General features: G+C 48.0%; 1 protein-coding gene across 1 annotated transcript; it reads right to left on the reverse strand.

Moving 5' to 3' along the window:
* Positions 1-24,176: 24,176 nt before the first annotated feature.
* On the reverse strand, positions 24,177-50,784 carry LOC121004573 (the record flags this gene model as incomplete). The annotated part of the gene is given in 10 exon segments (XM_040437195.1): positions 24,177-24,400; positions 24,403-24,745; positions 29,075-29,219; positions 29,280-29,416; positions 29,615-29,730; positions 34,634-34,867; positions 42,091-42,270; positions 47,135-47,393; positions 47,551-47,761; positions 48,857-50,784. Coding segments are annotated over 10 exon segments (3,747 nt in total), but the record flags the coding sequence as incomplete, so codon positions are not given.
* Between the last annotated feature and the right edge of the window lie 21,305 nt (positions 50,785-72,089).

Consider the following 72,089-nt stretch of genomic DNA (forward strand, 5'->3'; position numbering starts at 1 on the left):
AAAAAGAAGGAACGCACCGGTGAGCTCAGCAAAGCCAAAATACCTGGAAGACCACGGAAAACAACTGCGGTGGATGACCGAAGAATTCTTTCCCTGGTGAAGAAAGCACCGTTCACAACAGTTAGCCAGATCAAGAACACTCTCCAGGAGGTAGGTGTATGTGTGTCAAAGTCAACAATCAAGAGAAGACTTCACCAGAGTGAATACAGAGGGTTCACCACAAGATGTAAACCATTGGTGAGCCTCAAAAACAGGAAGGCCAGATTAGAGCTTGCCAAATGACATCTAAAAAAGCTTTCACAGTTCTGGAACAACATCCTATGGACAGATGAGACCAAGATCAACTTGTACCAAAGTGATGGGAAGAGAAGAGTATGGAGAAGGAAAGGAACTGCTCATGATCATAAGCATACCACCTCATCAGTGAAGCATGGTGGTGGTAGTGTCATGGCGTGGGCATGTATGGCTGCCAGTGGAACTGGTTCTCTTGTATTTATTGATGATGTGACTGCTGACAAAAGCAGCAGGATCAATTCTGAAGTGTTTCGGGCAATATTATCTGCTCTTCTTCACCCAAATGCTTCAGAACTCATTGGACGGCGCTTCACAGTGCAGATGGACAATGACCCAAAGCATACTGCAAAAGCAACCAAAGAGTTTTTTAAGGGAAAGAAGTGGAATGTTATGCAATTGCCAAGTCAATCACCTGACCTGAATCCGATTGAGCTGCATTTCACTTGCTGAAGACATAACTGAAGGGAAAATGCCCCAAGAACAAGCAGGAACTGAAGACAGTTGCAGTAGAGGCCAGGCAGAGCATCACCAGGGATGAAACCCAGCGTCTGGTGATGTCTATGCGTTCCAGACTTCAGGCTGTAATTGACTGCAAAGGATTTGCAACCAAGTATTAAAAAGTGAAAGTTTGATTTATGATTATTATTCTGTCCCATTACTTTTGGTTCCCTAACAAGTGGGAGGCACATATGCAAACTGTTGTAATTCCTACACCGTTCACCTGATTTGGATGTAAATACCCTCAAATTAAAGCTGACAGTCTGCAGTTAAAGCACATCTTGTTCGTTTCATTTCAAATCCATTGTGGTGGTGTATAGAGCCAAAAATCGTAGAATTGTGTCGATGTCCCAATATTTATGGACCTGACTGTATATGTTCATTTTCTTCTAAGGGGTGGGAATTAGTTAATTAAATATATTTAGAAAAATGATCACTGTTAAATCATTAACAGATTTAACAGTGATCATTAAGATGGGAATACCCCTTTAAGTTTGCTGAAGCTCCTTTCACTACTTGCAACGGTAATGGGAATAGTCAGCAAAATCCTCATTGCAATCCATATATTTCGGTAAAGATCATGTGACTGTGTGTAATTTCTGAGTTCCAAAACTTCCAAAGGTGTAATTAAAGATTGGGAAATCATTGGCTGAATATGTTTCAGCTCTTCAAACAATTGTTGCCCATCAATGTCCCTCTGTTTCCCTTCAAGGTCTACCCCTGTAGGCTGGGTTAAAATGTCTTCTAATGTCTTGCACATATTTTGTAGTGTTTCTTTTTCTGGCAAACTCATAATGTTGTACAAAAAGCCCCACAGTTCATTGTGTTTAGATAGCTGGGAGAAACGCCTTTCCAATGAAGCAGTCATGATGTCTATCAAGGGATAAACAACTGATATTTTGAAATGCTCTTCTGCATCAGAAATAGTTTCATCTTGACTCTCATAGGTTTTTTCTTGCTAGGTCTTTTTCTTGTCATAAATTGTGCTTCAATGCCCAAGGCCAAGGCTATTTCTATGGCAGCAATCTTTGCAGATTCGTATCCAGAATCCCGAAATTTCTTGACAAATGCAGTACAATTTTGTAACAAATTATTACAACAATTTATTTCCATGTCTCTGGACTGCATGGATTTACTCACAATGTGTACCTGAAAGAGAAGATCATACCATATGATAAGAGTGACAATGAAGCTGAAGTCCTCCATCATTGCAGAAAGAGATCTTGCTTCTAAGGCCTCATGCACGCGACCGTTTTGTGCACCCGTGGCCGTTGTGCCGTTTTCCGTTTTTTTTCGCGGACCCATTGACTTTCAATGGGTCCGTGGAAAAATCGGAAAATGCACCGTTTTGCAGCCGCATCCGTGATCCGTGTTTCCTGGCCGTGAAAAAAATATGACCTGTCCTATTTTTTTCACGGCCAACGGTTCACGGACCCATTCAAGTCAATGGGTCCGTGAAAGAACACGGATGCACACAAGATTGGCATCCGTGTCCGTGATCCGTGGCCGTAGGTTAGTTTTTATACAGACGGATCCGAAGATCCGTCTGCATAAAAGCTTATTCAAAGCTGAGTTTTCACTTCGTGAAAACTCAGAACCGACAGTATATTCTAACACAGAAGCATTCCCATGGTGATGGGGACGCTTCTAGTTAGAATACACTACAAACTGTGTACAAGACTGCCCCCTGCTGCCTGGCAGCACCCGATCTCTTACAGGGGGCCGTGATCAGAAAAATTAACCCCTTCAGGTGCGGCACCTGAAGGGGTTAATTGTGCTGATCACTGCCCCCTGTAAGAGATCGGGGCTGCCAGGCAGCAGGGGGCAGACCCTCCCCCCCCCTCCCCAGTTTGAATATCATTGGTGGCCAGTGCGGCCCCCCCCTCTATTGTAATAATAGGTTGGTGTCCAGTGCGCCCCCCCCCTCTATTGTAATAATAGGTTGGTGGCACAGTGTGCGCCCCCCATCGCCCCCCCCCTCCCTCTATAGCATTAACAACATTGGTGGCCAGTGTGCGGCCTCCCATCTCTCCCCCCATCATTGGTGGCAGCGGAGTTCCGATCGGAGTCCCAGTTTAATCGCTGGGGCTCCGATCGGTAACCATGGCAACCAGGACGCTACTACAGTCCTGGTTGCCCTGGTTACTTAGCAATAGTACAATAGTAGAAGATTCATACTTACCTGCTGCTGCGATGTTCGTGTCCGGCCGGGAGCTCCACCTACTGGTAAGTGACAGGTCTGTGCGGCGCATTGCTAAATGAACCGTCACTTACCAGTAGGAGGAGCTCCCGGCCGGACACGAACATCGCAGCTCCCAGGTAAGTATGAATCTTTTACTATCGTACTATTGCTAGTAACCCGCTGCCACCAATGATCGGGGGGGGGGGGGGAGATGGGAGGCCGCACACTGGCCACCAATGTTGTTAATGCTATAGAGGGAGGGGGGGGCCAATGGGGGGCGCACACTGTGCCACCAACGATTTATTACAATAGAAGGAGGAAGGGGGGGGGGCGCACACTGTGCCACCAATGAATTATTACAATAGAGGGAGGAAGGAGGGGGCGGGGGGGGTGCACACTGTGCCACCAACGAATTATTACAATGGAAGGGGGGGGGGCGCACTGGCCACCAATGATATTCAAACTGGGGAGGAGGGGGGTCTGCCCCCTGCTGCCTGGCAGCCCTGATCTCTTACAGGGGGATATGATAGTACAATTAACCCCTTCAGGTGCGGCACCTGAGGGGTTAATTGTGCTGATCACGGCCCCCTGTAAGAGATCGGATGCTGCTAGGCAGCAGGGGGCTGTCATGTACACAGTTTGTAGTATAGTCTAACTAGAAGCGTCCCCATCACCATGGGAACGCCTCTGTGTTAGAATATACTGTCGGAAATGAGGTTTCACGATCTAACTCATATCCGACAGTATATTCTAACATAGAGGCGTTCCCATGGTGATGGGGACGCTTCAAGTTAAAATATACCATCGGATTGGAGAAAACTCCGATCCGATGGTATAAAAGGGACTCCAGACTTTACATTGAAAGTCAATGGGGACGGATCCGTTTGAAATGGCTCCATATTGTGTCAACGTCAAACGGATCCGTCCCCATTGACTTGCATTGTAATTCAGGACGGATCCGTTTGGCTCCGCACGGCCAGGCGGACACCAAAACGACTTTTTTTTCATGTCCGTGGATCCTCCAAAAATCAAGGAAGACCCACGGACGAAAAAACGGTCACGGATCACGGGAAAACGGAACCCCGTTTTGCGGACCGCAATAAAATACGGTCGTGTGCATGAGGCCTAAAGCAAGAGTGTGATCATCAAGATTTTCTTCTAAATCTAAGAGAGCATCATGAATTTCGACATATTGATATCTTACTGCTTTTAAGCTCTCGACTCGACATTCCCAACGTGTAGCACACACTTTCTTCAGGGTGAGATGCTTGACATGATCACTAATAATGCACCACCGTTTAGAAGATGAGGCAAATAGTGTGTAAAGTCTCTGCAAAACACCAAACAGATTGACAGATTTCACTGATGACTTTGAAGCATTACCAGTAACTAACTTTAAACTATGACAACCGCATGGGTTGAAAAATGCCCGAGGGTACTGTTGTAAGATTCTTGACTGTACTCCTTTGTTCATGCCAATGGACTTTTTGTTGGGCTTATCCAGCTTCTTGCCAAGTTTGAACCAAAATAGGGGCCCCACAGTGGCCCCCATTTTCATGTCTCCCACAGTGGCCCCCATTTTCATGTCCCCCACAGTGGCCCCCATTTTTATGTCCCCCGCATCGGCCCCGCCACCCATTATAATTAATGCCCACAGTGTCTCCCCATTGTAAAAAATGTGTGTAACCACATTGCATGGACGGTCACGGTGACGCACCCAGTGACGCACTGTCCCACAGACTCAGGCTCGCCTCTCACAGCAGGCTTCTTTTTCATCACTGCTCCGGGTGGGCGGTAACAGGCAGGCAGTGTGGGCTCACTCACTGTACGTCACGCCCCTGCGCCGCCTAGTGGGAGGAGCAGGCGCGTGATGTCAGTGAGCGCCGCCTGCACATACCGGAGCTGAGTGACTGGAGGTACGTATGGACACAGTAGATAAGAGAGGACTCGGGTGCAGGGCGCAGTCGCAGGGCAGGAGAGAGAGGGAGCCAGGGCGGGAGCAAGGGCACAGGAGAGTCACAGAGGAACGATAACAAGAGGGCGCCCCTGCCGGCACCCCCCTTCTGACAGCGCCCCGGGCGGCCGCCCGGTCCGCCCGGTCCAAGAAACGGCCCTGAGAAGAGGACTGGGTGGAAGAAAATGTGAAGGAACTGGATGCACTGTCAGCAACCCAATCTACTATTGCCTGTACTTGTTCTGGCCTCACCATTCGTAGAGCCGCATTTGGGCCTACCAAATAACGCTGAAGGTTCTTTCGCCTACTCGCACCTGAGAAAGATGTTTCACTGGGGCGTGTAGCTGGCACAGATCGACCACGTCCTCTCCCTGCAACAGGAGCTCCACCAACACCAGCAGCACCACGACTAGGGCCACGTCCCTTATTTGACGCTCTCCTCATTCATTGCGTTCACCCACCAATAGTCAACAACTAAGTTCACTGACAGTAAGGCTGTGCCGGTGTCATAAAGAGGAAAAATTTCTTGACGTCACAGAACAGTATGACAGTTGGATTTAATACAATTACTTCACGGTCACAAAAAAATGTGAATTTCTCAAACAGCAATGTAACAGCAGTATTTACTGGTTTTATTTGACTGCCAGAAATGCAGCGCAGACTGCAAATGTACTATCTAGCACAAATAGTGTTATTTCTTCAACCAACAATGTAACATCAGTATTTAATGGTTTTATTGGACTGTCATAAATGCAGCGTAGGCTGCGAATGTACTTTCTAGCGCAAAAGATGAGAATATGTCACCCAACAATGTAACATATGCATTTGTGAAATGTATTTCCCTGTCCGCTATGTAGAGCAGGGGTATATCACAGGCAAAAGTTGGTGAATGTCACCCAGCAATGTAACAGACTAATTAGTGAAATTTATTTCCGTGTCCGCTATGTAGGGCAGGGGTATATCACAGCCAAAAATTGGTGAATGTCACCCAACAATGTAACAGACGAATTTGTGAAATTTATTTCCCTGTCCGCTATGTAGAGCAGGGGTATATCACAGCCAAAAATTGGTGAATGTCACCCAACAATATAACAGACGAATTAGTGAAATACAGTATATCTCCCTGTCTGCCATGTAGAGCAGGGGTATATCACAGCCAAAAAATGGTGAATGTCACCCAGCAATGTAATAGACGAATTAGCGAAATTTATTTCCCTATCCGCTATGTAGAGCAGGGGTATATCACAGCCAAAAATTGGTGAATGTCACCCAACAATGTAACAGACTAATTAGTAAAATTTATTTCCCTGCCTGCTATGTAGAGCAGGGGTATATCACAGCCAAATATGCAAATATCTCAACCCCTGAACTCAGAGACGGATTAACTATATTATTTCCCTGGCACATATGCAGGTGCAGGCGTACTTCACAAAAAAATTGTTTTGTCGCCCACCGAACTAACAGACGGATTAAGTATTAAATGATTAATATTTATTTTAAATGTTGCATTGCGCCCAACAAAAAATTGCTGTAGGAAGGTCAGCCACAGATTGAACATACAGATAAATTATCTTTCTGTGTCAGGGGTGTAAAAATGGTGTATTGCACATGTGCCCTGGCTGAACAATTGTGTACCTAGCCTATGTTGGTGCAGGAACCCACCATCCGAGCCACTTGTGAATTACTGGCCTGATAACCGTGGAAATGTCACCCCACACGCAAACAGATGGATTTGCTGAATTTATTGGCCTGGCTGTCACATATGCAGTGCAGGCCGCAGGGTTAGTTAAAAGACCAAACTGTGAATATGTCACCCCACAATCCAACAGATGATTTAACTGTTTTTCTTTCACCAACACAAATACAGCGCAGGCCGCAAAGGTACTTTATGGCAAAAAACAATTCTTTTTTTCCCCAACAAAATCAAAAATTTATTAACTTTTTATATTTCACTGCAAAAGACAGCAAAACGTGCTTAAGAGCATGGCTAGTGCTCAGCAAACAAATGTGGATAAGGAAATGACTTAAAATAATATAAAATACGTAAAAAAAATAAATAAATTTTGATTTATGAGGTGGAGGTCCATATGGAGTACGAGGTTGAGTAGGCGGTGGACGTGGCGGTGTAGGTGGAAGCAGCGGTGGAGGAAGAGGAGGTAGCCAACCCTGTTTTTTTTTTTCTTTTGCTTAAATTAGGGTACACCCCAAAACATTGGGAAATATAAAAATTAAAACAATAAGAAAGTGCACTGCAGTATAACAATGGCTGGGTGAGGCCGGTATACTTGTCTATTCTGCACAAGGTACGGACAAGTCCTGTGGGATCCATGCCTGGTTCATTTTAATGAACGTGAGCTTGTCCACATTGGCTGTGGACAGGCGGCTGCGCTTGTCTGTGATGACGCCCCCTGCTGTGCTAAACACACGTTCAGATAATACACTGGCTGCAGGGCAGGCCAGCACCTCCAAGGCATAAAGGGCAAGCTCAGGCCATGTGCCCAATTTGGAGACCCAGAAGTTGAAGGGGGCAGACCCGTCATTCAGTACGTGTAGGCGTGTGCACACATACTGCTCCACCATGTTGGTGAAATGCTGCCTTCTGCTAAGACGTTCCATATCAGCTGGTGGTGTTGGTTGTTGTGGAGTGCTGACAAAGCTTTTCCACATGTCGGCCATGCTAACCCTGCCTTCTGAGGTGCTGGCAGTGCCCCAGCTGCGTTGGCAACCTCTTCCTCCTCCTCTGCCTTCGCCTTGTGCTTCCACTGTGCCCCCGCTGTCAGGTGGGAATGCCATCAGCAGCACGTCTACCAGCGTGCGCTTGTACTCACGCATCTTACGATCACGCTTCAGTAACGGAATTTAGGGCGGTACATTGTCCTTGTAACAGGGATCCAGCAGCGTGGCCACCCAGTAATCAGCACAAGTTAGAATGTGGGCAACTCTGCGGTCGTTGCGGAGACACTGCAGCATGTAATCGTGCAGCGTACTCAAGTTAGGTTTAAAAGTGTTCCTGGGTGTTGTAGTGCAATCATGACACTAACCTGAGACAGCTGACGCTCTGCAAGGGCAGGTGATGATAAGTAATGTTCGTGACGCCAGTGCCAATTAAACGGTGGCACGCCGTTTGCTGATAGCAGGAATAACTGAGGAACCACGTGATGTTAAAACAGAACTCAAACTTTAGTAGTCATCATACATGAACATCGATGGAAGCGCAGTTCCTTTGAAGACAGTTGATCTCAATACGGTTGATACAGGCAATATATATAGCAAGGTGACTTCAGAGTGTTAAACACAGGACTTGCAGTACAGGCGGCTTGCACTCTATTCCTGACTGATCCTGGAACATAGAAACTCTTCTCCAAGGCCCAATGCCCTAGCTCTGGCATATATCCTTGGCTTTTTAATCCTCAAGTACCTCCTCTGTTGTCCTTAGTACCTCTTGCTTTTCTGGTCTTGCCTCTGTCTCTCTCTCTACACAGACTCTGGAAACTTCTGACTCCCTTCCTAGGCTAGGCCCTAGCCTATTTATACTGAACTGGGGGCTCCCTCTGCTGGCAGGAGTAAAGATTGCCTGCAACAGGCCTAACTGGCTTAAAGGGAAATACACCTTATATTCTAGCAGTGTCGGGTAACCTACCCGTATGCTGCACACCCCCAGACTTTAACGTGAGTAAGGCCTCGTACTCACACACACCTTCCTGAACCGGCATAACATGGTACATAACATAAGCATTCCATTGTAAATATAATAAATAATTATTTCACACAGAAAACATAACATTGCCAACTTCATGAATAAAGGACGCAAGGGAAAGGGGCGTCTTCTTGCTTCTTAGGCACGGCCGCTGACCTGGCACAGCGGACTTAGGGTGAACCAGGTTAGTCCATTTTTCTTTGGTTGCAGAAGAATAACGGAACTACCCAGGGGTTTCCTGTGGGTGTATCACAGGCAAGGGCTCACGTGGAGGAGTCCATTCTTGCGCACAAATGTCAAGTAAGGTATTACCAGTAGCAACTGTTTGGGAGGAGACACCACCAGAATAGTCAAAGTCTCCTAAACGGACTGGCGGACGTCCCCTGGTCATACGGGTGGACCTTCTCAATACAGGGGTCTCCTCTTCCCTTAGCAACGAGGTAGAAGAGAGAGGAGCAACAGGAGGGTCTCCATCAGTGAGACCTTGGTCAGGAACAACAGGAACAACAGGAACAACTAGATCAACTAGAGGGGGAACTGGATCCGGGGCATCTTGAACCGGCTCTTCTGGAGGTGAAGATACAGTAGGTGCCGGAGCAGGCACCAGCAAGTTCAACCATGGTGTCAGAAGCCAATGCATGGGATCAGAGTCATACCTTAGATGATTGACAGCCTGCATAGGATCCTCGGGCTGTATTGCTGACTCTGACACAGGGAATTCAGATCCAGAACTCTCGGCACTGGGTTCTGGTGTCAGGCAGAGCTTTAACCGGTTTCGGTGTACAATTTGGGATCCCCTGCCTTCCCGGGTGATCTTATAAGTGTGAGTCCCAACATTTGGGATTGCAGTGACAACATAGGGACTTTGCTCCCATTTACTGTCCAGTTTACTTGTACGGCGGTTATTCTTTAACCATACCACGGCCCCTATTGTCAAGGGTTCTGCATGGGCTGCCTGATCATAGTCTCTCTGCTGTCGGTCTCTAGCATAGTCCATACGTTCCTGAACAATGGCTTTGGCCGTATTCAATCGCCTTTGGTGCTCAGCAACCCAGTCGGTATTAGGTAATGGGTTGATGCAATCAGGTACATGTATGTCCAAGGAGTGATCAGCAGGCAATGTCCCTTGGCGCCCAAACATCAAGTAAAAAGGGGTATACCCAGTGGAACAATGGATGGTATGATTGTACGTGAACATGAGCTGTGGCAACAGATTAGGCCAATCTCCTCTGGTTTCAGGAGGTACGGCCCTCAGCATCTCTATCAAGGTCTGAATCATTTTTTCACATAATCCATTACCTTGAGGATGGTAGGCCGTTGTCCGGATCTTCTTACAGTTGTGTAAGCGGCACAGTTCATGGAACAGATGGGACTCAAAAGCAGGTCCTTGATCGGTGAGGATCTTTTCTGGACATCCGTAGGGCAGGAGGAAGTGCTTCCAGAACAGTTCGGCTGTAGTCTTGGCTGTCTGGTCTCTCACAGGCACCGCTACAACAAACTTAGTGAAATGGTCAATAATAGTCATGGCATAAGCATACCCTGAGCGACTAGGCTCCAGTTTCACATGGTCGATGGCAACAAGTTCAGGAGGACGGGTACTTACAATGGGTCTCAGTGGTGCCCTCTGATCATGGTGCTCACTTCGTTTTAAGGCACAGGCTACACACTCCCGACACCACTTCTCAATGTCTTCTCTCATGCCCACCCAGTAAAACCGCTGGCGGATATTAGCCTCAGTCTTTTGGACCCCAAAGTGACCGGATTGATTGTGGTACATCTCCAACACCATACCTGCATCTCGTCGGGGTATGAGAATCTGGTGTACTCTCTCGTTGGACACTGGGTCTAGGCTTCTCCGTAGCAATAGGCCCTTTTGTATGAAGAGTTGATGGCGCTGTCTCCACAGTTTGATGAGCTCAGGATCTGCACTCTTACGCCGAATCCTCTCAGGGGCTCTGCCACTAGTAATGAAGTCCAACAACTCACCCAGCACTCTACTTTCAGACTGTAGTTTCACCCACCTTTCTTCTTTAGGTTCAGGCCTACTGGAGAGTAAAGGAACTGCAGCTCTGTCATTGGTAGCTCGAGCCTGATCCTGTTGAGCAAATTTGTTATAGAAGGCCGGCATCTCTACATCTTCCCAAGCATCTCGCACATCATCAGGAGCTGTCTCTGTGGGAAGCCTGGATAAAGCATCAGCATTATCATTAGTACGTCCAGCACGATATTTTACAGAGAAATCATAGTTGGCAAGGCGAGAGGCCCATCTTTGCTCCAAGGCCCCTAATTTAGCTGTATTTAGATGTGCCAGAGGGTTATTGTCAGTGAATGCAATGAACGGGGTGGCGGCCAGATAATCTTTGAATTTTTCCGTCACCGCCCACACTAATGCCAGGAACTCTAGTTTGAAGGAACTATAATTCTGGTCATTTTTCTCAGCTCCTTTCATGGAGCGGCTTGCATATGCTATCACTCTCTCTTTTCCCTCTTGGATTTGGGCTAACACAGCTCCCAGGCCTCGCTTGCTAGCATCGGTATAAAGATGGAAAGGCTTGCTATAATCTGGATAACCTAACACAGGGGGCTCGGTCAGTTTCTTTTTTAGCAATTGGAACGCTATCTCTCTATCCTCATTCCACTCAATGGGCACAGGAGTTCTAGGACTTTTCTTGGGTTGCCCCCTCAGGAGTTCCTGGATAGGATCAGCTATTTGAGCAAAATGGGGGATAAAACGTCTATAGTAGCCTGCAAAACCAAGGAAACCCCTCACTTCCTTGACAGTAGTAGGAACCGGCCAATTACGGACAGCTGCTAACTTATCAGGCTCAGGTTGCACACCCTCTCCGCTTACCACATGCCCCAGGTATCTTACTGCAGGTTTGAGCAAGTGACACTTGGATGGCTTTACCTTCAAGCCATATTTGATAAGGATTTCAAATACTTCTGCCAAATGTTTCAGATGGTCTTCATATGTTTTTGAGTACACAATGACATCATCTAGATACAGCAGCACTGTTTCGAAGTTTTTGTGACCCAAACACCGTTCCATTAGTCTCTGGAAAGTTCCTGGGGCATTACATAGCCCGAACGGCATACAATTGAATTCGAACAGGCCCATGGGAGTAGTGAAAGCAGTCTTTTCCCTATCTGCAGGGGCCATGGGTACTTGCCAGTAGCCACTGGTCAAGTCCAATGTGGAGAAATAGGCAGAGGAGCCCAAAGCAGTTAGTGACTCCTCAATGCGGGGCAGTGGGTATGCATCTTTGTGGGTTATTTGATTAATTTTCCTATAATCCACACAAAAACGGATACCACCGTCCTTCTTCTTTACAAGGACCAGGGGTGCCGCCCACGGACTACGGCTGTCCCGGATTACATTAGAGTCTTTCATCTCTTGGATCATTTCCTTTACAGTCTGATATGAAGTAGGCGGTAAAGGTCTGTATCTCTCCTTGATAGGAGGATGAGAGCCAGTAGGTATGGTGTGTTGTACGGCACTAACCTCTCCATAGTCAGTAGCATGCTTACTGAAGGCCTGGTGGTGCTCTTTGACAAGCTGTATAATCCCTTCTTGTTGTTGTTGGGGGGTAGTCTCGTCCCCGACATGGAGCTCTTCCCACCAGGGCACTTGTGGCGGGGTCACCGGCGAACATCTGCTGACTGTAGCTGGCGGCTTTTCTGTCACTGGAAGACGAATGATGTCTTGGAAGGACACCTGAGAAAGCTGGGCAACACGGCAATGCTTACTAAGCGCCACAGGATGATCACTCAGGTTAATCAGACGGACAGGTACTTTACCTTGGGAGACGTTCACCAGGCACTTGGCAGCTCTCACATAAGGGTAATCCTCCATCTGGATTGGTTCCACCAGGGCTGGATAATCTCGGCCTTGGACTCCCAGGACAGCACGACACCATAAAAGAGTTTGAGAATTAGGAGGCAAAGTCACAGGCTTAATATGACTAATCCTGGCAGTACAAATTTCTCCTTTCCCATTAGCAAACCTCTGCTGGGCACTTAACACAGTAATAGTTTTTTGAATCACCCTCCTGGAAGCAGAGGAAGCAGTGGGCAAAGTCTGATGTAATACGGCAAGTATTTCTGAATAACAGTTTTTGAAGACATTGGTGCCTAGAATGACAGGATGTCCCCCTCTGTCGCCGGCCTGTACTACTATCACCCCCTGTTGAGGCAAGGTTACTTCTCCCACCTGCAGGGTGGGTTCCCAGTATCCGTGAATCTTTACTGGTTTGCCATTGCTGGCGATAATCTCCACCCAGGATTCAGGCGGCTGGGTTAACTGGTTGGTGTCCCAGAACTTTTCAAATGCAGGCAGCTGAATAGTAGTGACTTGAGACCCAGTATCTAATAGGGCTTCAAAGGGGACCCCGTTGATCTCTATATTGATTTTAGGATGGGATCCTACATACCGTGGCATCTAATTTGGATCCTCTGGACCTAGTGTTCTACCTCCCGAGGGGTGGTCCTCAGCCTCAGGGGTTGCCCGTTTAACTGCCAGCACGTGGATTCTGTGTGTCCCAGCTTTTTGCAGTATGTACACACGGGCCGCTTACGGCCTTTATTGCGCCTCCCAGGATCCCTGGGGTGAGTCTCTTGGTAAGGAGGTGGGAACAGCCTAGGAGGTGACTCTTCCTCCGACATTATGGGTTTTTCCCATTCCTCTATCTTTCTGCACACTCTCTCTAGACTTTTAGTGAGGTGATTTACTTGCTCTGTCAGCATTGCGATAGTATCGGTAGCTGAAGCTTGAACAGCTTGACCGGCCTGAGCTTGGTTAGTGATAAGCGGTTTTGGCCTGCAGGCTGATGACTCAGGTGGGGTGCCCAACTCCGTAGGTACTGCTCACCCCAGAATTTTTATAGCCAGTTCTTTAAAGTCCAGAAAGGTACTGTTAGGGTGCTGGGCGGACAGCATCTTTAATTGGGTCCTTATTTGCTCACTAGACACCCCGTTGATAAATTGTTCCCTCAGGGTCTGGTCCCGGTTATCAGCCTCCTTGGGATCTATCTGGATTACAGCCCCTAAAGCCTCCTGAAGTGATAGAGCATAGTCACGGAGGGACTCACCGGATTTCTGTTTCTTGCCAAAGAAGTGCATCTTTATCTCTGAGGCAGTCCTAGTTTCAAACGTGGCCCTGAGGCGGGTGAATATCTGTTCTAGAGTACTCCGCTCAGTAACAGGCCAGGATAATACCTCCCTGCGGGCAGCTCCCTCCAGTTGCGCTAGCAGGATTTCCATTTGCTGGTCGGCATTTATAGGGTACAGTTTGAATAATGCCAGCAACTTTTCTTTAAAGTCTCTTAGGGTATGGGTCTCTCCTTTATAGCGGGGGAACCATGGGGCCCCAAAATAGTAAGGCATGGTAAAGGGCATCATGCTGGGGGCAATGGGATGATTAGGAGCTGCACGCTCTCCCGGGGCTGCTTGCTCGGGAACTCCCGGTTTTGACATGTTAGTCTATTGAGATGTGGCCGCTGGTGACTAAAGGGGCCGGAACAATCCCCTTCCCTCCGGTTACAAGTTCTTACCGGTATCGCCGGGCTTGCGCAGGCCAATTCCCGAGAGATTCCGGATGTCCTGAGTACGCGGTGACGTGGAAGAAACAGGGCCGCGGCGGTGCGATGGTGACGAGGGGCGGGATTTTCTGTGTCTTTGAAGGGATCCGCCCACGAAGGTCCTCAGCAGCGCGGGAAACTTTACTCCAGGCGGCCGGTGGCCATCTTGGTCACCATTCCCTGACAGCAAGCAGGGTTGTTGATAAGTGAATAAATTGTAATCCACAACACGATTTTCTTCCTCTTGATAGCGCAACACTGCACAGTGCTTTTTGGAGGTTTTGGGGACACTTTTGGTATGTTTTTCAGTCCACAAAGTCCACTTTAAATAAACAGACAATTTGTCACTTTGGTCACAGGGCAACGGTATAAGGCACAAAGTTCACGCTTCTTGCACTAGAAAGCGTGCGTATCCTGTTCGTGACGCCAAAAGAGACGTGCAGCGTACTCAAGTTAGGTTTAAAAGTGTTCCTGGGTGTTGTAGTGCAATCATGACACTAACCTGAGACAGCTGACGCTCTGCAAGGGCAGGTGATAAGTAATGTTCGTGACGCCAGTGCCAATTAAACGGTGGCACGCCGTTTGCTGATAGCAGGAATAACTGAGGAACCACGTGATGTTAAAACAGAACTCAAACTTTAGTAGTCATCATACATGAACATCGATGGAAGCGCAGTTCCTTTGAAGACAGTTGATCTCAATACGGTTGATACAGGCAATATATATAGCAAGGTGACTTCAGAGTGTTAAACACAGGACTTGCAGTACAGGCGGCTTGCACTCTATTCCTGACTGATCCTGGAACATAGAAACTCTTCTCCAAGGCCCAATGCCCTAGCTCTGGCGTATATCCTTGGCTTTTTAATCCTCAAGTACCTCCTCTGTTGTCCTTAGTACCTCTTGCTTTTCTGGTCTTGCCTCTGTCTCTCTCTCTACACAGACTCTGGAAACTTCTGACTCCCTTCCTAGGCTAGGCCCTAGCCTATTTATACTAAACTGGGGGCTCCCTCTACTGGCAGGAGTAAAGATTGCCTGCAACAGGCCTAACTGGCTTAAAGGGAAATACACCTTATAATCTTGCAGTGTCGGGTAACCTACCCGTATGCTGCAATCGCTCATGTGTGTTAGGCTGCCCAGAGGCAACGACAAGCTGTCCTCTGTGGGAGGTGTATCGTCTGTGTCCTCTGTATCCCCCCAGCCACGCGCCAGTGATGCCCATGAGCTGGTTTGGGTGCCACCCTTCTGTGAACACAGTTACTCCTCCTCCATCTCCTCCTCCTCATCCTCCACCTCATCATCCTCCAGAACTGTGCTCTGGATGGATGATTGTGTACCTGACGTATGTGGGTGCAGGAACCCACCCTCGGAGCCACTTGTGAATGACTGGCCTGAAACCCTTGTAAATGATCCCTCTTCCTCCTCCTGGGCCACATCCTCTTCCATCATCGCCTGAAGCGTTTTTTCAAGGAGACATAGAAGTGGGATAGTAACGCTGAGAACGGTGTCATCGGCACTGGCCATGTTGGTGGAGTACTCGAAACAGCGCAACAAGGAACACAGGTCTCGCATGGAGGCCCAGTCATTGGTGGTGAAGTGGTGCTGTTCCGCAGAGCGACTCACCCGTGCGTGCTGCAGCTGAAACTCCACTATGGCCTGCTGCTGCTCGCACAGTCTGTCCAGCATGTGCAAGGTGGAGTTCCACCTGGTGGGCACATCGCATATGAGACGGTGATCGAGAAGGCCGAAGTTACGCTGCAGCACTGACAGGCGAGCAGCAGCAGGGTGAGAACGCCGAAAGCGCGCACAGACGGCCCACACTTTTTACAGCAGCTCTGACATATTGGGGTAATTTTCCAGGAATTTCTGCACCACCAAATTCAGCACATGCGCCAGGCAAGGGATGTGCGTCAAACCAGCTATGCCCAGAGCTGCTACGAGATTTCGCCCATTATTGCACACCACCAGGCCGGGCTTGAGGCTCACTGGCACCAACCACTCATGGGTCTGTTGTTCCATGCCTGTCCACAGCTTCTGTGCGGTGCGGGGTTTGTCCCCCAAACAGTTATGTTTCAAAACTGCCTGCTGTCGTTTACCCCTGGATGTGCTGAAGTTGGTGGTGAAGGTGTTATGCTGACCAGATGAGGAGTAGAGATGTCACGAACATAAAATTTTCCGTTCCCGAACGGCGAACGCGAATTTCCGCAAATGTTCGCGAACAGGCGAACCGGGCGAACCGCCATAGACTTCAATAGGCAGGCGAATTTTAAAACCCACAGGGACTCTTTCTGGCCACAATAGTGATGGAAAAGTTGTTTCAAGGGGACTAACACCTGGACTGTGGCATGCCGGAGGGAGATCCATGGCAAAACTCCCATGGAAAATTACGTAGTTGACGCAGAGTATGGTAAGTTGAATTCGCAATGCGATTAATATAACCTGTATTAATCGCATTGCGATTACAACTTAGATCTGAGTTCCTAATGGTTGTATTGCTAGAATTGCCGAATATAACGAATATAGCACTATATTCTCAATCTTCGTTATATTCTAGCAATACAACCATTAGGAACCCAGCTCTAAGTTGAATTCACAATGTTATTAATATAACCTGTATTAATCGCATTGCGATTACAACTTAGTCAAATTTGTGACACTGCAGCTTCAGAATGAATCTAAGATGGATGCTGTCCTTGCTTTTTGATAGGAGGTGGGAGGGTCTGGGAGGGAGGGTCTGCTGCTGATTGGCTGGAATGTGTCTGCTGACTGTGAGGTGCAGGGTCAAAGTTTGCTCAATGATGATGTATAGGGGGCGGACCGAACATCGCATATGTTCGCCCGCCGTGGCGAACGCAAACAAGCTATGTTCGCCGGGAAATGTTCGCCAGCGAATAGTTTGGGACATATCTAAAGGAGGCGGTAGAGGAAGAGGAAGCGGAGTAGGAGGAGGAAGCAACAGGAGGCAAACAGAAACGCCCTGCAATCCTCGGTGGTGGAAGGACATGCGCCAAACTGCTATCCGCCTCAGGCCCAGCTGCCTAGGGAGATATAACGTCCCTGGCCGTGCTTACTGGTCCACGTATCCGTAGTTAGGTGGACCTTGCCACAGATGGCGTTGCAAAGTGCACACCTGATTTTGTCCCCCACTTGGTTGTGCAGGGAAGGGATGGCTCGCCTGGAAAAGTAGTGGCGGCTGGGCACAACGTAATGTGGGACAGTCACCGCCATCAGATTCTTTAAACTGTCCGTGTCCACCAGACCGAATGACAGCATTTCAAAGGCCAGGAATTTGGAAATGCTGGCATTCAGGGCCAGGGATCACGGGTGGGTAGGGGGGTACTTCCTCTTTTGCTCCAGTGTTTGGGAGATAGACAGCTGAATGCTTCCATGGGACATTGTGGAGATATCCACTTGAGTTCTTTTCTCCTCAGAATCTTATTTTTGTCACCCCCCCCTTCTTAAATACCCTACACTATCTATTGCACGAAAACGTCATTGATTTATAGAGTGTCCACACTCAATAAAGTGCTTTGCAACAGGTTTATCAATCAAGCCTTTCCTTATTGTACTCTTATGTTTGTTGATACGCTCTCTTAATTCCCCCTCGCCGACCTATTGTGTCGGTCAGGGGTTCCATCCTTAACACTGTCTCCATCTTTCTGGATAAAATCTTACGTGTCCATGCGACCTCGACCCCCTCCTACATTAGGGACACGGGACACTTCCTGACAAAATTAAGGGAGATTACACTGTCCTATGAGTTTTTGTTAGTTAGCTTTGATGTTGTATCACTATATACATCCATTGACCATACATATGGGCTTAATGTCATCGATGTGGCCCTGGCCAGCACGGGTCTCTCTCCTGGTGCATGCCGGCTGATCCTCAATCTCCTGGAGGTGGTCCTAAAGAGGAATTATTTCCTCTTTGGTGACACCTTCTACCAACAGAAGCATGGGGGGGCCATGGGGTCCAATGTGGCCCCCAACTACGCTAACATCTTCATGGCGGAGGTTGAGGCTCGGCTGGTATATCGTTCCAAATATTGTGAGAGAGTCCTGTGCTGGTGGCGGCACATTGATGATATTTTTATGATTTGGGAGGGCACCATGCTTGAATTAGAAGAGTTCCATCAACATTTGAACACGGGTGTCCGGGGACTTCAGTTCACTGTGACTGCATCTAGCAGTGAGCTGCAGTTTCTGGACATCAGGGTTTATTTGCAGGAGGGCATGATTAAAACTGACCTTTTTAAAAAATCTACTGAAAAGAACACTCTGTTGATGTATGATAGCAATCATCCACACAAGATGGTGGACTCGTTGCCATGGAGCCAATTATTACGAGTACGCCGGATTGTGTCAGAAGATGACATTTTTGAAAAACGTGTTGATGAGATGTGTAGAAAGTTTACAAATAGAGATGTCCCGAATAGTTCGCCGGCGAATAGTTCCCGGCGAACATAGCTTGTTCGCGTTCGCCGCGGCGGGCGAACATATGCGATGTTCGGTCCGCCCCCTATACATCATCATTGAGTAAACTTTGAACCTATACCTCACAGTCAGCAGACACATTCCAGCCAATCAGCAGCAGACCCTCCCTCCCAGACCCTCCCACCTCCTGGACAGCATCCATTTTATATTTATTCGGAAGCTTCATTCTCAGTGAGAGGAGGGACAGTGCTGCTGCTGCTGTTTCAATAGGGAAAGCGTTAGCTAGGGCAGTGACTCATCTGCTGTAAGGACAGCGTCCTGACAGCACCCCAAAAAGCCCTTTTCAGGGATGGTACATCAGTCTGCTTTATTTTTATATATATATATATATATATATATATATATATATATATATATATATTGCAGTTGCCTGCCCATGTGTGAGAGGCTGCAGGCTCAGTCACAGACAGTACTGTGTGCACACCATTCATACAGGGTGTGACAGAAAATACCTTGCAGATAATTTTTTTTTATATTTAATCTTTTTCTGTGATATAATCACATTTGCAAGCCCGTGTGTGTCAGGCCCACACAGACTGTATTGTGGCCACTGGCTAGTGGCTAGGCCTCCACTCATACCGTTACAGGGTGTCACTCACTCACAAATACCTCGCAGATAAAAAAAAAATCTATTTAAACTGAAGAGAATAGTACTACAGAAAATACCACTCATATCGGGTATGACAGTAAATTGCACGGCGCAGACGCAGTGACCGTGGCGTGGATTCAAACAAAGGGGAGGGAGCCAGCGTTTTTTTAACCATCTCCCCGTTCGAAAAATCCATTTAATAAATGGACCCCAGATTGGGGACGTAACAGGGATTAAACTGATGAGAATAGTACTACAGAAAATACCACTCATATCGGGTGTGACAGTAAATTGCACAGCACAGATGCAGTGACCGTGGATTCAAACAAAGGGGAGGGAGCCAGCGTTTTTTTAACCATCTCCCCGTTCGAAAAATCTATTCAATTCACCTTTCGGGGACCCTTGGTGTTGTACGTGGCTGGGTGGAGGAAGAAACCTTCAATGACATCAACGGGACATGGCTAGCTTGGTATCCAACCTTGTGCAAATGGGGAGTTTGCGATTGGGCAAATGGTTGTTTGCGGTGCATTAAAAGGGGAGTTTGGTCTGTCAATGTCTGTGAAGCGGGCGTAACCCTTAAACTACCTGATCGATACAACATCATACCTGATCGTATACACACACTGGATGTTTTAAACCACGTTGTTCAAAAAAATTTAGGATTGTTAGGTGATTTATGCCCTTTATGGATTAAAACCCGACTCTGCGTCAACTACGTAATTTTCCATGGGAGTTTTGCCATGGTTCCCCCTCCGGCATGCCACAGTCCAGGTGTTAGTCCCCTTAAAACAACTTTTCCATCACTATTGTGGCCAGAAAGAGTCCCTGTGGGTTTTTTAAAAATTTGTCTGCCTATTGAAGTCTATGGCGGTTCGCCCGGTTGCGAACATTTGCGGAAATTCGCGTTCGCCAACGCAAAATAGTTTATGTTCGCGACATCTCTATTTACAAACGGGATATCCCAAGAGATTGATTGGATGGACTAAAAAGAGAATCTCAGACATGGATCGTAAGGGCACTTTAAATGTGAGTCCACATAATAGAATAGAGACGAGAATTCCTTTTGTGTCAGTCTATTGAGAGGATAGTGGCAAAATTGCCACAATTCTTAAAGAAGAATGGCAGATCTTACATCGAAGGTCTGCCAAATATAAAGGAATTTTATCATCTCCCATGATGGCATACAAAAGGGGCCCAATATTCGTGACCGAGTTGTGAAGGCAGACGTCGGAGGGAAAGGTCTAGATAACCAACTACTCTTGGCCCCCAAAAAATATGGGAATTTTCCTTGTCTCTCATGTTGCAACTGTAGTGGCATCATGAGAGGTGACAGCTACCCACATCCATACAGTGGTAAAATATATAAAATGAAAGGATATTACACGTGTAGATCTAGAGATGTTATTTATATGATACGGTCATGCACTAGGGAGTGGGGAAGAGGAAGTGCACCCACTAGCTGCCACACACGCCTCTCTCCCTGCCTACTTACACTACCTGTCCTAGGCGACCGGGCGTAACTGGGCCACGGTCCCTAACCTCTATAAGTGCAGAGAGGCAGAGCGGACAGAGACAGAATATAGCCAGGCAGAGGCAGTAGGAGGGAACCCTGCAGATGGATCCGAAGTCACGTAAAGTGTCAGGAGCAATACTGAAATGCCAGAGATCAACACTAACATAGGCGAGCAGGGGTAACAAGGACAGTAAACAAACACGCCTAGGGTCAAACCAGGATGTAACGTCAGTACACAAGGAATAGCAAGGACGGGTCAGAGTACAAGCCGAGAGTCAAACCTGGAGATCACGTCAGTACACAAGGGTAGGCGAGGTCGGGTCAGGAACAAAAGCCAAGGGTCAAAATCCAGAGTAGCAGAAGCACAGAGTAATAGCAGTTAGGCACAGGACCAAAATCGCTGGCAACCTGTGGCCAGCAGGCTGCCTGTATAAATAGTGAAAGGCTAAGGTCATGTGACGTGCCCAGCGTCACATGACCCGCTCAGACACAGAAGCCGAGCACCGAGTGGCCAGCTCGCTGCTCATGCAGCACGCCAGACAACGGTCCAACTTTGTACATGCAGTTACAATTGATAATGATGATAATGCAGTCCTTTACAGTTCCAAATTCACAGCAGGTTTATATCACAGCAGGTTTCAATCTTGCAAGATACTTGGAGGGTATACAACTAATACTTTGCAGTGCAACGCTGCTCTATCCCCTTCAGCTATTCTAGCTGGCTGGATCCCAAGGCCCGGATGCCTAATTGCTGGCTTAAATCCTTGGTATAAATTCCTTCCTCCAGTATTGGCACTTGTCTTAAGGTTACAGTACCTTTGTTTCTTAGCCGTGTTCACTGCTGGCTGTTAAGGGTGGCTGCAGGTTTCTCCCAGGAGGTGCTCTCCTACTACTGGGGTATCTCAACTGAGCTAATCCTAGCCTCAGGAGCTTCAGGTGGACTAAGTGACTCCTCTAGTCCCCTGGAATACACTAACACTCCCCTGTCTGGGCCTACCTATATATAACTAGGGCTCTCTAGCTCCATCTAACGCCTGGGAGGCTAAACTGCACCCTAACAGGCCTGACACTCAGATAACACAGGGAAATACAACACATGACAGTAAATGCACTAAACACATTAACCCTTGTGTAGTGCCCACCTTTACCTAGTGGGACACTACATACTCCCCATCTGGAAGCGGCAACCTGAAAGACAAATGAGAACATGCACATACAGCAATCACCACAGTAACCATATAAAAAATTAACAAACAGTGTCACTGCAAGGAATGGTGAAAAGGGGCGCCGTTCTCTTCTCTCAGGATAATGTAAGGGAACAGGGGCGCTGACCTGGTGCAGCGTATCAATAAACCAGGATAGTCCATATAATATCTTAAATGCAAATTGTCCATAATAGAACAGTAGAAAAATGCAAACAATAAAAGTTCTTGGAGGCTCGAAGGATATAAATGAGTCCGCACCCAGGTTTCAAAGGGTTAAACAGGGGTCTCCCGTGAGGGGCTACCTGGGCCCATAATGTAGTCTCCAAACCTCACAGGTGGGTGTCCCCTGGTAGAATGGGTGGACCTCCTTAGTGGCAGGGGTTCTTCCTGCCCGGACTCAGGAAGGTCAGAGGAGCCCACTGCCTCTGGAGCTACGTCAGGAGCTCTCTGGGGTAAGGTGTCCTGAAGCTGAGGGCTGACAGGAACGGGAGCAGGAACCACTAAATTCAACCAGGGCGTGAGGGCCCAGTGGAGCGGCTCTTTGTCATGGATCAAGTTCTCCACAGCCTGCATAGGGTCCAAAGGTGGAGCCGGCAACTCTTCTTCAGAAGGCTCAGGCTCCATATCCTCAGCCGCTGGTTCTCCTTCTATACAAGACTTGAGACGGTTCCTGTGAACGATTTGGGAACCTTTTCCTTCCCTGGAGACTTGGTAAATGTGGGCTGCAGCATTGGGTATGGCAGTGATAATATAGGGAATCCTTTCCCATTTACTGTCCAACTTGCTGGTCCGGTGGTTGTTTTTTAACCACACCTTGTTTCCAAGAGCCAGGGGTTCCGCATGGGCAGTCTGGTCATAATCTTTTTGCTGCCTTTCTCGAACAATCTCCATACGTTCCTGGACAATCTCCTTAGCATTGAGGAGACGCCTTTGGTGTTCCACTACCCAATCCGTCCTGGGCAGTGGATTGATCACATCCGGTACTTGTACACCTAGGGAGTGGTCCGCAGGCAATCTCCCTTGTCGGCCAAACATCAAATAGAACGGGGTGTAACCGGTGGAACAATGAATAGTGTTGTTGTAAGTGTACATGAGCTGTGGCAACAGAGTAGGCCAATCACCCCTCGTCTCAGGGGGTACTGCTCTCAGCATTTCAATGAGAGTCTTATTCATTTTTTCGCAGAGTCTGTTACCTTGCGGATGGTAGGCAGTGGTCCGGACTTTCTGGCAATTATGCAGCAGGCACATCTCATGGAACAGCTGGGACTCAAACGCAGACCCTTGGTCGGTGAGGATCCTTTCTGGGCAGCCGTAGGGCAGTAGAAAATTCTTCCAGAACGCCTCCGCTGTAGTCTTGGCTGTCAGGTCTTTCACAGGCACTGCTACGACAAACTTGGTGAAGTGATCAATAATAGTCATGGCATACGTATACCCTGAGCGACTCGGCTCCAACTTCACATGGTCAATAGCGACAAGTTCTAACGGAGCTGTACTTACAATAGGATGGAGAGGCGCCCTCTGGTCATGGCGTTCTGTTCGCCCCACAGCACAGGCAGTGCATTCTCGGCACCATTTCTCGATATCTCCTCTCATCCCAATCCAATAGAATCTTCTGCGAATGGTAGCCTCAGTCTTCTGCACACCAAAGTGTCCGGACTGGTCGTGATACATATCCAGCACCAGGCTGGCATCCCGACGTGGCAGGAGAATTTGACATACTCTATCACAGGACACTGGATCCAGACTCCTTCTGAGCAACTGGCCTCGCTGAAGGAACAGTTGGTGGCGATGTCTTCACAGTCTCGCTAGTTCTGGGTCTGCACTCTTCCTGCGGATTCTCTCAGGGATTTTCCCACTGGTAAGGAAGTCGAGCAGTTCACCGAGGACTCTACTTTCGGACTGGAGCTTAATCCATCTTTCTTGCTCACCTCTGGACTCAGGACCATCTGATGAGGGAGGATCAGCAGCAGGAGGTTCTTCAGTACGGATATTATCCTGCTGGGCAAATTTATGGTAGAACGCTGGCATTTCCACTTCTTCCCAGGCATCTGGGGCCTCTGTAGTGGGAAGCCACGACAGAGCATCAGCGTTATCGTTGGAGCGGCCTGCCCGGTATTTCACAGTAAAGTCATAGTTGGCAAGGCGGGAGGCCCATCTTTGCTCCAGTGCCCCTAATTTGGCTGTATTCAGATGCGCCAGGGGATTATTGTCCGTGAAGGCAACAAATGGCGTGGCAGCGAGATAGTCTTTAAACTTTTCGGTCACAGCCCACACTAAGGCAAGAAATTCCTGCTTGAAAGAACTGTAGTTCTGGTCGTTCTTTTCAGGTCCCTTCAGGGATCTGCTGGCGTAGGCAATCACCCTTTCTTTGTTATCTTGCACTTGAGCCAACACGGCCCCAGGCCTCTTTTACTGGCATCTGTGTAGAGGTGGAATGGCTTCTGATAATCTGGGTAACCCAGAACAGGGGGTTCAGTCAACTTCTTCTTTAGGAGTTGAAAGGCAATTTCCCGTTCTTCGTTCCATTCAACAGGAATAGGAGTTTTTGGGCTCTTCTTGGGATGCCCCCTCAGGAGTTCCTGGATGGGATCCGCAATTTGTGCGAAGTGCGGGATGAAACGCCTGTAATACCCTGCAAAACTGAGAAAGCTTCTCACCTCTTTCACGGTCGTAGGAGTAAGCCAGTTGCGGACAGCAGCAAGTTTATCAGGATCAGGCTGCACTCCTTCGGCACTGACAACGTGCCCAAGGTATTTGACCGCTGGCTTCAGCAGGTGGCACTTGGATGGCTTGATTTTGAGGCCATATTTAGTAAGAACTTGAAACACCTCACCCAGATGCTTTACATGGTCCTCATATGTCTTGGAGTATACAATGACGTCATCCAGGTATAAGAGTACAGTCTCAAAATTTCTATGGCCTAAACAACGTTCCATCAGCCTCTGGAACGTTCCTGGAGCATTACACAGTCCAAACGGCATATAATTGAATTCGAACAGGCCCATAGGTGTAGTGAAAGCAGTCTTTTCTCGATCTTCTGGGGCCATGGGTACTTGCCAGTATCCACTGGTTAAGTCCAAGGTGGAGAAATAGGCTGATGACCCCAGGGCAGTCAAGGACTCTTCAATGCGTGGCAATGGATATGCATCTTTGTGGGTGATTTGATTAATTTTTCTGTAATCCACGCAGAACCTTATGCTGCCATCTTTTTTTCGGACAAGAACTAGGGGCGCAGCCCAGGGACTATGACTGTCCCGGATTATATTAGAGTCTTTCATCTCTTTTATCATCTCTTTCACGGACTGATAGGTAGTAGGTGGTATGGGTCGGTGTCTCTCCTTAATAGGAGGATGAGAGCCAGTGGGTATGGTGTGTGTGATTACACTGACCTCTCCATAGTCCGTGGAGTGCTTGCTGAAAGCCTGGTGGTGCTCCTTCACCAGCTTCAGGATTCCCTCTATTTGCTCCTTTGGGGTGGATTCGCTCCCCACATGTAATTCTTCCCACCAGGATGTTGTAGGGAGGCTGCTGCTCTGTGTGGTCTGGAACGCCTCCGTGGCAGGCAGACGGATCACATCCTGGAAAGACACCTGAAAAAGCTGAGCAACGGGGCAATGTTTAAGGAGAGTAACGGGATGATCGCCAAAGTTAATTAAACGGACAGGCACTTTACCTTGAGACACGGTCACCAGGCTCTTGGCTGTCCGTATGAAGGAATGATTTTCAATGGGAATAGGTTCCACTAGGGCTTGATAGTCCTGGCCCTGAATCCCTAACACAGCACGGCACCACAGGATGATCTGGGAATTTGGAGGCAGAATTACCGGCCGGTTATCCCGGATCCGGACAGTGCAAATTTCTCCTTTCTTGTTGGCGAACCTTTGTTGAGCACACAGCACACTAATAGTCTTTTGAATAACCCTTCTGGAAGCAGGTGAGGCTGAAGATATAGTTTGATTCAATGCTTCAAGCACTTCGGGGTAACAATTTTTTAGAACGTTAGTCCCTAAGATCACAGGGTGTCCTCCTTTATCCCCTGCTTGTACCACAATTACGCCTTGCTGTGTCAGGGTGGCATCTCCCACCTGCAGGGTAGGCTCCCAATACCCATGCACTTTCACTGGCTTACCGTTGCTGGCTATGATATCTAGCCAGGACTCCGGTGGCTGGGTGAGGAGACTTGGATCCCAGAACTTGTCAAAGGCAGGCCGTTGAATGGTGGTGACCTGTGACCCAGTGTCCAACAGGGCTTCAAAGGAGATCCCGTTGATACATATATTAATTTTCGGACGGGATCCTACATACTTAGGCATCCAGCTTGGATCCTTTGGACCTACTGTTCTACCTCCCAAGGGGCGGTCCTCTGCCTCAGGGGTTGCCCGTTTAACTGCCAGCACATTGATTCAGTATGTCCATATTTCTTGCAGTGGTGGCAGACAGGCTGTTTTCTACTTCGGGGTCGGTAACTCGGTCGCCCATCAGGTTCTTTTGGATATACATCCCTATAGGCAGGTGGGAGCCTGGGAGGAAAAGGGCCTTCATTTTCTAATAACAATGGTCTCTCCCACTCCTCTATTTTCTTGCACAACTTCTCTAGGCTTAGAGTAAGATAGTTCACTTGCTCCATTAGCGCTGCCACTACATCTGTGACCGGAGCTTGGGCGGCCGGACCGACTCCTGCAGACCCCACATTAACAGTCTTTGGTTGACAAGCCTGAGGTTCAGGGAAGGCTGCTGGCCCTGGAGCAGGGTTCTGGCCTAGTATACTGATGGCCAATTCTTTAAAATCCAAAAATGTACAGTGAGGGTGTTGAGCTGACAACATCCGTAGCTGGCCCTTTAAATTCTCAGTGCTTATGCCCGCAATGAACTGCTCTCTAAGAGTCCGGTCCTGATCCTCAGATTCTTTGGGATCCACTTGGACTACAGCTCTCAGTGTCTCTTGTAAGGACAGGGCAAAATCGCGGAGCGACTCTCCAGGCTGCTGCTTTCTGCTGAAGAAACGCATTTTAACTTCTGACACCGTTCTGGCCTCAAATGTGGTGCAAAAATCTGTTCCAGGCTACTCTTCTCAGAGCGGGGCCATGACATGACTTCCCTGCGGCCGGCCCCTCCTAAATGGGCTAGTAGGATCTCCATTTGCTGTTCAGCAGTTATGGGGTAAAGCCGGAACAAGGCCAGTATCTGTTCCCTAAAGTCCTTTAACTTGTGGGCTTCCCCTGAATAACGTGGGAACCAGGGGGCCCCAAAATAATACGGCATGGTTAACGGCAACAGACTTGGCGGTGCCGCGGCGACAGGGGCCCTAGAGTCGGCGGTGAGTACTTCAGAAGGCACGACTGGGGCCGCCTGTCCGATTTCCTCAGGTGCGGACATGGCGTTCCTAGGTGGGTATGGCCCTTTAAATGTAGCGGAGCGGACCGGAGTGGCAATGGTAATATTTTTTTTTTTTTTCCACAGTAAAGTCTTTGGTCACTAAAGGGGTCCCTCCGGTGCCCTGGCAGGGGTCGGGAATGTTCCGGTAAGGAGAGCCAGTTCAAAGTCTGTACTTACTCCGGTGATGCTTGCTCCAGGTCTCGCGAGATGCGTGGCTACGGGCGTTGAGCGTCCTGCGTACAGCGTCAGCAGGTGGGCGCGGCCTCTCGTAGCTCCGGGACTCAGGTAGGCGGCACCTTTTCTTCCAGACAGGGCGGCGTTCTTCCTCCTTGTTAGCCGGGTGATGACTCCGCCTGGTTCTTTTCGCGCCAAAGTCCTCTTTTTTTCGCGCCAAACGGTTCCACAAGGCGCACTTGTAATTCACCTCAGGTTAAGTGGGCAAAATCGCTGTCTATTCACTGACAGCAAGCGGTGGCTTAAATAAGCAGCAAACAGTCCATGCAATATAATCTTCACACCGCAAATTATTACAGTTCCTTGCCCCAGCAATTTTTCAATAAAGCATTTAGGGCTTGGTCACTTTAAGGCAGATAATAGCACACAGTTCTTGTATCCGCAATGGCGCAGGAATAGTCCGTAAATCCTGTTCGTGACGCCAATTTATGCAGCACGCCAGACCTGCAGGGTATTGCGAAGTGAGGTCACGGTTATGGGCAATCGAGGGTTACTCACTATTTGAAGGAGAACCCTGGGCAGGCATGCGGCAGTGAAGGAGAGGTAGACACAAGTTCCTCTGGGGCACACTCTGTATGTAGAGACCTGGCCTGATGGTATGTGAGGTGCCCTGGATGTTGCTGGTATTTAGAGTGCCTGAAGCAAGGTCCCTTTTAAGATTCGTGATGCCAGTGCCTGTAACGGTGGCACACCGATTTGTAGTAGTAGTAAATGAGTACGCAGTGGGTAAACCAAACGTTGCTTTACTTGGTGAAAACGGTCCAACTTTGTACATGCAGTTACAATTGATAATGATGATAATGCAGTCCTTTACAGTTCCAAATTCACAGCAGGTTTATATCACAGCAGGTTTCAATCTTGCAAGATACTTGGAGGGTATACAACTAATACTTTGCAGTGCAACGCTGCTCTATCCCCTTCAGCTATTCTAGCTGGTTGGATCCCAAGGCCCGGATGCCTAATTGCTGGCTTAAATCCTTGGTATAAATTCCTTCCTCCAGTATTGGCACTTGTCTTAAGGTTACAGTACCTTTGTTTCTTAGCCGTGTTCACTGCTGGCTGTTAAGGGTGGCTGCAGGTTGCTCCCAGGAGGTGCTCTCCTACTACTGGGGTATCTCAACTGAGCTAATCCTAGCCTCAGGAGCTTCAGGTGGACTAAGTGACTCCTCTAGTCCCCTGGAATACACTAACACTCCCCTGTCTGGGCCTACCTATATATAACTAGGGCTCTCTAGCTCCCTCTAACGCCTGGGAGGCTAAATTGCACCCTAACAGGCCTGACACCCAGATAACACAGGGAAATACAACACATGACAGTAAATGCACTAAACACATTAACCCTTGTGTAGTGCCCACCTTTACCTAGTGGGACACTACACTCAGCCTGATGCTGTTGCCAGGGTAACAGAGGACGCCGACCGCACAGACAGCAGGAGTGCAGTCGGGTCCGCTCCGCCCCCTGTTACCTGGGAGACGGGGACGCAGCATGCGTCGCTGTTCAGGGAGAGAGGCAGAATGCCGGCGGCGAAGCGCAGGAAGATTGTGTCGCCGGCGCCCTGTGACAGTACCCCCCCCTTCACGATGGGCCTCAGGACAGTGGAGACGGCTTCCCTGGGTTTTCAAGATAAAACCTCTTAATCAACCTATCAGCGTGATTCTATAAGCAGGTACCCAGGACCTTTCTTCAGGTCCAAAACCCTTCCAATGAACCAAGTATTGCAGTGAGTTTCGGAAACCCTAACTTCAATGATCCTAGAAACAACAAACTCATCTTGACCGTTAATAACCTCCACCGGAGATGGAGATTCCTGTGGAGGAACAACAGGCGTAACATACTTTTTGAGCAAAGATTTATGGAACACATCATGAATTCGAAACGTGTCTTGTAGTTTCAGCTTAAAAGATACCGGGTTAATAATGTCAAGTATTTCATATGGTCCTATAAAGCGTGGAGCAAATTTCCTAGACACCCCTTTTAAGGACAGATTTTTGGTGGATAGCCACACCTTCTCACCGACCTCAAAATTAGCTTCCTTAGTGCGTTTCCTGATAGCTTGCTTTTTCTGAACCTCCTGGGCTTTCTCCAGGTTCGACTGAACCTGGGCCCAGACTGTGCACAGTTCTGAAGTAACCACATCCGACTCAGGGTTAGGCGAAGCCACGGAAGAACAAGAACCAAAACGAGGATGAAACCCTAAATTGCAGTAAAACGGAGATACCCCTGTGGATGAGTTCACCCGATAGTTAATGGCAAACTCCGCCAATGGAAGGTATTTCACCCACAGACGCTGGTTGTCAGAGATATAGCACCTAAGTAATTGTTCGACAGCCTGATTCAAGCGTTCCTTCTGCCCATTAGTCTCGGGATGAAAGGCCAATGAAATTTCGCATCTCTGGCAAAAGGCTTTCCAGAATCTGGAAAATAATTGGACACCCCTGTAAGAGACAATATTCTCAGGAATTCCATGATACCGAACAATGTGATCAATAAACAAGGAAGCCAAAGTCTTGGCACTAGGGAGTTTACTTAGAGGAACAAAATGTATGATTTTGCTGAATCTGTCTACCACTAGAGATGTCGCGAACATAAAATTTTCCGTTCGCGAACGGCGAACGCGAATTTCCTAAAATGTTCGCGAACGGGTGAAACGGGCGAACCGCCATAGACTTCAATAGCAGGCGAATTTTAAAACCCACAGGGACTCTTTCTGGCCACAATAGTGATGGAAAAGTTGTTTCAAGGGGACTAACACCTGGACTGTGGCATGCCGGAGGGGGATCCATGGCAAAACTCCCATGGAAATTTACATAGTTGACGCAGAGTCTGGTTTTAATCCATAAAGGGCATAAATTACCTAACATTCCTAAATTGTTTGGAATAACATGCTTTAAAACATCAGGTATGTGACTCCTCTGACTCCTCTTCTTCAGACTCCTCTCTCTGCATTACCTCTCTCTGCATTATTATAAGGTGTGTTAAGTAGTACTATTCCTATCAGTTTAATCCCTGTTACGTCCCCTATCAGGGGACGTGTATATGGCATCGATTTTAGGAACCGGGAGATGGAAAAAGATGCTTGGTCGGTCCTCCTACTTCAAATTTGGGGCACTGCGCGTGCAATCTAATGTGCCACCAGATAGGAGCGGTGTGTTAAGTAGTACTATTCTTATCAGTTTAATCCCTGGAATAGATTTTAGACAACAGCAAAGAGTTGTCAATAGTTGACACACTCATGATATAAATTTTATACCTCTATGCGTCAATCTTGGTGTAGTTATGACTGTGCTCGTGCGCACGTTTGGGAGATTGCAGGCGATGGGGGTTTTTCAAAGCCTATGGTCTTGCTGAGGTAGTTCAGTGACAGTTAAGTGACCCAGAAAACAATGATTCTGCCGTGTGGGCCCATTGTTGGCCTAGTAGGCTTTAATGATCACCTTAGATGATCACAAAGAAAATTAATGTTTTTTCTATGCAAAATTATCCAGCCGATCGCTTTTGGTCTGTTCACAATGAAGCAACGACCTTATCATCTGGGGTGTGCCAACATTGCCATTGCCAACACACTCATAGAGGTGGTCACTCCATTGTGATACGCAAGCCCCTTCACCACGACAAGGTAACAATCACAAAGGGAAATTGACACATGTATGTGCCTTTTTTTGGAGGGTTTTGAAACCACAGTGCAGCACCAGAGGCCAGAAAAATTATGCATGTACACATGCCTGAAAAATTAGGTATTGTTGCAGCCGCTGCTGTAGCCAGAAAAATTGATGTTTGTTTCCGGGGCAGAAAGTGCCCTAAAACATTGCGGCTTGAACCCTAGTTGGTGGCGGGTAAGTCAAGCAAGTCATCCGGCATTCAGAAATAAAATACAGCAGCGTGTGGACCATTTTTAGCCCATGGCATGTCATCAGGCCTTCTTTAGTCGAATGTATCACCCACTGTCAGTCCCTTCGGGATCCATCCCTCATTCATCTTAATAAAGGTGAGGTAATCTAGACTTTTTTGACCTAGGAGACTTCTCTTCTCAGTGACAATACCTCCTGCTACACTGAAGGTCCGTTCTGACAGGACACTTGAAGCGGGGCAGGCCAGAAGTTCTATCACAAATTGGGATAGCACAGGCCACAGGTCAAGCCTGCACACCCAGTAGTCAAGGGGTTCATCGCTTCTCAGAGTGTCGATATCTGCAGTTAAGGCGAGGTAGTCTGCTACCTGTCAGTCGAGTCGTTCTCTGAGGGTGGACCCCGAAGGGTTGGAATGGCCCCTGGGGAGCTGGGGGGGTGCCGTTGATGTGGAGCAAGACGCAGCAGCAGAAGAGGACTCAGCCGAGGAGGTTATGGAAGAGGATGGAGTAGGAGGAGTAGAGGAGGTGGCAGCAGGCCTGCCTGCAAGTCGTGGCGGTGTCACCAACTCCTCTGCAGAGCCACGCATTCCATGCTTGGCAGCCGTCAGCAGGTTTACCCAATGCGCAGTGTAGGTGATATACCTGCCCTGACCGTGCTTTGCAGACCAGGTATCAGTGGTCAGATGGACCCTTGCCCCAACACTGTGTGCCAGACATGCCATTACCTTTTGCACAATCGAGTACAGGTTGGGGATTGCCTTTTGTGCAAAGAAATTTTGGCCGGGTACCTTCCACTGCGGTGTCCCAATAGCTAAAAATTTTTGGAACGCCTCAGACTCCACCAGCTTGTATGGTAAAAGCTGGCGGGTTAAGAGTTCAGACAAGCCAGCTGTCAGACGCCGGGCAAGGGGGTGACTTTGTGACATTGGCTTCTTACGCTCAAACATGTCCTTGACAGACACCTGACTGTGGGCAGATGAGTAGGAACTGCTGAAGACGAGAGGCGGAGTGGCGGATGGTTGAGAGGGGGCAAGGAGGACAGCAGTGGTTGACGTGCTGAAGATGCTGGACCAGGAGGAGGATGGCGGCTTTGAGTTTGTGTGCTGCTTGTACTCATGTGTTGATCCCATAGGCGTTTGTGATGTGCGATCATGTGCCTTCGCAAAGCAGTTGTACCTAGGTGGGTGTTGGACTTCCCATGACTCAGTTTCTTTTGGCACAGGTTGCAAATGGCATCGCTGTTGTCAGAGGCAGACACACAAAAAAAATGCCACACTGCTGAGCTCTGCAATGACGGCATTCTCGTGGTGGCAACAGCATGTGTTGATTGGCGTGCTGTCTGGCTGACCCCGGGTGCCGATACATGCTGTCTGACTGTGCCACTAGCTCCTTGCGACGACCTCCCCCTGCTTCCAACTCGTCTCCTCCTTCTCTCTGTCTCCCCTTCTGAACTTTCCCCCTCTTCTTCTCTTCGAGCGGGTACCCACGTGACATCCACGGACACATCGTCATCATCAACCGCTTCACTTGTATCTGACAATGCAGCAAAGGAAGCAGCAGCGGGTACAACATCATCATCATCACACCGTACGTCCATGTGTGTAATGCTGCCTGACTGAGACATATCCCTGTTATCTACATCCTCTGGCAATAATGGTTGCGCATCACTCATTTCTTCCAACTGATGTGTAAATAACTCCTCTGACAGATCAAGTGAAGCGGCTGTGGTGCTAGTGTTGGTGGTGGCGGCAGGCGGGCGAGTGGTAACTTGAGAGGTGCCTGAAGCTGAGCCGGAGGAGGATGGTGCGTCAAGGTTCTGAGCGGAAGCTGTAGAAGATTGGGTGTCCTGTATTAGCCAGTCAACTATGTCCTCAGAACTTTTTGAGTTCAGGGTACGTGGCCTCTGAACACTGGGCATTATTCTAGGGCCAAAGGGAATCACAGCACCACGACCACGACGGCCCCTGCGGGGTGGCCTGCCTCTGCCTGTCATATTTTTTTCGATTAGTGGTACTATGCGTGCAAGCTACTGTGACACCAGATATGAGTGGCACTGTGCACTAGCAGAAGTTGGCAGAGTAGACGCTGTAGGCCTGACACACACGCTTGCAGACAACTAACTGCTATTCAATCTATTACAGTCAAAATTGTATTTTTTTTTTTAAATGTGCACTACTGTTACACCAGATATGAGTTGCACAGGTGTGACACTGTGCCCTGGCAGGCCCTGAAACGCACACGTGTGAAGGAAACTGACTGCTATTATTTCACAGTCAAATTTCTCTAATTTTTTTTTATGTACACTTCTGTTACACCAGATATGAGTTGCACTGGTGTGGCACTGTGCCCTGGCAGGCCCTGAAATGCACACGCGTGAAGGAAACTGACTTTTTTTAAGTGCAAGCTATTGTGACACCAGATATGAGTGGTGGCACTGGGCAAGTGGGCACAGTATACGCTGTGAGCCTGACACACACTCTGGCAGGCAGGCAACTGCAATTAGATTACACAGGGGGAAAAAAGCTGATGTTTTAGCCCTAAAAAGGGCTTTTTGGGGTGCTGTCCTTACAGCAGAGATCAGATGAGTCCTTCAGGACTGTAGTGGACACTGAATACACTAGCCTAGCTATCGATTTCCCTATTAAATCAGCAGCAGCTACACTGTCCCTCCTCTCACTAAGAATGCAGCTTCCGAATTAATCTAAAATGGATGCTGTCCAGGAGGTGGGAGGGTCTGGGAGGGAGGGTCTGCTGCTGATTGGCTGGAATGTGTCTGCTGACTGTGAGGTACAGGGTCAAAGTTTACTCAATGATGACGAATAGGGGGCGGACCGCGGCGAACGCGAACAAGCTATGTTCGCCGGGAACTATTCGCCGGCGAACTATTTGGGACATCTCTATCTACCACTACACAGATCACTGACTTTACTTCGGAGGGTGGCAAGTCAGTGATGAAATCCATAGAGATGTGTGACCAAGGTCTACTCGGAATAGGTAGTGGTAGCAACTCACCCGCAGGGCGGGTTCTAGGAGTTTTGGACCTTGCACATATCTCGCAGGCGGACACATGCGAACTGATGTCCCTAAATAATGTAGGCCACCAGAAGGTTATAGATACCAATTCCTTAGTGGCTTTAACACCAGGATGACCACAGAGCACAGAATCATGGCACTCACCCAGAAGTCGGAGACGGGAATGGCCCAGAACAAATAACTTATCTGTGGGTGTTCGTGCAGGAGCGAGATGTTGTGCAAATTTAATCTCCGAAGAGAGGTCAGCAGACACCGATGCTATGATAATGTTAGCCGGTAAGATGGGTTCAGGAGGCGTGTCAGGAGGTTGGAAGGCACAAAAACTTCGAGACAAGGCATCAGCCTTAACATTCTTACTTTCTGGTCTAAAAGTTACACCTAGTAAAGAACAAAGCCCACCTGGCTTGCCTAGGATTGAGACGTTTGGCGGACTCAAGGAACAATAGATTTTTATGATCAGTGAGAACCATGACACAGTGTTTGGCCCCCTCCAAAAAGTGTCTCCATTCCTCAAATGCCCACTTAATGGCCAGTAATTCACGATTCCCAATGTCATAATTCCTTTCAGAGGAAGAATATTTACGGGGAAAAAAAGCACAGGGTCTGAGAAAGAACCGCCCCCACTGCATCCTCAGAAGCATCAACTTCAACCACAAAAGGTCTCTCCTGATCCAGCTGAATCAAGAGTGGGGCGTCTTGAAAGCAGTTCTTAAGGGTTTCAAAGGCTTCGATGGCCTCAGTCTGCCAATTAACAAGATCTTCCACCTTCTTGGTTAGGTCGGTTAGGGGCTTGGCAATAACAGAATTTTTTTTAATACATTTTCTATAATAGTTCGAGAACCCCAAAAAAGGCTGTAATGCCTTTAGGGAAGATGGTCTCACCCACTCCAGGATAGCCCTCACCTTCCCCGGATCCATCTTAAATGAGTGAGGGGTAAGAACATAACCCAGATACAATATCTCTTGTACCCCAAAAAAACATTTTTCTAACTTGGTGGATAGCTTATTTTCTCTGAGAACTTCTAGCACAAGTTTAAGATGGGACATATGGGAATCCCAATTCGCAGAGAAAATATGGATGTCATCCAGATAAATAATCATAAACCTGCCGATAAATTCCCTGAAGATGTCATTCATAAAATTCTGAAAAACTGCTGGGGCATTACTGAGTCCGAATAGTATTACCAGGTACTCAAAATGTCCCTCCGGAGTATTGAAGGCAGTTTTCCACTCATCTCCCTCCTTGATACGAATCAGGTTATATGCCCGTCTTAAATCAAGTTTAAAAAACCACGATGCGCTCAGAACCTGATTGAACAAGTCAGGAATCAAAGGGAGGGAATATTGATTTATAACGGTGATCTTGTTCAATTGTCTGTAATCAATACAGGGTCTGAGGCCACCGTCCGTCTTTTTAACAAAAAATAAACCAGCCCTCATAGGAGAAGTAGATGGTCTGATATGCCCCTTACTTAGGATTTCTTTAATATAATCTTTCATGGCACCACGTTCTGGCCCAGACAAGTTAAAAATACGACCTTTGGGAAACCTGGATCCCGGCACCAACTCAATAGCACAATCGTAAGAACTATGGGGTGGAAGTTCCTCGACCTCGGAGGTAGAAAAAACATTGCGGAAGTCCTCAATATATGGAGGAATGGCCATAGGGCTAGAAGCAACCCCCGCTACCACTAAGGATACACAAGAGGAACAGTTAGGACCCCACCTTTCTAATTCCCCCATTGCCCAGTTGATGGTCAGGTTGTGAACTTGGAGCCACGGCATTCCTAAGACCACTTCAATGGGCAAATTCTCCAGTATGAATAGGGAGCATTCCTCAGTATGACACAGTCCCACGGACAAGGTTATCTCTGGGGTGCAATATCTGACCATCTTCCCCACCCCTTCCCCGCAAAGGAGTAGAGTCAATGGCTACAAGACTTATAGGAGTGGACAAGGTTAACACCGGTATTCCCACTTGTAGGGCGAACCCTAGATCTAGAAAGCTAGCGGCAGAACCGGAATCAATAAAAGCATTACCTGAACCCTTATTAGGCCCAAAAACAACAGTAATGGGAACCAGCAACTTTTTTCTTACCACCACAGGACGTACCTTGCCTTTGGATCCCTCAGGAATGGATGACCTTTCGAAGGCAGGAATCTTAGGACATTGACGGACCCAATGATCAGTGCCACCACAGTAGAAGCAGGTACCTTGTTGTCGGCATTGTTCCCTTCTGGTCCACAGGTTCTTCAGTCGGCACTTCCACCCTGAGTCCCACTGGAACGGAATCAGGGTTAGGGACAGTCTGTGAAAGAAAGAAATGTTCCTGCTGTCTCTCCCTAACACGTCTGTCCAATCTAATAGCCAGGGTCATAGTGTCCTCTAAGGACTCGGGACAGGGATAGCACACCAGCATATCCTTAAGTTTCTCAGAGAGTCCGGACCTGAACTGGCTTTTGAGCGCCGGTTCATTCCAGCCAGAAGGAATGCACTATTTACGAAACAGAGTGCGGTAATCCTCAACCGGCTGATCACCCTGGACTAGGGACTTAAGCTGGGACTCAGCTACGGATGCTCTGTCAGGTTCATCATAAAGGACCCCTAGGGCCTGAAAAAATGCATCAACCGACCTAAGACACTGAGAGTCGGAAGGCAAAGAAAATGCCCACTCTTGAGGGTCCCTTGTAAGAGGGAAATAACAATTCCCACCCTTTGCGGCTCGGACCCAGACGAAATGGGCCGCAGGCGGAAGTATAATTTACAACCCTCCTTGAATTTCAAAAAACACTTGCGGTCCCCAGAAAATCCATCAGGCAGTTTGACATGGGGTCCTGCCTGAAGTACAGGTAGATCAGAAGTAGGGAGAGATTGAGTGGATTCTTGGAGTTGTAACCTCTCCCTCAAATTCTGCACAATCTGGGCCAGGTTCTGGACATGGTCAGTAAGGCTCTGCAGGGGGTCCATAGGGAGATAAGGCCTGCGATTCTGTCATGCACTAGGGAGTGGGGAAGAGGAAGTGAACCCACTAGCTGCCACCCACGCCTCTGTCCCTGCCTACTTACACTACCCGTCCTAGGCCTATAAGTGCAGAGAGGCAGAGCGGACAGAGACAGAATATAGCCAGGCAGAGGCAGTAGGAGGGAACCCTGCAGATGGATCTGAAGTCACGTAAAGTGTCAGGAGCAATACTGAAATGTCAGAGATCAACACTAACATAGGCGAGCAGGGGTAACAAGGACGGTAAACAAACACGCCTAGGGTCAAACCAGGAGGTAACGTCAGTACACAAGTAATAGCAAGGACGGGTCAGAGTACAAGCCGAGGGTCAAACCTGGAGATCACGTCAGTACACAAGGGTAGGCGAGGTCGGGTCAGGAACAAAAGCCAAGGGTCAAAATCCAGAGTAGCAGAAGCACAGAGTAATAGCAGTTAGGCACAGGACCAAAATCGCAGGCAACCTGTGGCCAGCAGGCTGCCTGTATAAATAGTGAAAGGCTAAGGTCATGTGACGTGGCCAACGTCACATGACCCGCTCAGACACAGAAGCCGAGCACCGAGTGGCCATCTCCATGCTCAACCTGATACTGTTGCCAGGGAAACGGAGGACGCCGACCGCACAGACAGCAGGAGTGCAGTCGGGTCCGCTCCGCCCCCTGTTACCTAGGAGACGGGGACGCAACATGCGTCGCTGCTCAGGGAGAGAGGCAGGACGCCGGCGGTGAAGTGCAGGAAGATTGCGTCACCGGCGCCCTGTGACAGATACAGTGACCATGCAGTTACATTTATGTTGGTGTCACGGTCAGTGGTTTGTTTTGTGACACTTTCCTTCACTTGGTTGCCCATGGCAACGTGTGGTGTCGTGTGCATGTGGTGGCAGTGTCTCAGCCATATGGCTGATCCCCAGGACATGTTTGCCACGCATGCCGTTGCCCGCGGCAACAGGTGAAGTGTGTTTTTTTTATGTGTGTATTCCCCTTTAAGAGTCCGTCTTCCCTTCCCTGGTGTTGGAAGGGTTAACCTCCTTCCTAGTGTGTGTGAACACTGGGTGTGTCTGTGTGGGTGTGGCTACTTGGGCCTATAAAGCCTCAGTGAATACCACTTGTCTGAGGGGTACTTCAGCCATGGTTAGCTGGAGCAGCCGCCTGTGTATTCCATCTGCCAGTGGGGGCCACCCTTGTGGTCATAGGTTTATGTATGGTGTTTAGAAGATGTTTGTTTGATCTTTATTTATTGCAGAATATGGTTTCCTGGGTTCCCGTGTGATGTCTGTGTGTGCGGTGTCCTTTGTGATGTTTGTGGACAGCAGCACTTGCACGTGGGTTCCAGGTTGTGTGTCTGTGGCAGGTAAGTGTGGTTCTAGTTGCACTTACCTGCCATTGCCATATGTCTGTTTATGTTCCCCTTTCTTTATAGCTTGGCCATTTTAGACTTCTGTTACTCCGTGTCCAGGAGGAACGGGCTGTCTACCCAGCTCCTAGTACAGGGATCGTTGGAGGGTCAGAAGGGATCCAAGGTTCCTGAGCATGAGCCCTCCTACCTTCAAGGGCGGCTCATGCAGCTAGGAGTCAGGGTCAGATTAGGGAAGCTCTAGGAGGTGACCTGCTCCCTAATTCTGTGTTACTGGCCAAGTAGCGACCTCACATCTCCTGATACCGCACGGCTGAGGGTTTTCCCCATCCTCAGCCGTGACAGTTGGTGAGACGACGACAATGGAAATAGGAGAGCGGATGAACAAACATAAGAGTGCAATAAGGAAAGGCTTGATTGATAAACCTGTTGCAAAGCACGTTATTGAGTGTGGACACTCTATAAATCAATTACGTTTTTGTGCAATAGATAGTGTAGGATATTTAAGAAGGGGGGGTGACAAAAATAAGATTCTGAGGAGAAAAGAACTCAAGTGGATACATACTTTGAAGTCACTTCAGCCTTATGGATTAAACGTTGAGTTCAATGTCTCCACCATTGATTGAAATGTTGTTTGCAATGTCTTTGTGGGTGTACAATTTTGTATATTGTTTTTACATACAGTGTTTTTTTTCCCCATCCATGATTGTCTGAGGGGGGGTGTATGGCAATTGTGTCTTGCTGGGACGGCGGAGCAGATGATTATGCTCACACGTTTTGTTGGCGGAACAGAATTATGGCATATGTTAGGTTATACACAAATGAATATATTTGTGGTCGGGCACTCACGAAGAAGGACTCCTACCTGCTGGCTAGCTAAAGCGGTTAGAGTTATGCCGAAACCGTGACGTTGAAGGGATAGCTGAAGGAGGCCAAAAAGAACAACAATTTCTATCATATCGGAATGCTACAAACATTTATTCATAACACCAAATTCTGACAAGCAAGATTCATTTCAGTGTACGGACAAGGAATGTAGCGGCTGAAACAGGACGAACGCCAGCAACCTAGTCTTTTGATTATGTGTGCTGGAACCCGATTCCTTGACGCGGCGGATGCCGCCCCTATGCGAAACGAATGCCCGGATATTGAGGACGGGTCTACTGCCAGATTAGTCAGTAAAACACGAATATGAGTTATGAATTGGGGACAGGTAAGGTGAGTATTATTGAATGGTAGCAAAGGACTGCCGGGCGGCTTGTTTGGCAGAGAGGACAGAAGCTGTTGTAGCACGGGACACCAATGATGAGAGGTCGGGAAGGAAAACACCTGGATCGGGGAGCCTACCTGAGAGGTCTTGGAGGTGAGTAGAGAAAGTATGAAACCATCTCTGGAAGCCGAGAGCTGACCGAGAGTGACGTACCTGCTGCTGTTAGCCGGGGAAGTAAACTCGGACGGTCTCAAAAACCCGGAAAGGCCAGGTACATGGTAGCTTTTATTATCAAACTATGCAGGGCACCGAATGGTTTTTTGTCTAACAAGTCGGAAAGGTCGCGGAAAAGCTGGCCAGTGACGGGTAGCCGGCGAGTGCGTGACTCGCAGTCGCTTTTCTCGAGACCCTTCAGAGTAGCTTTAATGACATGGATAGAAAACAATGAACCTGGCTGGGTGAAACTCATGGCTCTAAAATGTTGCACCCCTGCGAGGTAGGACTTGACCGTGGTGTGGGATAGTTTCAGATTGGTGTGACAGTAACCTATGAACGCCAGGATGCATGGAACGAACTCGGTGTCACCTCGCGGATGAGAGTCCTGAAATCTCTGGAAGGCTCTCCAACCTGTCTGGTAGGCTCTGGCTGTACTGGGTGAGAGGGACTTGAGTAACAGTGACCGAGCGGTGGCGAGATGAGCATCTATGGAAGGATTAGAGCAGCGTATGGAGGGACTGGGCTCCCGATGGAGTCTGCTTCTGGACAGATCTGTGAAAAGAGGGTAAATTAAAACGAGATAACGCGTCGGCTGCTGCGTTGTGGTTACCGGCTATATGTGAAGCTATGCAACGAAACTGGTGTTGTAATGATAGAAGGGCCAAGCGCCTAAGAACTAACATGACATATGGAGACTTAGAAGACCCACTATTGAGAATCTCGATGACGGCTGCATTATCGGACACGAAGGACACAGTCTGACCTGACCAACTTTGACCCCGGGTATAGGATGCTGCCACTAAGGGGTAGAGTTCAAAAACTGCTGAGGTACGGAAAAACCCAGGAATGGAACTAACTTCGGTTGGCCATCTGTCTGCTAACCAATGGTTGCCAAAAATAGCTGTGAAACCTGTATTGGCGGCGGCGTCGGACAAAATTACGGGGGAGTTGTCGGATATTGTGGGAACAAAAAGCGAGATGCCTTTCCATTGCGTGAGAAATTGATCCCACATGTTTAAGTCAGCCATGACCATATCGTCCAGACCTATGCTGCTATCCTGGGAAGGGGCTGTAGTAAGATAAGAGCGATGGCTTGATCTATGGTGGCATATCTCATGCTAACCTCTTCTGATGGAATTAGAGAGTTGATGCTAGGTGTAGGGGTACCATGCGGGGCGGACAGGTCGATAATCAACCTCTCCTTGTTACTAAATTTGCCAAACACGACTCCTATCGGGCTGATTCTCCACCTATCAAAGGGTGGTGATGAAAAAGGACCTATCAGGAAACCTTTGACTAACTCCGCTGCTATTAACCTATCGGAGACATCAGGGTGTTGGTCAGCGGACTGTAGGTTCCTGCATTCGTGTGTGGAATCTGGAAGGGTCACCATCCCAGTGTGGAAACCGAACGTGAATCCTGTACTAAGGAACTTCACAAAGCCTGGGTCAGGATACCTGCGTAGGAACTGCTGCAACCGAACTATATTAACAACACACATGTAATTATTATCTACTTTCAATGAACAAACTACTTTAGGGTGGGCTCTGAAGCAGTTAGTACATATGTGTAGCAAGCGGCACTGACTGAAGTTACAGGATGCATAGTTGAAATTGTTACAGATCTGTGACCTGCCAAGTAATTTGATGGGTCTGCCCAGCTTGTCAACTAAACCAGAGGATCTGAGTGAATCGGATGGGCCGGGAACAGGACCTGTAGAACTAGACCCCTCACTCTGAGTGGCCTTATGACACCACGCCGTGGAATGGTCAATTGATTGGCACAGGGAGCATGAAGGCGCCTTAAGCCCGGCGAAGTGCCTACAAAAAATCTGCGTATCAATGTTGGCCCAGTTAGTAAGAAACTGGAACTGCCTTAAGGTGGCAGCTGCCTTGGCCGAGAAAGAACAATGGTAGTCGTAGAAGGAACTACCACCATACTTGTACCCAAACTCCGTTATTCTGAACAAGTACAAGTCAAGTTCTTCCCTTCTCTCGGGACGAACTGAACAGATTACGTCTCTGTACAAACTAAATGCGAGCACAAATTCAGGTACCGTGAGCTTGCGGTTCAGCCTATGGTCACGGCCTTTCAGGATCACTGACACATCCCCACAGGCAATTACCCTACTATCAGACAGATCCCGGGTAGCGACCAGTAAGGATGTTAGATTGACATCTCTACCTTCTAGGATGTCCTTCTTTAGATTGACAGGAACAAAATGCGCCGGCATAATATTGGGCGCAGTCACAGGGATACCTGCCCCTGTCGCCGTAGAAGTGGATGGAACAGCGGCATCGATGGTATGCGGAGTAGTGGAAAAACAACGAGACTCAACCGCTTGCAACCTGGTTTGCACATCCGTGACGGACGAAGTCAAGTTATTCAGCAACAGATGGATTTGTGTCAGCGAGTTCTGAACAGAGACCGCGGAGACTTCTTCCTGCTGCTGAGGGCCTGAGTTAACGACCAAAACCGGTATAACTCAGCCTTCCTAGCAGCAGCGGGATATGCAATACCCCGTCTGGACAACTCCGACATCAGCCTAGGGAAGGTCCAGGTGCGAAGAGACGACACACTGCCTCCTTCTGACATCCTGGCGGGGTTCTGGTCGACCGAAGCCTCCACTATGTCTGAAGCATGTGACATACCCTGTGGATACAGTATGCATAAATCAACTCCTGACTGTCAACCGACACTGGGACGATGTGACGTGGCTGTGAGTAGGCCGAGACCCATGCAACTGTGAAGAAAACGAGTGAAAAAAGGACGAGAGAACCTGAGCCAAGGAGAAGCGATAGCTGGACCTAGAACACCCCAGTGAATGGTGAGTCTGACCGTGGCACAACTGACCCATTACCAGAAGGAGAGAATGGAATAGTACCACGACATAGCTACTGCCATACTGTATCCTGATGGTTGAACAACGTGCAGAATGTGTATGAAGAAGGACGAGACAAATCCTGGAATAACATCACATGTAAGATCCTTGCGTACGTCATGGCGCCAATCGTAGAGGCGTGCGACCAACAATACAGATATCCTCTAACTAGCACTAAACAAGTATATCGCCCCTTCCCTAAAACTCCACCAATCAGTTGGAGTTACACTCTTATAATTATTTCCTTTTCTCTTTTTTTTTTTTTATATATATATATATATATATATATATATATATATATATATTATATTTTTTTTATTATTTTATTATTTATTTATTTATTTTTTACCATTTTTTAACACTTTTTTTTTTTTTGTGGTCATAACCCCTGGTGGCCACTAGACGGAGCCAACACAGGGCACAGAACCATGGACTGCACTGCCGGCAGTCACCACCGGAGGGAGCCTGTGATATCCAACACTGCTCCATGGACTACATTGACTCCAGCAACCACCAGGGGGAGCCCACAGTGCCGGCCACCTGCAGCAAGGGCAGACAGCGGAGGAGACCGCAAGCAGGACGCTGAGGTGAGTGTGCGGTCGACATGACAAGGGCCAGTAGTGGCATGGGGGGCATGAGGGGCATGAGGGGAGAAGAACCAAACTACTGCTGCCGTGAGCCCTACCTAGCTAATGGCACAGCAGCCTGTTCCAGACATTAAGGGAGGAGAGACGTACGAATCGGGATAGCGCTGATCCCTGCACCCTACGATTCATGCCACGTGGTAGTCGGAGCTCCTGGCAGATGCTCCGGTGCAGTGTGGCCCCCTCTTACCTATGGAGCCGGCACTGCCGGCCGGACTTGTGAGCCGAGACTGCAATGTGGCAGTCACTTACCTGATCTAGTAGCTTGCTTTGCGTAGAAACGAACTTCTAGGACCAGACGCAACTTCACACACGGAATGAAACCAGCGTTTGACACGACGTTCATTGAAGGAGGGGCAGAGGTGCCATGATATAGGCAACCGTGCCCCTCCCACAAATACAGGCCAATGAATCGGCCTTAACACATAGTGCCGATTGGGGATATTGGGACATATATATAGCGTGACCTGATCGCACTTATGGGTCTGACATTGCTGAATTATACTGAATAATTATTTGGGTAGTTTGGCATCTATGTCCCTCATCTATATAATGCAGTGTAGATCGCTACAACATTAGGGTATATATATACAGATGGCTGATTGGAGTTTATGTTGGGGCATCTGTGGATACCTGGATGCCTCTGATGGCGTTGTGGGTTGCCATGGTAACCTCGGGCCGCACTCTGTGAGGTCAGATGGTTGCGCGTCGGCGTTGTGATGATGCAACCGGGTGCGCCTGTCGCGGCCCGATGACGTCGACGGTAGCAGAGGACGGAGCGAGATGATTCTGAGAGGCGGACCCACGGGCGCATCAGAGGTAACATAGACCATGACGTAGATGAATGGACAGCTGTGCGCACATGCGCACACAGTAGTGAGGAACGCCGAACGGTCTAATTGATGCTATGATCTACACAATTGAATACATACAGTACATGCATATATTATTCGGCAATGTTGGACGTCATGTGACGATCGGTTGGGCTTATGCAATGACTAGGACACTGGGTCATTGGGGCTGCTATGCAGTGGGTCAGATTTAGGTGTAACTAAGTTTGTGACGCCAGTTGCAGCTTGCGCAGGTACTGTAAAAGGGCCCTTTAAGATGGTATAGCTCATGTACTAGGTTAGGAATGCCAGAGGGGGATATTGTCTCTGTATTGTGTCAACGGTGTCTCCTACCTTAGTACGGCCGGACTCCTGTATCCTGGCTTACATGCAACAAATTGAGTGTTGTAAATAGGAGTAATGGAGGAATGATGGAATTCCACACAGAGAATAGGGTCCAACTTGTCTTTACTTGAGGTTATCTTATGCAGCTCTAGATCCATACAATGTTACAGCAATAGTCTAGGGTCCCAGCAGGTATTGGCAATATGTGGCAGGAATTATATATATCTTCTGCATCTAGTACATACACCTTTAAGAATCTGGCAGGTATCTGTCTTCTGCTCTGTCTTGGGTTCTGCTTGGTTTGGGCCTGACTAGCTATGGAGGTACTTATCTTCTCCTTGTTCTGGAATCTGTACTTACAGGACTGCTTGCAGGGAATGGTGGTTTCTTCCTGGAGATCTAGTAGTTCTGAAGTTGCTGCTTTCTTTGTCATCCAGCTGAGGTAAGGAACTCAGGCTGGGAATGTTGCTTTGGGCCTCAGCAAAGGCCTGAATCCATCGTTGGGATCCCTGTTTCTGGGAGCTCCTATTCACACAGCCTACCCCAACAGGGGGTGGCTGGTACACTGCCTAGAACTTTCTGTCCTCCCTCTGAAGTAGGATGTGGGAACATTCCACTCCTCCTCAGATAGGGGGAAGCTAGCCTGGAATGGTCTATTCCAGTCTAGGTATACTAACTTGCCTTATTCTGTCTACATATTGCTGCCACCTGCTGGTGTACATTTGGAATTACAGCAAATACATTCAATACAGACATAGAAATGGCATACAATATAAATGCAATGTCAGGTTACACAGGGTGACAACACATCTACACTTTAACATCATGAAGCTGGGTGACAGAGTTTTAGTGACATACTCTGGGATGTTACATACCCGCCTACTTTAAGTGAAGCCGTCCTCGGCGTATGCTATAATAAGAACAAGCTCTGGGTACCCAATTGATACAAAGTGCTGCATGAATATACATATAAATGACGTACAAAGACAAAACACATAACGGTTTCCTCGAGGTTCCTGCCCGCTAGCATAAGGTGTCCAACACACAGTTTCCTTATCTTGGTATAACCAGGTAACCTATAACTGCACAAAGCAAAACCTTTACTGACTGACTTTGTATGTTCTGGATCCTTTAAACATCAAAGAAAGCATGGGGGTGTCTTTACTCCGTAATCCCACCATTATGTAATGGAATGCCTGCAAATGAAAGGGTGGCTTTATCCTGTATTCCCTTCCCTGCATCATAGCCTGAAGAAATTTGGCTTATAGCACGATCACTATGATGTCTATGAGGAAGCTAAATTATGGCTCTAAGGCTTGAGGCGCCTTACCTTAGGCAAAAGGCTCAGAAGGGGAGGTATCCTTCATCTCCGCATCTTCTGGCAAGTCACAGGAGGAGGGCAGTACGTTCTCATGGATCTCCTGGAAATGAGACACCTCCGAATGGGAACAATCCAGAACATTTAACAAGCGGGAAGGAGCAACCTAGGGCTTCTAACGATTCCCGAAGCAGCAGGGGTACCTGTGAAGTAATCTGGACCTGTCAGGACCTACCATTTGGTCCTATCCTGGGTACCTATGGGTATATATCACTGGGTGTAGGCCATTGGTGTACAACGTCCGGATGAAGACAGTCCGTGTAAGGGGGGAGAGAACAAGAGCTGTGAAAAGGCACACTTTAGTAAGTTGCTACAATTTTTGTTAAGTGCAATGGTAAGTGCAATCATTTTGATCAGTGCATAAATTCACATTGCGGCACCTGGAAGGATAATACACACAATGGGCACGAGTACTTGAACATTGCACAACCTGTAAACATGTAAGCAAAATTAGTGTCATATTTAAACATTATGAGTCACAAAGAGCTCAGGTATACGTTTGAGTCCTTTCTTTGGGTGCAAGCTTGAAACGTTGCATAACTTGTATCAAGTAGGGAAAAAAAACACAAAAATCAAAAATAATTTGTAATCCAATATGAAGTATGGTTTTGCTGATAGATTGAGTCCATTAAGTCCAGGCACAAAAAAGGTAAAATGAAAAAGGCAAAAATGTCAATAAACAGTAGGCAATGTTTCTTACCAGTCAAAATGTGTCCATGGCTTGGCTCCTATTGTCTCTGTAGCTAAACACTGGTTTCAAAGGATTCCTGATAACGGGCAGGTGGTTTACCTTTATTTATCCGTTGGGATCTCCGCAAGGGCAGTTCCGAGTCTCCAGGGGTAGAAGTAGAGTCTTGGACGTGTGCAGGAGGATCAGCTGTCTGACTTGGAGTAGTCTCAGCAACTGGCATCAGGACTCGAATCTGAGGCTGGAATAACCACTGAAGGGGGTCAAACATGGGAAGCAACTCTGTTTGAGTCTTACTTTCTGAAGACAATGGCAGCTCGGGTGATGTATCCTCTTCTCTTGGCTGCTCTTGAACAGGTTCCTGTAGGCATTTCTTAAGCCTGTTACGATGGACTCGCTGAGTACCTTTATCTCTGGATTTCGTAGACCTCTGATGAGGGAATGGCCACTATTGTATATGGCTCACGCTCCCAGCGACTATCCAGTTTGCTTAGAGGGTGATTGTTTTTTAGCCAGACCTGGTCTCCAGGTTGTAAGGGCTCAGCATGGGCATGCATATCAAAGTCCTGTTTTTGTTTTTGTTGCGCCTTCTCTATTTTAGAGTCCACTATTTCTTTAGCATCCTCCAGGCGTTTCTGATGCTCTTTGACACACTCAGATTGGGGAAGGAGTGGTTCAGCGTCCGGCACAGGGACGTCAAGGGCAAGATTTGCAGGTAGACGGCCATGTCTTCCGAACATGAGATAGTATGGAGTGTACCCAGTAGAGCAATGGGTTGTATTGTTGTACATGTACACTAATTCAGGGAGGAGTAACGGCCAATCAGACCTCTGGTGAGGCGGCACAGCCTTGAGCATGTTGATCAGCGTCTGATTAATTTTTTCGCACAGTCTGTTTCCCTGAGGGTGGTATGCGGTAGTGATGAGCGGCAGGGGTATATTCGAATTCGCGATATTTCACGAATATTTTGTAAAATATTCGTTGAAAATTCGCAAATTCGAAAATTCACAATTTTTTTTTTACTCGAAAAATCGGAAAGGTAATGATTGTGTAATATGCGAATTTTCGGGATTCGAATTTTCGGATTCTAATTTTCTATTGCGAATTTTTCAACTTACAACTATTAGACAAAGAAGATTATAGCACTATATTAGCTAAATTGCTCTATTCGATTTTTTTCGAATATTCTCTATATTGCTATAACTTTGTTTTTTTGAATATTCCTAATATTCTAAAACAACAATATATAGCAATATAGCGAATATTCAAAAAAACGAATATAGAGCAAAATTCGCAAACACTACTACTCCTAAAGTCAAGTATATTGCAGTCTTCTTATTGGCCCACAAGCTAGAAGCAGTGAGGGATCATGTGTACTGATAAAAAAAAAAATTAAAAAAAAAAAAAAAAAAAAAAAAAAAAATCGAAAAAAAAAAAATAAAAAAAAAAATAAATAAAAAAAAAAAAATCTAAAAAAATAAATCGAATATTCGAAATAACGAATATATATAACTATATTCAAAATTTTCGCGAATTTTCGAAGTACCTATATTCGCGATAAAAATTCTAAATTTGAATATTCGTGATCAACACTAGTATGTGGTAGTTCTCAGTTTTTTGCACTTGTACAAGGCACAAAGTTCATAGAATAACTGAGACTCGAATGCAGATCCCTGATCAGTGAGTATTTTGTCAGGACACCCATACGGCAGAATGAAGCTCTTCCACATGGCAGCAGCTGTAGTTTTTGCAGTTAAGTCCTTTACAGGTACAGCCACAACAAACTTGGTATAGTGGTCTATGATGGTCATAGCATAGACATACCCAGATCTGCTGGGTTCCAGTTTCACGTGGTCGATTGCCACGATTTCCAGAGGACCTTTACTCACTATTGGATGAAGGGGGGCTCGCTGATCATGTCTTTCCCTTTTCGCCACTGCACAGGTGGGACACTGTCGACACCAGGTTTCAATGTCACTTCTCATGCCAATCCAGTAGAAACGTCGTCTGATGGTGGCTTCCGTTTTTTGGATTCCAAAGTGACCGGACCGGTTATGGTACATGTCCATCACCAGCTTGGCATCTCTTCGAGGCACCACTATCTGGTGGAGGCGCTCACAGGTGACTGGATCAAGCGTTCTCCTGAGGAGTAGGTCTCTTTGTAGGAAGAGTAGTTTCCGTTGTCGCCAGAGGCGAACTAGTTCTGAGTCAGCTCTCCGCCGTCGGATTCTCTCCGGTATGCGCCCGCTGTAAAAAATAATCCAACAGTTCTCCAATGGCTCTGCTCTCTGATTGTAGTTTAATCCAGAGTTCTTTCTCGACTGGAGGTGAGGGGTCACAGGTCTGTGGAAAACAAGTGACTTTAGAGGTCGGGCGCCTAGTGTGTAGGGCCTCCTGTCGGGCAAATCGGGAGTAGAATATTGGCATCTCCACATCTTCCCACTGATCATCAGTAGAAATTGGTCTTTCTGGGCAGGTAGCCTAGACAAAGCATCGGCATTGTCATTAGATTTCCCAGTATGGTACTTAATGGTAAAGTTGAAGTTGGCCAGTCTAGAGGCCCATCTTTGTTCTAGAGCTCCCAGACGTGCAGTGTTCAATTGAGCTAGCGGATTATTGTCGGTGTAGACTGTGAAAGGTGTAGCAGCTAGGTAGTCCTTGAATTTCTCTGTGACAGCCCAGACCAAGGCTAGGAACTCCAGTTTGAACGAACTGTAGTTATGGTCATTCCGCTCTGGCTCTCGTAAAGATCTGCTTGCATAGGCGATGACTCTTTTAGTTCCAGCTTGCGTCTGAGATAGTACAGCTCCCAAACCTTTCTTACTTGCATCGGTATATAGGCAAAATGGTAGTCTGTAATCAGGATAACCCAGGACTGGAGGTTCTGTAAGTTTTTCTTTCAACAGTTGGAAAGCAGCTTCTCTCTCTTCATTCCACTCCACTGGTATTTTGGAATTCTGACATCCTTTAGGGTGCCCTTTCACAAGCTCCTGGATAGGTTCCGCAATCTGAGCAAAGTGTGGGATAAATCTACGATAGTAACTTGCAAATCCGAGGAAGCTCTTGACCTCTTTGACTGTTTTGGGAGCCGGCCAGCTTTGTACTGCTGCTATTTTGTCAGGGTCCGGTCTCACGCCTTCTGCACTCACAACATGTCCCAGATATTTCACTTGGGGCTTCAGTAAGTGACACTTTGAAGGCTTCACTTTCAGTCCATGCTGAGTCAAAGTCTGGAACACTTCCGCCAGGTGCTGTAAATGTTCCTCATAGGTCTTAGAGTAGATGATCACATCATCCAGGTACAACAACACAGTCTCAAAGTTTTTGTGTCCAAGACACCTTTCCATGAGTCTCTGGAATGTCCCAGGGGCGTTGCATAGCCCGAATGGCATGTTGTTGAACTCAAACAGACCCATTGGGGTGGCAAAAGTAGTTTTTTCTTTATCTTCTGGTGCCATGGGAACTTGCCAATAGCCACTGGTTAGATCCAGAGTTGAGAAGTAGGCAGCGGATCCCAGAGCTGCCAGGGATTCTTCAATTCGTGGCAGGGGGTACGCATCCTTGTGCGTAATGTTGTTGATCTTACGGTAGTCCACACAAAAACGGATGGTTCCATCCTTCTTCTTTACCAGGACTAAGGGGGCAGCCCAGGGGCTGTGACTATCCTGGATGACATTAGCTGTCTTCATATCCTGAACCATCTTCTTCACTTGCTGGTACATGGCAGGAGGGACTGGTCGGTATCTCTCTTTGATTGGAGGATGAGTGCCGGTTGGAATGGTGTGCTGTATTAAGCGAGTCTGACCATAGTCCAGAGAATGTTTGCTGAAGACTTGATGGTGTTGTTTGACTAAGTCCAGCACACTGTTGAGTTGCTCGGCAGAGGTTGTAGTATCCCCGATGTGTAGTTCGGTCCACCAGGGCTGTTCTGGCGGGTCTTTGGCTTCCTCCACTGTTTGGAGTAATTGTTGAGCCGCAGCAGTGGGATAATCCAGGATATCCTGCGGGCGGATGTGGTATAGGCAGGCCACTGGATAGTGCTTTTTTAATTTCATAGCTTCATCACCCAGATTGACGAAGCGTATAGGTACCTTTCCTTGGGACACGGTGACCACGCTCCTGGCGGCGAGGACGAGGGGATGATCCTGAAGATGTATTGTCTCCACAAGGGCCTGATAATCTTGACTTTGGATACCAATGCAAGCCTTGCACCATATCAGAGTCTCTGCTCCAGGCTGGAGTTTGATAGGATAAGCATCCTTGATGCGGACACGGCAGATTTCACCCCGTTGATTGCTGAACTTTTGTTGGGCGGATAGCACTCGAATGGTCTGGTGTATAACCCACTGAGTTTCCTGTGGTGTAGTCAGCAGGGTTTTCTTTAAGGCTTTCAGCACTTCAGGGTAGCAATTGCTGAGTACATTCATTCCCAGGACCACAGGGCAATTGTCATCATCTGGGACCTGAATCACGATTACTCCTTGACATGAGAGTTCAGTATCCTCAATCTGTAAGGTAGGTTCCCAATAACCTAGTATAGGCACTGGTTTGCCATTGGTAGCTATGATCTGGAGCCAAGACTCAGGAGGTTGTATCAGTTGGGCTCCGTTTCGGCATGTGTCAAATGCTGTTTGGCGGATGGTAGTCACTTGAGATCCGGTATCAATTAAAGCAGAAAACTTCACTCCGTTGATGTCAACTTCCACCATGGAGCGGGCGCCCACATACCTTGGCATAAAGGCTGGATCTTTGGGACCTAGTATTCTTCCTCCCGAGGGGCGGTCCTCGATCTCAGGGGATGCCCGTTTAACTGACGGCAGTCCTTTGCAATGTGTCCATACCTCTGACAATGTAGGCATCGCTGTTCCCTGATGTTTTGATAACAGGGGTATGGCAATCTACTGACTGGCTGACGTCGATATTCTTGTGGACTGGGCGTAGAGCGGCCTCTCTTTGCAAAAGTTCCTTTCCCCACCTTGGGTTGCTGTTCTAGTCGCTCTAGCTGTTTCCTCATTCTCTCCATATTCTCAGCTAAGAGGGAGACTTGAGCGGTCAGAGCTGCTACAGTATCTGGAACGGGTGCCTGAGCTCCGTGCTCAGCTATTTGGCTTTGAGTAGCAGGCCGTAGTGCGGTCCCTGCCTTCTTGTTTTCAGGAGGTTCAGCTTGGTGACTTTCCCCTAGAACGCCAATAGCAAGTTCCTTAAAGTCCAAGAAAGGGGTATCTGGGTGCTGAGCTGAAAGCATCTTCAGCTGACATTTGAGGGATTCATCAAAGACACCTTTAATAAACTGTTCCCTGAGGGTTTGGTCTTGTCCCTCAGTTTCACGGGGATCAATCTGAATAACAGCTCGCAGGGCTTCCTGCAGGGACAGGGCAAAGTCTCTCAAGGTCTCCTTTGACTTCTGCCGCTTTCCAAAGAAGCGCATTTTAAGTTCAGAGGCGGTCCTAATCTCAAAGGTGGTACTGAGTCGGTCTAGGATCTGCTCAGCGGTCTTCCGCTCTGACTGGGGCCAGGACTTGACCTCTCGGAGCGCAGCTCCCTGTAACTGGCCAATCAGGATTTCCACTTTCTGATCCTGTGATACAGGATATAGCTTAAACGTGGCTAGCATTTTATCACGGAATTCCCTGAGTGAATGGGGTTCTCCTGAGTAACTTGGGAGCCAGGGTGCCCCAAAATAGTATGGCATAGTGAGAGGCATAATGCAGGTGGCTGCCGCTGCTGCTGGTGGATCGCTGCGGTCAAAGTGGGTGCTATCGTCATTGTCAGACATGTCCCTTGATGCCCAGTACCAGATTAGAGGGATTAGTACTGGCTACAATGCAATTTTAGATGCAGGTTGCTATGGGTGACTGCAGAGGAATTGGTGCGTGGCTCCTTTAAGAGTCGCTGCAACTGCTCAATTTCGGGACGTATGGTGCTCTGGCAGACAGATAACAACTATTAACAGTCTTTAGCAAGGTTATTTGCACAATTGTACTCACTCAGGTGTAATAGCAGACGATTCTCCCACATACAATGAAGACAATGCTGATTTCCCTTTCTTAAAAGGGCTGCCACTTTACCTCCTGCTTCCTGTATGGGCAGCAATCTCTTTGTCCTCCTAGGAACTTGTATTCAACCCTTTTGTTCCTGCTGCTGTAGGAATGTTTTCTCTGTGGAGACAGGCTGTTTGGTTCCCTCCCCTCTGCTGGGTGGAGATATCTGGGATAGTTGCTTAACCCCTGCGCTGCCACTGTGCTGCAACTGATGCAAGTCCACAAGGCACAAAGGTAAATCCTGGTGGGGCACACTATTGGATCCGGTTCTGTTGGACAGGGGTAGGCACACAATTCAATCCGATCCTGTTCCCGTGACGCCACTTTATGCAATGAGCAGGACACTGGGTCATTGGGGCTGCTATGCAGTGGGTCAGATTTAGGTGTAACTAGGTTCGTGACGCCAGTTGCAGCTGGCGCAGGTACTGTAAAAGGGCCCTTTAGCCACCTCCGGACCGCCTAACGCAGGATCGCGTTCCGGAGGTGGCAGCGCTGCGCAGAGTCACGCATATACGCGTCATCTCGCGAGACGCGAGATTTCGCTCCAAGCCGGCCCGCGCATGCGCATCGCGGGCCGGCAAAATTAAAAGAAGTATTTCGTCACCAGCCTGCCAGCAACGATCATTGGCTGGCAGGCTGGCGATTTTCAAAAAATCCAATCCAAAGTCATATAACAGATCATATTAGTAAATATGATCTGTTATATGGCTTCTCTGCTCCTGTGCTGGTCCTTTTCGTCGGTTGGATCCAGCACAGGAGCAGACTGAACTGTGAGTAGCACCAACACTACACCTTAGCCCCAGATCACCCACCTGCACCCCAATTAACCCTTTGATCACCCCTTTGATCGCCCCTGTCAATCACTAGTGAAAGGAAAAAAAGTGATCAGTGTAAACTGGTATTGGCTGTTAGGTTTTAGGGATAGTTTAGGCCCCTTGGTTAGGTAGTTAGCGTCAGTTAGCGCCCACCCCACCGCACCGCAGTCACTTTTATTCGCTGTTTAGCGTATCGCTAATCAGCATTTGTACTTTTATAGTATCTGTAAGTGATCAAAACTGATCACGGTCAGATCTATAATAGTATTAGTGTCACCTTAGCTCGCCCTCCACCCAAAACGCAGTGTTTGCCCGATCAGGCCTGATCGGTCGCCCACACGTGCGTTCACCCACGCCCGCCCCACCGCAGTGACAAAAAATATATATTTTTTGATCACTGCACATTCATTTTACACGCACTGCGGCGATAAAAAAATCAGTTTTGATATTTTTTATCAACCGCAGCAGCCTCCGGTACTTCGCTAGCCTCCCCTTTGTAAGACAGGTTTGCTTTTTTTCTTGGGTAGTCTCAGGGAATACCCCTAAATTTAGTAGTCCAAAATGTCAAACAGGGGGTATTCTTCTGAAGAGGCCTACAGGATTCTGACCCAGTCGGATGAGGAGTGGGAACCCTCATCTGATGAATCTAGCGGGTCAGAATATGAACCTGTGGAAAGCAGTGGCTCTCTGACCCAAAGTTCGGACGAGGAGGTGGAGGTCCCTGATAGCACCAGGCGTACCAGGCCCCGTGTCGCTAGACCACAGGTTACGCAGGATCCGCTTCAAGAGCAGCAGAGTGGGGCTGTCGCTGCCGGATCACGTGGTGAGGCATACACCAGCAGCGCAGCCCTTCCTGGACCTAGTACCAGCACTGCCGTACAACCTGGTGAAGTAGCGAGCACCAGAAGGGCAGTTGAAGCTGGTACGGTGGCACGTGCAATAGTTACCCCGTCGCAGCCACCGCACAGACAGGCCCGTAGAGCCCCTAGAGTCCCTGAGGTGCTGGCAAATCCTGATTGGCAGTCACCAACTTCAGCCGCACCAGTAGTTCCCCCTTTCACCGCCCAGTCTGGAGTTCGGGTTGAGACGGCTCAAATCGGTTCGGCCCTGGGATTTTTTGAGCTGTTCTTGACTGCGGAGCTCTTGGACTTAGTTGTGGCAGAGACAAACCGGTATGCCACACAATTTATAACCGCAAACCCGGGAAGCTATTATGCCCAGCCTTTCCGGTGGAAACCAGTCCAAGTTTCCGAACTTAAAATTTTTCTGGGCCTTCTCCTCAACATGGGCCTGACAAAAAAGCATGAATTGCGGTCATATTGGTCAACGCACCCAATTCATCACATGCCCATGTTCTCTGCTGCTATGTCCAGGACACGATTTGAGACCATCCTCCGTTTTCTGCATTTTAGCGACAACACCACCTCCCGTCCCAGAGGCCACCCTGCTTTTGACCGGCTCCACAAAATTCGGCCCCTCAGACCATTTCAACCTGAAATTTGCAGATTTGTATACCCCTGAGCAAAACATCTGCGTAGACGAGTCCCTAATACATTTTACCGGGCGCCTTGGCTTCAAACAATACATCCCAAGCAAGCGTGCCCGGTATGGGGTCAAATTGTATAAGCTCTGTGAAAGGGCCACAGGCTATACCCACAAATTTCGGATCTATGAGGGAAAAGATCAGACCCTGGAGCCGGTCGGTTGCCCTGACTACCTGGGGAGCAGTGGGAAGACAGTCTGGGACTTGGTGTCACCCTTATTCGGCAAGGGGTACCATCTTTATGTGGACAATTTCTACACAAGTGTGGCCCTCTTTAGGCATTTGTTTCTAGAACGGATTTGCGCCTGTGGCACCGCGCGAACTAGTCGCGTGGGCTTCCCCCAACGGCTTGTAACCACCCGTCTTGCAAGGGGGCAGAGGGCTGCCTTGTGTAACGAAGAACTGCTCGCGGTGAAATGGAGAGACAAGCGTGACGTTTACATGCTCTCCTCCATTCACGCAGACACGACAATCCAAATTGAGCGAGCAACCCGTGTCATTGAAAAGCCCCTCTGTGTCCACGACTATAATGCGCTCATGGGAGGGGTGGACTTCAATGACCAGATGTTGTCTCCGTATTTAGTTTCCCGCAGAACCAGACGCTGGTATAAGAAGGTGTCTGTATATTTGATTCAATTGGCGCTGTACAATAGTTTTGTTCTCTACAGTAAGGCTGGGAGAACACGATCCTTCCTCAAATTCCAGGAAGAGATCATCGAGAACCTCCTGTATCCAGAAGGTTCCGTGGCCCCATCCACCAGTGTAGTTAGCCGTCTACACGAGCGACATTTCCCCAGTGTCGTTCCTGGTACCTCAACCCAACCGTCACCCCGAAAAAGATGTCGTGTCTGTAGCAGGAGTGGAATAAGGCGTGACACCCGCTATTTCTGTCCTGACTGTGCTGACCACCCTGCCCTATGCTATGGAGAGTGTTTCCGGAAGTACCACACACAGGTACACCTAGCATAGGGATCACATCTCACCAGGACAGGCACACAGGGCTATTAGGGCCCATTCACTCACAGCTGCTGCAAACCTCTCCTTTCACCTGGGATAAAGTGCATAACGTACTTCGCCACATCTTTGGGCGATTTGCGCTTTGCACATTGTCCCATGGGGAAGGAGAGGTTTGTTCTATAAAGGTAAAAAAAACGAAACAAAAAAAAAAATTACCGGTAAGTAAAAAAGTTAAAAAAGTTAAAAAAAGTTAATATGTTCTGTTCTAAAGTTAATAAAGTTATTGCTTTGCGGCCTGGTTTTTTCTTTTTTGTTTTGTTTTTTTTACCTTTCAGGTGGACCAACCGATCGACTAGCTGCAGCACTGATGTGCATTCGGACAGAAGCATTGCGCTGCTGTCAGATTACACGCAAGTCGGTGTATGCGGCGCTGCAAGACGAGATTTCTCCTCTGCAGTAAAAGATACGTTTGCCGAGGCATATGAGCTGAGGAGGTGGCGGTGTTCATATACTTTGGCAAACACTTTGTATATATAAAAAAAAAAATCCCGGCAATCGATTGATGTGAATGGAGAAATCGGGTTTGCCAGGGCATACGAGCTAAGTGGGCATGGATGTTGGGCGGAGCTCCTATGTCCTGGCAGACGCCTTTCCCCTCCTTTTTCTTTTTTTGGCAGAGATTTTTTCATCCACATTGATCGATGCGAATGAAGAAATCTGTGCCGTTCATTTTTTTCTTTCAGCCCAGCGGCTGAACGGAAAAAAAAAATCTCATTACCTGTATGCTCAATATAAGGAGAATAGCAGAAACTCCTAATGCTGGGCATACATGTAATGATTGCGGAGACCCTCAAATGCCAGGGCAGTACAAACACCCCACAAATAACACCATTTTGGAAAGAAGACACCCCAAGGTATTCGCTGAGGGGCATATTGAGTCCATGAAAGATTGAAATTTTTGTCCCAAGTTAGCGGAAAGGGAGACTTTGTGAGAACAAAATCAAAAAAATCAATTTCCGCTAACTTGTGCCAAAAATTTTTTTTTTCAATGAACTCGCCATGCCCCTCATTGAATACCTTGGGGTGTCTTCTTTCCAAAATGGGGTCACATGTGGGGTATTTATACTGCCCTGGCATTTTAGGGGCCCCAAAGCGTGAGAAGAAGTCTGGTATCCAAATGTCTAAAAATGCCCTCCTAAAAGGAATTTGGGCCCCTTTGCCCACCTAGGCTGCAAAAAAGTGTCACACATGTGGTATCTCCGTATTCAGTAGAAGTTGGTGAATGTGTTTTGGGGTGTCATTTTACATATACCCATGCTGGGTGAGATAAATATCTTGGTCAAATGCCAACTTTGTATAAAAAAATGGGAAAAGTTGTCTTTTGCCAAGATATTTCTCTCACCCAGCATGGGTATATGTAAAATGACACCCCAAAACACATTCCCCAACTTCTCCCGAGTACGGCGATACCAGATGTGTGACACTTTTTTGCAGCGTAGGTGGGCAAAGGGGGCCACATTCCAAAGAGCACCTTTCGGATTTCACAGGTCATTTACCTACTTACCACACATTAGGGCCCCTGGAAAATGCCAGGGCAGTATAACTACCCCACAAGTGACCCTATTTTGGAAAGAAGACACCCCAAGGTATTCCGTGAGGGGCATGGCGAGTTCCTAGAATTTTTTATTTTTTGTCACAAGTTAGTGGAAAATGATGATTTTTTTTTTTTTTTTTTTTTTTTTTACATACAAAGTCTCATATTCCACTAACTTGTGACAAAAAATAAAAACTTCCATGAACTCACTATGCCCATCAGCGAATACCTTGGGGTCTCTTCTTTCCAAAATGGGGTCACTTGTGGGGTAGTTATACTGCCCTGGCATTCTAGGGGCCCAAATGTGTGGTAAGGAGTTTGAAATCAAATTCTGTAAAAAATGACGAGTGAAATCCGAAAGGTGCTCTTTGGAATATGGGCCCCTTTGCCCACCTAGGCTGCAAAAAAGTGGCACACATCTGGTATCTCCGTACTCAGTAGAAGTTGGGGAATGTGTTTTGGGGTGTCATTTTACATATACCCATGCTGGGTGAGAGAAATATCTTGGCAAAAGACAACTTTTCCCATTTTTTTATACAAAGTTGGCAATTGACCAAGATATTTATCTCACCCAGCATGGGTATATGTAAAAAGACACCCCAAAACACATTCCCCAACTTCTACTGAATACGGAGATACCACATGTGTGACACTTTTTTGCAGCCTAGGTGGGCAAAGGGGCCCATATTCCAAAGAGCACCTTTCGGATTTCACTCGTCATTTTTTACAGAATTTGATTTCAAACTCCTTACCACACATTTGGGCCCCTAGAATGCCAGGGCAGTATAACTACCCCACAAGTGACCCCATTTTGGAAAGAAGACACCCCAAGGTATTCCGTGAGGGGTATGGCGAGTTCCTAGAATTTTTTATTTTTTGTCACAAGTTAGTGGAAAATGATGATTTTTTTTTTTTTTTTTTTTTCATACAAAGTCTCATATTCCACTAACTTGTGACAAAAAATAAAAACTTCCATGAACTCGCCATGCCCATCAGTGAATACCTTGAGGTCTCTTCTTTCCAAAATGGGGTCACTTGTGGGGTAGTTATACTGCCCTGGCATTCTAGTGGCCCTAATGTGTGGTAAGGAGTTTGAAATCAAATTCTGTAAAAAATGACGAGTGAAACCACACATTTGGGCCCCTAGAATGCCAGGGCAGTATAACTACCCCACAAGTGACCCCATTTTGGAAAGAAGAGACCCCAAGGTATTCGCTGATGGGCATAGTGAGTTCATAGAACTTTTTATTTTTTGTCACAAGTTAGTGGAATATGAGACTTTGTAAGAAAAAAAAAAAAATCATCATTTTCCGCTAACTTGTGACAAAAAATAAAAAGTTCTATGAACTCACTATGCCCACCAGCGAATACCTTAGGGTGTGTACTTTCCGAAATGGGGTCATTTGTGGGGTATTTGTACTGTCTGGGCATTGTAGAACCTCAGGAAACATGACAGGTGCTCAGAAAGTCACAGCTGCTTCAAAAAGCGGAAATTCACATTTTTGTACCATAGTTTGTAAACGCTATAACTTTTACCCAAACCATTTTTTTTTTACCCAAACATTTTTTTTTTATCAAAGACATGTAGAACAATAAATTTAGAGCAAAATTTATATATGGATCTTGTTTTTTTTGCAAAATTTTACAACTGAAAGTGAAAAATGTCATTTTTTTGCAAAAAAAATCGTTAAATTTCGATTAATAACAAAAAAAGTAAAAATGTCAGCAGCAATGAAATACCACCAAATGAAAGCTCTATTAGTGAGAAGAAAAGGAGGTAAAATTCATTTGGGTGGTAAGTTGCATGACCGAGCAATAAATGGTGAAAGTAGTGTAGGTCAGAAGTGTAAAAAGTGGCCTGGTCTTTCAGGGTGTTTAAGCACTGGGGGCTGAGGTGGTTAAGATGGTATAGCTCATGTACTAGGTTAGGAATGGCAGAGGGGGCTATTGTCTCTGTATTGTGTCAACGGTGTCTCCTACCTTAGTACGGCCGGACTCCTGTATCCTGGCTTACATGCAACAAATTGAGTGTTGTAAATAGGAGTAATGGAGGAATGATGGAATTCCACACAGAGAATAGGGTCCAACTTGTCTTTACTTGAGGTTATCTTATGCAGCTCTAGATCCATACAATGTTACAGCAATAGTCTAGGGTCCCAGTAGGTATTGTCAATATGTGGCAGGAATTATATATATCTTCTGCATCTAGTACATACACCTTTAAGAATCTGGCAGGTATCTGTCTTCTGCTCTGTCTTGGGTTCTGCTTGGTTTGGGCCTGACTAGCTATGGAGGTACTTATCTTCTTCTTGCTCTGGAATCTGTACTTACAGGACTGCTTGCAGGGTATGATGGTTTCTTCCTGGAGATCTAGTAGTTCTGAAGTTGCTGCTTTCTTTGTCATCCAGCTGAGGTAAGGAACTCAGGCTGGGAATGTTGCTTTGGGCCTTAGCAAAGGCCTGAATCCTTGGTTGGGATCCCTGTTTCTGGGAGCTCCTATTCACACAGCCTACCCCAACAGGGGGTGGCTGGTACACTGCCTAGAACTTTCTGTCCTCCCTCTGAAGTAGGATGTGGGAACATTCCACTCCTCCTCAGATAGGGGGGAGCTAGCCTGGAATGGTCTATTCCAGTCTAGGTATACTAACTTGCCTTATTCTGTCTACATATTGCTGCCACCTGCTGGTGTACATTTGGAATTACAGCAAATACATTCAATACAGACATAGAAATGGCATACAATATAAATGCAATGTCAGGTTACACAGGGTGACAACACATCTACACTTTAACATCATGAAGCTGGGTGACAGAGTTTTAGTGACATACTCTGGGATGTTACACTTGCAGTGTGATTGGATGACATTCAGGTGAGACACGAATGCATATTAGGCTAAAGAGGGTTTTGTAAAAGGTGTATATTTATTGGTCGGATCGTAGCAGGACCTTGTAATTGGATAATGTGGATGGGGGTGGCACGCTTGTTTTTAACATAAATATGTGGATGCAATACAATGTGAACAGGCTTGACAAAGGCTGTTTATCAGCCGAGACGTTGCTGCTATGTGTATCATTGCTTTGAAGTCTCAATAAATTCGATGATGTGAGATGCTGCTGATACCGCTTGTATTCATCTATATGTTCCCGCCGTTGGATCCAGGGCCATTGGTGAGGCTGTTGCATCTATAAGAATACATCAGAAAGGACCGTGTGGTGCTGCTTCTACATTTGTTTATCATCTCCACACTCTGTCATTGTGCCGCTCTGTGGCCTCCTCCTGATGCTGTCGCCACCTCCACACTTTGTCATTGTGCCGCTCTGTGGCCTCCTCCTGATGCTGTCGCCACCTCCACACTCTGTCATTGTGCCAATCTGTGGCCTCCTCCTGATGCTGTCGCCACCTCCACACTCTGTTATTGTGCCGCTCTGCGGTCTTCTCATGCTGCCGCCACCTAACACTCTGTCATACGGCACTTTTTAGACTTCTCATGTTGTTCCCACCCTCCCCACTTCATTACTGGGCCACTATTTTGCCTTTCGGTCATTTATTTGACCTTTTTTCTGATCTGTCAGAAGGAAGGAAAAATGAGACACACAACGGATCCTGTCTGTGTAGCAGCTGTAAGGCCTGTATGGTCCCATCAGAATTGGCTTGTGATTTGGTAGCCAAAAGCAGGAGTGGGTACAAAACACAGAAGACATGCAAATATTGCATTCACAAGTCATCTCTGTTTTGGATCCACTCCTGTTTTTTTTGGCATTAGCAACACTGATGGATTACTGACCAAATGCTGACCGAGTGAAGGCGGATGCTCCACAGACAGGATCCGTTTTTTGTGGTTTATTGTTCTGACGGATCAGAGGAAGGGAAAAATAAATCAGTGACGTCAACACAAACTTCCTGCTGACACCCTCTCCACTCTGTCGGGGGCTCTACTTGTATAAGCGTTTAATAGAACAGTTTCTGTAGACATCTATGTGGAATCAGCTGACGACGGTGTAAAAGGAGTGCGCCACTTCTTGACGCTAACATCGACCTGTAAGGCTGAGTTCACACTTGAGTTATTTGGTCAGTTTTTGCCTCGTGACTAGAGTTGAGCGAACACCTGGATGTTCGGGTTCGAGAAGTTCGGCCGAACTTCCCGGAAATGTTCGGGTTCGGGATCCGAACCCGAACCGAACTTCGTCCGGAACCCGAACCCCATTGAAGTCAATGGGGACCCGAACTTTTGGGCACTAAAAAGGCTGTAAAACAGCCCAGGAAAGAGCTAGAGGGCTGCAAAAAGGCAGCAACATGTAGGTAAATCCCCTGCAAACAAATGTGGATAGGGAAATGAATTAAAATAAAAATAAAAAAAAATAAAAATGACCCAATATCAATTGGACAGAGGTCCCATAGCAGAGAATCTGGCTTCACGTCAGCAGAGAATCAGTCTCTTCATGCCATAGTAAAGAATCTGGCTTCATGTCAGCAGAGAATCAGTCTCTTCATGCCATAGCAGAGAATCTGGCTTCATGTCACCCACCACTGGAACAGGCCACTGTCACATATTTAGGCCCCTGCACCCAGACAGAGGAGAGCGGTCCCGTAACAGAGAATCTGGCCTTATGTCAGCGCAGAATCTGTCTTCATGTCATAGCAGAGAATCAGGCTTCACGTCACCCACCACTGGAACAGGCCCCTGTCACATATTTAGGCCCAGGCACCCAGGCAGAGGAGAGAGGTCCCGTAACAGAGAATCTGGCCTTATGTCAGCGCAGAATCTGTCTTCATGTCATAGCAGAGAATCAGGCTTCACGTCACCCACCACTGGAACAGGCCACTGTCACACATTTAGGCCCAGGCACCCAGGCAGAGGAGAGAGGTCCCGTAACAGAGAATCTGGCCTTATGTCAGCGCAGAATATGTCTTCATGTCATAGCAGAGAATCAGGCTTCACGTCACTCACCACTGGAACAGGCCACTGTCACACATTTAGGCCCAGGCACCCAGGCAGAGGAGAGAGGTCCCGTAACAGAGAATCTGGCCTTATGTCAGCGCAGAATCTGTCTTCATGTCATAGCAGAGAATCAGGCTTCACGACACCCACCACTGGAACAGGCCACTGTCACACATTTAGGCCCAGGCACCCAGGCAGAGGAGAGAGGTCCCGTAACAGAGAATCTGGCCTTATGTCAGCGCAGAATCTGTCTTCATGTCATAGCAGAGAATCAGGCTTCACGTCACCCACCACTGGAACAGGCCACTGTCACACATTTAGGCCCAGGCACCCAGGCAGAGGAGAGAGGTCCCGTAACAGAGAATCTGGCCTTATGTCAGCGCAGAATATGTCTTCATGTCATAGCAGAGAATCAGGCTTCACGTCACTCACCACTGGAACAGGCCACTGTCACACATTTAGGCCCAGGCACCCAGGCAGAGGAGAGAGGTCCCGTAACAGAGAATCTGGCCTTATGTCAGCGCAGAATCTGTCTTCATGTCATAGCAGAGAATCAGGCTTCACGACACCCACCACTGGAACAGGCCACTGTCACACATTTAGGCCCAGGCACCCAGGCAGAGGAGAGAGGTCCCGTAACAGAGAATCTGGCCTTATGTCAGCACAGAATCTGTCTTCATGTCATAGCAGAGAATCAGGCTTCACGTCACCCACCACTGGAACAGGTCACTGTCACACATTTAGGCCCCGACACCCAGACAGAGGAGAGGTTCATTCAACTTTGGGTTGCCCCGCAATATAATGGTAAAATGAAATTAAAAATAGTATTGAATGAGGAAGTGCCCTGGAGTAGAATAATATATTGTTAAGGGGAGGTAGTTAATATCTAATCTGCACAAGGGATGGACAGGTCCTGTGGGATCCATGCCTGGTTCATTTTTATGAACGTCAGCTTGTCCACATTGGCTGTAGACAGGCGGCTGCGTTTGTCTGTAATGACGCCCCCTGCCGTGCTGAATACACGTTCAGACAAAACGCTGGCCGCCGGGCAGGCCAGCACCTCCAAGGCATAAAAGGCTAGCTCTGGCCACGTGGACAATTTGGAGACCCAGAAGTTGAATGGGGCCGAACCATCAGTCAGTACGTGGAGGGGTGTGCACAGGTACTGTTCCACCATGTTAGTGAAATGTTGCCTCCTGCTAACACGTTCCGTATCAGGTGGTGGTGCAGTTAGCTGTGGCGTGGTGACAAAACTTTTCAACATCTCTGCCATGCTAACCCTGCCCTCAGAGGAGCTGGGCGTGACACAGCTGCGTTGGCGACCTCTTGCTCCTCCTCTGCCTTCGCCTTGGGCTTCCACTGGTTCCCCTGTGACATTTGGGAATGCTCTCAGTATCGCGTCTACCAACGTGCGCTTGTACTCGCGCATCTTCCTATCACGCTCCAGTGTAGGAAGTAAGGTGGGCACATTGTCTTTGTACCGGGGATCCAGCAGGGTGGCAACCCAGTAGTCCGCACACGTTAAAATGTGGGCAACTCTGCTGTCGTTGCGCAGGCACTGCAGCATGTAGTCGCTCATGTGTGCCAGGCTGCCCAGAGGTAAGGACAAGCTGTCCTCTGTGGGAGGCGTATCGTCATCGTCCTGTGTTTCCCCCCAGCCACGCACCAGTGATGGGCCCGAGCTGCTTTGGGTGCCACCCCGCTGTGAACATGCTTCATCCTCATCCTCCTCCACCTGCTCCTCATCCTCGTCCTCCTCGTCCTCCAGTAGTGGGCCCTGTCTGGCCACATTTGTACCTGGCCTCTGGTGTTGCAAAAAACCTCCCTCTGAGTCACTTTGAAGAGACTGAAAATGCTAAAAATGACCCCTCTTCCTCCTCTTCCTCCTGGGCCACCTCCTCTTCCATCATCGCCCTAAGTGTTTTCTCAAGGAGACATAGAAGTGGTATTGTAACGCTGATAACGGCGTCATCGCCACTGGCCATGTTGGTGGAGTACTCGAAACAACGCAACAGGGCACACAGGTCTCGCATGGAGGCCCAGTCATTGGTGGTGAAGTGTGTCTGATCCGCAGTGCGACTGACCCGTGCGTGCTGCAGCTGAAACTCCACTATGGCCTGCTGCTGCTCGCACAGTCTGTCCAGCATATGCAAGGTGGAGTTCCACCTGGTGGGCACGTCGCATATGAGGCGGTGAGCGGGAAGGCCGAAGTTACGCTGTAGCGCAGACAGGCGAGCAGCGGCAGGGTGTGAACGCCGGAAGCGCGAACAGACGGCCCGCACTTTATGCAGCAGCTCTGACATGTCGGGGTAGTTGCGAATGAACTTCTGCACCACCAAATTCAGCACATGCGCCAGGCAAGGGATGTGCATCAAATCGGCTAGTCCCAGAGCTGCAACGAGATTTCGCCCATTATCGCACACCACCAGGCCGGGCTTGAGGCTCACCGGCAGCAACCACTCGTCGGTCTGTTGTTCTATACCCCGCCACAACTCCTGTGCGGTGTGGGGCCTGTCCCCCAAACATATGAGTTTCAGAATGGCCTGCTGACGTTTACCCCGGGCTGTGCTGAAGTTGGTGGTGAAGGTGTGTGGCTGACTGGATGAGCAGGTGGAAGAAGAGGAGGAGGAAGCTGAGTAGGAGGAGGAGGAGACAGGAGGCAAAGAATGTTGCCCTGCGATCCTTGGCGGCGGAAGGACGTGAGCCAAACAGCTCTCCGCCTGGGGCCAGCCGCCACTACATTTACCCAGTGTGCAGTTAGGGAGATATAGCGTCCCTGGCCGTGCTTACTGGTCCACGTATCTGTGGTTAGGTGGACCTTGCCACAGATGGCGTTGCGCAGTGCACACTTGATTTTATCGGACACTTGGTTGTGCAGGGAAGGCACGGCTCTCTTGGAGAAGTAGTGGCGGCTGGGAACAACATACTGTGGGACAGCAAGTGACATGAGCTGTTTGAAGCTGTGTGTGTCCACCAGCCTAAATGACAGCATTTCATAGGCCGGTAGTTTAGAAATGCTGGCATTCAGGGCCAGGGATCGAGGGTGGCTAGGTGGGAATTTACGCTTTCTCTCAAATGTTTGTGAGATGGAGAGCTGAACGCTGCCATGTGACATGGTTGAGATGCTTGGTGACGCAGGTGGTGGTGTTGGTGGTACATCCCATGTTTGCTGGGCGGCAGGTGCCAACGTTCCTCCAGAGGCAGAGGAAGAGGCCGAGGCGGCGGCAGCAGCAGCAGAAGAGGCCGAGGCGGCAGCAGCAGAAGAGGTAGCAGGGGGAGCCTGAGTGACTTCCTTGTTTTTAAGGTGTTTACTCCACTGCAGTTCATGCTTTGCATGCAGGTGCCTGGTCATGCAGGTTGTGCTAAGGTTCAGAACGTTAATGCCTCACTTCAGGCTCTGATGGCACAGCGTGCAAACCACTCGGGTCTTGTCGTCAGCACATTGTTTGAAGAAGTGCCATGCTAGGGAACTCCTTGAAGCTGCCTTTGGGGTGCTCGGTCCCAGATAGCGGCGTTCAGTAGCAGGCGGAGTCTCTTGGCGGCGGGTGTTCTGATTTTGCCCACTGCTCCCTCTTTTGCTACGCTGTTGGCTCGGTCTCAACACTGCCTCTTCCTCCGAACTGTGAAAGTCAGTGGCACGACCTTCATTCCATGTGGGGTCTAGGACCTCATCGTCCCCTGCATCGTCTTCCACCCAGTCTTGATCCCTGACCTCCTGTTCAGTCTGCACACTGCAGAAACACGCAGCAGTTGGCACCTGTGTTTCGTCATTATCAGAGACGTGCTGAGGTGGTATTCCCATGTCCTCATCATCAGGAAAAATAAGTGGTTGTGCGTTAGTGCATTCTATCTCTTCCACCCCTGGGGAAGGGCTAGGTGGATACCCTTGGGAAACCCTGGCAGCAGAGTCTTCAAACAGCATAAGAGACTGCTGCATAACTTGAGGCTCAGACAGTTTCCCTGATATGCATGGGGGTGATGTGACAGACCGATGGGCTTGGTTTTCATGCGCCATCTGTGCGCTTTCTGCAGAAGACTGGGTGGGAGATAATGTGAACGTGCTGGATCCACTGTCGGCCACCCAATTGACTAATGCCTGTACCTGCTCAGGCCTTACCATCCTTAGAACGGCATTGGGCCCCACCAAATATCGCTGTAAATTCTGCTGGCTACTGGGACCTGAGGTAGTTGGTTCACTAGGACGTGTGGCTGTGGCAGAACGGCCACGTCCTCTCCCAGCACCAGAGGGTCCACTAACACCACCACGACCATGTCCACGTCCGCGTCCCTTATTAGATGTTTTCCTCATTGTTCCCGTTCACCACAATTTTGAGAATGGCAAATTTGGGAATAGTTTTTCAACCCAGAACAAAAACTGTGCTTTTACGGTCACTACAAATAACTGGACCAGCTAAAACAGTACAGATTTGGTTGAATAGAAATGTGAGGCCTGTTTTTTTTTGCGCTGTGTGACAGATATACCTTTAATCACAGAATTAGACTTCTATCAGCACGCTAGCGTGTGTGTTAAGTTTTTCAGAATGACACTATCAGCACCTTGAATCTAAGATATCCTTTTGGGATAGATTTCAAGTAGGCCTCATATAGCAGAAACTAGTTATTTTGAAAATGGCAAATTTGGGAATAGTTTTTTAACCCAGAACAAAAAGTGTGCTTTTACGGTCACTACAAATAACTTGACCAGCTAAAACAGTACAGATTTGGTTGAATAGAAATGTCAGGTCTATTTTTTAGGCGCTGGGTGACAGGCTCAACTTGCCCCTGATGTAGTATATGGCCAAAAAATAACCACACTGTTGATGGTTAAATGCACTTGGGTAACACAGGCTCAGCCTGCACCAGATGTAGTATATGGCCAAAAAATAACCAGACTGTTGATGGTTAAATGCACTTCGGTGACACAGGCTCAGCCTGCACCAGATGTAGTATATGGCCAAAAAATAACCAGACTGTTGATGGTTAAATGCACTTCGGTGACACAGGCTCAGCCTGCACCAGATGTAGTATATGGCCAAAAAATAACCAGACTGTTGATGGTTAAATGCACTTCGGTGACACAGGCTCAGCCTGCAGCTGATGTAGGATATAGCACAAAATAACCACACTATTGATGGTTAAATACACTTGGTGATAGCTTGTGCTGGCGCACCACAAGTCACAAAATGGCCGCCGATCACCCCAGAAAAAAAGTGATCTAAAAACGCTCTGGGCAGCCTCAAAAAAGTGAGCAAGTCGATATTAGCACTTCAATGATCCACAGCTGCAGATCGATCACAGAATGAAGTCTTTTGGAGAAGTTAATCTGCCTAATCTCGCCCTAACGTCGCAGCTGCAACCTCTCCCTATGCTTGAATCAGCAGAGTGACGTGCAGCGCAACGTGACCCAAGCTTATATAGAGGCTGGGTCACATGCTGCACTGGCCAATCACAGCCATGCCAATAGTAGGCAAGGCTGTGATGGCCTCTTGGGGCAAGTAGTATGACGCTTGTTGATTGGCTGCTTTGCAGCCTTTCAAAAAGCGCCAAGAAAGCGCCGAACACCGAACTCGGACTTTTACGAAAATGTTCGGGTTCGGGTCCGTGTCACAGACACCCCAAAATTCGGTACGAACCCGAACTATACAGTTCGGGTTCGCTCATCCCTACTCGTGACTGCCCAGATAAGTGAAGTGTGCAGTGATTCTAAGAGCGACGCCTGTCATCTGCATGTCATACCGACTCACAGTATTATTTCACTACCACAGCAGACTCCCTATGGGTGTTACTGCAAGGCACAGTGTTCTACACCACTACAAATGCACTCTGCAGCCAGGAAATAGCTGTTTTGTTTTAATCAATTCGCAGCAAATAAATTTGGATCGAACCGAATTTTTTCAAAAAAAACTCACCGAACCGGCGAATCAAATTTTTGAGAAATTCGCTCATCTCTAGTTGCTATGTTTATTCAGCCACTAACTCCTTCTTACTGCTTGCATACGTACTGACAGGCGTATCATTCACATGAAGCAATCTGATTATTACCGGAGAGCCTTGATTTTAGACCCTTGCTATCAATGCAAAATGGCGGGATGTTGTCCTCCCTCTGAAAAGGCCAAATGTATTACCAGGAAACACTGTGTCTGCAGCATGCTACAGTTTTTGGCAAGCAGAAGCCTGCCTCCACCATGTCTGAAAGAGAGGCCCCTCCGCCCCATGTATAGTCACCCACCTCCCACCTTCTCCACTGCTACAAGCAGTAGAAGCCGCAGCAGCAGACAGTTCATTCTCTTCAACATGATTCTCAAGGCTTTACTTGAGGGCAATTGAAGTGTTTCTCTCTGGAGAATTTTGTAACAGGAGCACAGCAGTCTGCTTCCTCTCCCTTTCCTGTGTTACCAGGAACGCCCCATCTTGGCAGGAAGGAGGACTAGCCCACTGTAACCAAGTGGGTGTAACAGGGTGTTTAACTCTGTTCCTGCCAACCTTTGCCATCTTTTCCTTGCTGGAAACAACTATTACAAGCAAACAGTAAAATACTTTACATAACAATATACAATTTCAGAGTCCTTGGAACCCACCGAGGGGTAAAATACTTGGGTCTGAGTCCCAGAAACACCGATCCCAAACACACCTCTTAGTTAGGTGCATTTGAGTCCTGAATAGGGGTGAGGTCCTTACAACATTGTAGGAAACAGAATCCCTCACATCTGGCTCTTTAGCAAAGAGTCCTGGAAGCAAAGGTGAGGGGCACAGGGAGCTCAGGTACACGTGAGGCTCTTCCTAAGGCAAAATCCTAATGTGGAACATTGCAAACCTTCCTCTTGGCGAAATGGATTCAAAAACATCCTAGAAAGGAAGGGGAAAGGGCATAAAAAGTGCAACTTGGATGAAGAGAAGTCTCATATGGCCTAGAACACCGGAGGGGGAGGGGGAAATATAAGACCCAAAAACAGAGGTGGGTTCCATGTATCTCACCCTCCTGAAGCTTGGCAGGGAACCTCAGATCCTTCTCTTCTCCTGAGTCCGTGAAAAGAACATGAAACGAACCCAATCTCAAGAGTTTCGCTCATCTCTAATGAGGGGCCTTCCAAGAAAAAGGGATTGTCCAAAGATAACGAGCTTCTAACTGCTCTGACTTTACTACATATCACTGAATTCCCGGCCCGTCCTCTCCCCTCCCAGCCTCGCCGCTCTCACATTCCCAGGCTGTTTCTGAGGATTCACTCTCTGGATCGTTGTCAGTGTGGATTCTCAGGATGGGGACGGGACGTCTGCCCGGAATAATATGGGTTCTCTCTGTCCTAGTGACTCCTGGTAAGTCTTCTTCACATCCACATGACCTCCAAATCTGTATATAATGTGCTGTATACCCTGTCAGCAGCTCTATTGTAGGTGTACTGTTCCTTTAAGACAATCTGCAGTGTCTTGTGTATAGGATTACCGTCATGTACCCTACTGCCCCGTAGGACACCGCCGGACAACCGCATCCACCGTGTAAGGGTCATGCAGCTTCTTAGATACCGTATGTGACCCTTTAAGGGAGAACTCCTACAAGTGGGGCCCCTTTAAAGAGACACCTTTCTGCGCAGCGCGTTCTCCTGTGGCGGACACAACCCAGCGATGGCCGGACTTGTGGTGGCAGTGACTACGTGGACATTGATGTGGGTGGTTGGGTGACAGTTCTGGACCACCAAGACAGGACGTTTTCTATAGGGACACCAGAGGTGATGGGGGAGCAGGTTTCTGTCCTATGACACAAAGCAGATATTTTTGAAATGTAGCAGAGGTGACTTTGTACAATCTGGTAATGTATAAATTAGCTGCACTCCTATGCAAAACCATTGCTGTGCCTAATGACAAACTCTGCACTACTGCATCTTGTGAAGAAATCTTACATGTTTACAAGCAGATGTAGCAGAGCTGACATCTTCCCCCCCCCCCCCCCCCCCCATCCCGTTCATTGTAATTACTTATAAAGACAATCTATGGTAGTTACTGGCAGTCCTATGTAAAACAAGTGACAAATGTTATGTGATTCATGCCGAATAACAAACTCAGCTCTTCTTCTTTAAAACGAAAAGTATTTTATATGCAGATGTAGCAGTGTTCATTGAGCTGGCTCTCGTGCACCGGACATGTAGTGTGCGTACCTGCAGTCCTATGGAAAACCACCCCCATGATGATGTGATGGCAAAGTCATCTCTGCTACATTGTTAATAAAAGACGTCACATTTCGAGCTTCTGATGTAGCAGAACCGATGTCGTGCTTTCCTTTCACACCTGATGAGTGCAGTCCCATGTAATGCACACTGGACCAGTGCCAGCTCTGCTAGATCTGTGTACCATAGGGGCTCCCCTTCCCTTACTGTCAGAGTTCCTCTTTAATGGAAATATACATTAAAACAAGGTATTCGAATCGACAAATCATGTCAAAATCCACGGTAACATGACGGGTGAGGTAGTACGGCAATCTACCAAGATTACAATGCTGGGGGTAATAGTCCTGCTGGGATAGAACATTCCTCATGACCTCGCCCGCGGAGGACCCCCCCGCCCCCCAGTGTCCTGGAGACCAAAACAAGTCCAATGAGGAGAGATGTTTGTTACAGATGTTTCCATGTGACGCGGTGGGGCTGGAGGCAGCAGCGCACATGACATACACACAGGGCCGGTACAAGGCAGGGGCCGAAGGAGCGGGTGCCCTGGGCGCTACAAGGAGGGGGGCGCAGGTGGGCCGGCAAGCCTGAGTGCCGCAAGGCCGCGGCCCTGGTGACAAGTGGGGGCGGCCGCGGCCGGCGGCAGGGCAGAGCAGGAGATGAGCGCTTCCATTGCGGAAGCGCTCATCTCCATAGTCATCTGTATTGCAGTCCTCAGGACTGCAATACAGATGCCTGCGCTGCGGCAGAGGAGGGAGAGGTGTGTCCCCTCCTGTTCCTCTGATAGGCTGCCAGCATTAGGCCGGCAGCCTATCAGAGGCCGGTGCAGGCGGCGCGATGACGTCATCGCGTCGCCTGACTGCCGTATAGCGAGGGACACAGACGGAAGAGGCGGCCTGCATCGCATCACATTGCTGGAGGTAAGTATAAGTTTTTATTTTATTTTTTTTTATTTATATAGGTACAATACTGGGCTGGGCTGGCACATAAGGGGGGACTACTGGGCTGGGC

The sequence above is a fragment of the Bufo bufo genome, chromosome 1 (genome assembly GCF_905171765.1).
Source record: "Bufo bufo chromosome 1, aBufBuf1.1, whole genome shotgun sequence".
Lineage (NCBI taxonomy): Eukaryota > Metazoa > Chordata > Amphibia > Anura > Bufonidae > Bufo > Bufo bufo.